This window comes from Hirundo rustica, chromosome 3 (assembly GCF_015227805.2).
Source record: "Hirundo rustica isolate bHirRus1 chromosome 3, bHirRus1.pri.v3, whole genome shotgun sequence".
Classification (NCBI taxonomy): domain Eukaryota; kingdom Metazoa; phylum Chordata; class Aves; order Passeriformes; family Hirundinidae; genus Hirundo; species Hirundo rustica.
The window spans coordinates 18,097,626-18,168,743 of NC_053452.1; the positions used below are offsets into that span (position 1 = coordinate 18,097,626).

The 71,118-nt window shown below is 43.4% G+C and overlaps 2 protein-coding genes and 1 long non-coding RNA gene across 3 annotated transcripts; 2 read left to right on the forward strand and 1 right to left on the reverse strand.

Moving 5' to 3' along the window:
- The first annotated feature begins 2,234 nt into the window (after positions 1-2,234).
- On the forward strand, positions 2,235-41,757 carry LIN9 (lin-9 DREAM MuvB core complex component). Its single transcript, XM_040060022.1, has 15 exons — positions 2,235-2,347; positions 12,761-12,793; positions 13,813-13,907; positions 16,524-16,628; positions 18,459-18,592; positions 22,551-22,676; positions 27,437-27,594; positions 28,712-28,845; positions 29,803-29,922; positions 30,095-30,196; positions 34,876-34,956; positions 38,236-38,361; positions 38,688-38,870; positions 38,978-39,075; positions 40,381-41,757. The coding sequence occupies exons 1-15, from the start codon at positions 2,269-2,271 to the stop codon at positions 40,484-40,486; spliced, it is 1,680 nt and encodes a 559-aa protein (XP_039915956.1). The 5' UTR covers positions 2,235-2,268; the 3' UTR covers positions 40,487-41,757.
- A 2,464-nt stretch (positions 41,758-44,221) lies between these two features.
- On the reverse strand, positions 44,222-45,000 carry MIXL1 (Mix paired-like homeobox). The gene is made up of 2 exons (XM_040060023.1): positions 44,713-45,000; positions 44,222-44,638 (listed from the first exon to the last, which is right to left on the reverse strand). The coding sequence occupies exons 1-2, from the start codon at positions 44,998-45,000 to the stop codon at positions 44,222-44,224; spliced, it is 705 nt and encodes a 234-aa protein (XP_039915957.1).
- Positions 44,676-52,814, forward strand: LOC120750905 (uncharacterized). Its single transcript, XR_005700197.1, has 3 exons — positions 44,676-44,763; positions 48,376-48,547; positions 52,228-52,814. It is a non-coding gene; the product is annotated as an uncharacterized LOC120750905 (long non-coding RNA).
- The last annotated feature ends 18,304 nt before the right edge of the window (positions 52,815-71,118 follow it).

Consider the following 71,118-nt stretch of genomic DNA (forward strand, 5'->3'; position numbering starts at 1 on the left):
GGTTTACAAAGCACAGCAGTAAAAACCTTGCTGGTGATCAGTGTCTTCTGTCAACTCTAGAAGTCTCGGTGTTGCTGGTCTTAGCTGAGTATTACCATACAGCCCTTGGAACAAGGGGAGCACATCTGAAGTATAGAGAAGTATCGGTGTCATTAACATGTTGTTTAGCTAAGCCTGGAAGGTCTAGTCCATGCCAGGTGTTTTGTGTGGTAGAAGTGTTTTATTAAAAGGGGAAAATAGTGCAGGGTTTAATGTTTGGGGGGAGGGTTGGTGTTTGAAATAGCACAGGTTACTATTTAGCTGTGTTTTGTTGCTAGTTTCTTTGGTTTTGTGCCTACAGTGCTTTGGAACTATCTACTGTAGCAGCTTTCTCTGGAGCTCTGCAGCATGAAAAGCTCAGACTGAAGTGTCTTAGGCCCTTCAGGGGCTAAAGGGAGGGAAGGCTGTTTAAATAACCTTTCAAAATGACCTGAAAAGGGGGCTGGAAATGCAAGCTAGGCTTTGTATTTTCTTTCTTCTCTCTCTCTCTTTCTTTTTTTTTTTTTTTTTTTTTTTTTTTTTTTTTTTTTTTTTTTTTTTTTTTTTGTTATCTATTTATTTATTTAGCTCTGCTACAATGTACACAGAAAGCCCTGGGGAGACTTTCTAAAGCATTTCTCTCCATTTGTTTCTTCACTTAAAAACTGGCTTTTTTCCCTCTGAGCACAAGGGCAGCATTGATATTTTTAATGTATTAAAATTGTTTAATAACATGACCTGTATCCTGCCCCTCTCAACCTGCCTAGTCATCTGAGTTCATTAGCAAGTTAAGAACACAAATTAAACTCTATTCTGTGTCCCAAGATACATATTTTCTGTATTTTGTAGAACCTTTGGTTTCGCCTAGGTGCTTTCAAAGAGCTGCATACAACCAGGCATAGCATCCATTTTGCATTATACCACTGTGCTCTTTGGCAATATGCTTAACATGTGACACAGACTTAGCCTTGACTAAGATATACTGTTTATTTATTTTGAGACTCTATCTACATTTTTGTACTTACTTTTATATATAAAACAGGAATTTTGGTTGGTATAATGGCAGTAGATACTGTTATCAAAGCCAAAAAAAACACACAAAAAAACCCCAACCCACCACACCGCTGCTGCTGCTTTGAAGACTTTCAGGGGCGAGATGGTAGAGGGCAGGCCAAGACAAGGAGCTTGTGAGCTTGTTAGCCAACAGCCACCCCTTGTCAGGGGGTTGTTGGCGTTCCCTGGCACTGGGTGAGAACAAGTGAGACCTCGACCTTCAGGCCTTGGGCTCGGTGAGCATTTCAGCCACCTCTCGGGAGGGGTGCCATGGACCGTGACAGCAGGGCCAGGGCTGGCTCTGCTGGGAATGTTGTGATCCCTTACTCCTCCTGGAACCTCACCTCTGCAGTTGTTTATGGAAAGTGACAAGGAAAATAGGCACAGTTTAGCAAAAAGTTATTATTCAGTGGAGGATGGCTATAATATAATGGGATTGTTTAAAGACTCAAAGCCAGCACAGCTACTTTGGGGTGACCCTTTGTGACAGCCAACCCCTTCCTCCGCCCCCATCCTGAACTGCCAACCACCCATCCCCTCTCATCCCATATCATAAGGACAGGGAACTTGGAGTAAGTCCAGAGGAGGACCATGGCAGTGAAGAGGACTGGAGCACTCACCCTGTGACAACAGGCTGAGAAACCTGGGGCTCTTCAGGCCTGGAGAAGTTTGTGTGAAGGCCTCATGGCAACCTTCCAGTATCTGAAGAGGAGCTGTAAGGAGGATGGGGAGGGATTCTGTCAGGGACTGTAGTAGCGATAGGACAAGGAGTAATGGGTACAAATTGAAAGAGGGGGAAATTAGGTTAGGTATTAGGAATAAAGTCTTTACTGTAAGGGTGGTGAGACGCTGGAACAGGTTGCCCAGAGCCGCTCTGGCTAGCCCGGCCCTGGAGGTGTTCAAAGCCTGTTTGGATGGGGCTCTGAGCGACCAGGTTTAGTGGAAGGTGCCTCGGCCAGCGGCACGGAATTGGAACTAGACTGGAAACAGTATAACGTCCACTCCGGCTCCTTAACGATGGTTGTGTGGTCCCGCCAGGCTTCGGGACGGCGCTATTCCCGCTCCTCCCTGCCGAGCCCGGCTCCTGCCCCCGGGAGCGGCGCGCGAGCCCCTCCGCCCGTCCCCTCACAGCCGCGGGCGGAGGCCCCGCCCCGTGCGCGCGCCCGCCGCGCGCCCGGCCCCGTCTCCTCCCCCAGAATGCCCCGCGCCAGGCAGCCTTTGAAAAAGCGGCGCGGCTCGTTCAAGATGGCGGAGCTGGATCAGCTGCCTGACGAGAGTGAGTAGGGACCGGTGCCCCCGCTCCCGCCGGCCCCCCGTCCCGGCGGGACGCCCGCGCCGCGCCCCGCCGCCCGCCCGCCTCCCTTCTTCGCTCCCTCCCTCCCGCCGCGGGCGCTGTGCGGGGCCGGAGCCCGAGCCTCCTCCCTGGCAACCGGGCCGGCCCGGCCCCCCCCCACCCCCCCGTCGTCGCCGCCCCTCCCGGGCGAGGCCCCGGCCCGAGCGGCGGGCGGGCAGCTCTGTCCCAAGGGTGCGACCCCCGCTGCCCTCGGGGGTGCCGGGGCCGGGCCCCCCGCCCCTCCCGGGCGGCACCTGCCGGGCGGGCGGGGCGGGAAGCGGGAGCCGGGCGGGGCGCAGTGACAGCCCGCCCTGCCCGCGGGGGTCGGGGCAGTGCGGGGGAAGGAGCGTCCTGGCCCGGCCGAGGGGCGAGCTGCCCGGTGCTCCGAACCTGGCTGTCGCCCATGGGGGCAAGGAGAGCTCGTGTATTCGTAGCCCGTACCGCGCACAGTGCGAGCAGGGCCGGGGTCGGGGCGTGCACGCACTGTGTCTAGGGGGCACAGACGAATGCGCGGGGAAGAGCTCAGAGACCCTGTGTTGTGTGTCAGCAGCAGAAACCTAGCTGTGCAGGAAGACAGCATGTAAACATGTCTTTTCATGCATACAGTTCTGTATGTCTGCACCTCGAGTGCTGTGTCCAGTTCTGAGCCCCTCACTGCGAGAAGGACATTGAGGGGCTGGAGAGAGTCCAGAGAGGAGGGGTGGAGCTGGGGGAAGGGGCTGGAGCATGAGTCTTTTGAAGAACAGCTGAGGGGGCTGCAGGTGTTTAACCTAGAGAAGAGGAGGCTCAGGAGTGACCTTACCACCCTCTACTACTCCTGACAGGAGAGTGTGGTCAGGTGGGGATTGGCTTCTTCTCCCCGACATAATCTCAAGCTTCAGCAGGGGAAGTTTAGATTGAATGTTAGGAGGAATTTCTTCACTGAAAGGGTGATTGGACATTGGAATGGACTGCCCAGGGAGGTGGTGGAGTCACTGTTCCTGGAGGTGTTTAAGGAAAGACTGGATGTGGCAATTAGTGCCGTGGTCTAGTTAACCTGGTTGTGTTTGGTTAAAAGCTGGACTCAGTGGTCTCAGAGATCTTTTTTAACCTCGTTGACTCTGTGATCTCCATAGGGTTTGTGTGGATGTTGTTTTCAAAGAGCACAAGGATTCGATAAAAACTTAAAGTAGCTAAAAAACAGATGTGTTGCTGTATTCATGCATTCATGGATTCATGCACAAAGTACTTGAGTATTACAGAAGAGGAGATTATTCAAAGTAAAATATGTCTAGATGCCATCTTGGTATGTCCTCTTACAAGCTGTGAACTCCTGCCAAGCTAAAACTAGGGCATTCACTAGTTTCAATAGATGTGCACAGAACAGGGCAGACATCTTTTGGTGACACTCTTTTGTTCAGCACCATGCAAGTTCATCAAGATACCAACTCTTTCCATATCCAAATACTCTCAGAGAGAGGTGACTCGGAGTGGAAATCTTGCTTCTGGCTGCTCAGCTTGGGTCTTTGTTACAGCTCCAACAACTGTCAGGAGTAAAATTGGTTAATGTGCCCACATGGCTGGTGTCACTGTGTTAACTGAACAGATTTATGGAGGATCATCATAAATTATGGATAGAGCTGACACTCTCAACTTGGTGCAGCTTAGTCATGGACGCTGTGCTGCATTTAGAGACTGATTAATACAAGTCATGGACCAATTGGCATGACTGTAATTAATAATTAGCAGCGGTTTATTGCTTATTAAATGAACTTTCCCTGTTCACTAGAATAGGCAACATTTAAGTTACTGTTCCTCCATTTGCCTTGCCCATTTTCCAGAGAAAGCACTGTATGTTTCAAGAAGTTAATGTGCAGTATGAAAACCAACTTTTTCTTGTCTGTCACTTTTATATTGCCTACAGTGACTTCAGGAAGGTTTGACAGGTCTGTCACTTCAGCTGTAGCAGATTTTGTAGTGTGACTCAGTTTCCCTTAGGACTGGGCTATGCTGGCGACCCTTGCCAGCAGTGCCCGTGTTACAGTCTCTGCTTGGCAGGTGAAGCAGACACTGCGTGCTTGGTTGTGAAGGCAGCAAGCTTCTGTGCTGACCTTGACCTTAAGGTTTGTGTTTATATAAGTTTGGTGCAAGTCAGGGGTATTTTCCATCAGACAGGGAGCTTCGTGTTTTCTGTAGCATTGCTGTACTGGGAACACTGAAGGTTTCAAGGAGCGGCTGCCTTGTGCTTCCATTCCTATTCTATCCAATTTCAGTGACCTGGATGTTTTCAAATTACACTAATTCCTGCCACACATAGTTCTTTCATTTCCAGTCCTATACTTAAAATGAAGATGTAAACTTAGTCCTGACTAATTTAACACTGACTTCATGCAGCTCTCAGTCTGCAGTTTAGTATATAAAGGATAGTAACAGTAAGCATTGCAAAATTAGTTTTGGAATATTCTTATGGTATCAAAATAAGTTCCAAAAAAAGTTGGAATAGTTCATGACTAAGACACTTTGAGATTTATGTATCACCCCTGTGAATTTTCTCCAACATAGTTGTATTGGATTATGTAACCTAAAAATGTGTATTCTATTTCATCTGTTGAAAGCTGTTTTTTGGGAGATGTGTTATCCTCCTTACTCCAGGGGGGAGGGGGGCAGATGCCTTCTGATAATGGCCCAGCCATTAAAACCAGGTGGGCCAGTGTTTCTTATCTCTTTCACCACCCCTCCATCCTCCAGGGGGACATTTTCTGATAATGGGCCATTAGGGCCCACCAATGGCATGACACATTCCATCATCCCATTGTGAGATGCTCCACACAGTCTGGGGGAAGCCAACTGCTCCTAGCTAGATAAAAACTGGGACTGAAGGACACAAGGGATCCTGTTTTTCCACTGGATCCGTGGAGGAAGACTGGACCCATCTTATCACCACTGGACTTTCTACAGGACCATCTCTACTCCACAGAGCCACATCTGTTACTCCAGGAGGACTTATTTGGAGTGCTTTCCATCCCTGATCACCGGGATGCCAGGTCGTATCCCTGACCCTGTCAGGTTTTTTTTCCAGGATCTTTGTTTGCTTCCTTGCTTGTTTTTTGTACTACTACATTTGTATTTTCCTTTTTTTTTTTTTTTTTTTTTTTTTTTTAATATTCCTAGTAAAGAACTGCTATTCCTATTTCCCATATTTTTGCCTGAGAGCCCCTAATTGCAAAATTATAATAATTTGGTGGGAAGGGGGTTTTCATTCTCCATTCCAAGGGAGGCTCTAGTTTTCCCTGGCAGACAACTGTATTTCAAAACCAAGACAATAGTTTATAGCAGAGTAACAGACCACAGCTGAGTTTTCCACATAAAAAGATTTATAGGTAAACACAGCATACTTGGTGACAAGAAAACTGACATTTTGCTGTATGGTAGGAAGCACACAGTTTTACTTTCAGATTGAATGTCTGATGAAGTGGAATTTGTCCCAGAGTATTCTAATAGCACCTACTTGCCCTCTGGCTCGTTCTGTAATGCAGCTGGGCAGTGACTGTTCCTTAACCCAGGAGTGAGATGAATGTAATGTACAGAGTTGTCTCTCATGATACGGGCTTATTTTATCTTGTAAAGTTACTATTCTGTTGTTCTCTAAAGCCGCTCTTCTGTCCATATAAAACAGTAAGAGGGTTCATGCTGACAGCCTGAAATGGTGTGTGAGTTTACATGCACTTCTTGTAGTTTGAGGCGTTTCCTGTGCTGCCAGGGAGATCCATATAGTAATTTGGGATGCAGATGAAGAAAGAACAAATCTGTGGTAAATCCTCTAGCTGCAAAATCCAGAATATTTAAGGTCTCCCAATTGCAGAAATACTTCAAATACTAATAATTTGATTTATATTTTGAAGACAAAAAATTTGTTTCTGCAGGCTGTTGGGTTGGTGCCCAATGAGTGACTAATTTTAGTCAATGCCTTTTTTTCCTTCTTCTTATCTCCTGGTAACTTTGCAGTGGAGGTAAATGGTGGGCAGCCTTGGTGCTGCAGACCAGATGGCTTTTTCTCTGTGTCTCAGAAGAGGGAAACAGTGGATTGTGTTGGAGCATACATAATGCTGCCCTGTCTCCTGCTACTGGTAATAGCAATCTGATTTGTGGGCTGCGTGGTTCTAAAGCTCGTGCAGTGAAGCTGGGGGGAGGCTCTGATGTGAAATGAACTTTCTGCTGAGGCGAGGCTCTGCTAAAACAGGCAGCACGTGCAGATGTGACTAAAGATTGTCCTGGTCCCGCTGGAGGCAGAGCTCTGCCAAGAACAGCACAGGCAAAGCCGCCTCTTGGTGCATCCTTTGGCACGAGCCGGCGTGAGGACGGAGGATGCTGGGACCTGCTCTGTGAAAGGGAGAGGGAGATGCCATTTCTAACAGGAGGGTGATAGCTCGAGTCAGCACGGGGCCGCTGCCAGCAGCGCAGCACCGGACTGCCGCGTTTGTGCTGCGTGTGGGCAAACTCCAACAGGCACAGGTGCATCGGAGAAAGAAGGCAGACTCCAGGGGTGATGGGTGTCAGGGTTCAACTTCTACAAGGAAGGCAACACTGTAGGGATGAGGGGTGTCAGGGTTCAGCTTGTGCAGTGCAAATTGCCAGATACCGTGTATTTATAGACATGGTTAGTACAGTTCATAGGGGCTTGTGTTTTAGGATGGGCAGAAGGGAAGCGGGATAAGGATCTTTCTGCATGGGTTTTTATCACGTGGGTGGGGGGAGGCTTCAGCATAAGGGCAGAAAGGTGCTTAAAGCAGAAGTTGTTGTCTTTACCCGCAGCATAACCTTTTGCTGTGGTTTGTGGGTCCTCTGCTCTGCTGCAGGAGGTTGTGGCACACCTTTGGCACTTCTGTTTTCTGGCCCCAAGGGGCCGTGACCCCAGCACTGCTCTGGCCTGGATGTTTGAGACAAAATTAAGCAGAACCGTGTGAGATTGCAGCATTTGGGAGAAGGCTTAAGGTTAACCTTTGGCTGCTGTACAGTACTCACAACTAACGTTTTTTGGGATTATTTGTGCTGCCTACCTTTAAAATTGTATGTTACCATGGTATCAGCATATTGTCCATTATGAGAACACGGTTTCAAAAAGAGGGCTTTGTTATTGTGGTTATTATCTACAAAGGTCCTGTAGAAGGCTTCACATGGCTGGAAAACCTACTTCCATCCAGTTGTTAAATTAGGATTTGGAAATCTGCATATGTCAATTTTTTCGTAGGCTCATGACCTGAGGAAAATACTGACTCATGCTTGAAGTGAAAAGTTAGTGTTTGTTTATTTATCTCTTCAATGAGCCCAAAGTTTAGGAGAAGCTTTAAAAACTCCCCAAAGCAACTTTTCCCTCTGATGTGTGTTTTTTACTTTCAGAGTTCTCCTGAATAAGCTTTCCTTGCAGTGGCCAATTGTTTGAGATGCTTCCTCTGCTGAAACAACTTGTGCCGATGAATGATGTCTTGGGAGGATTAATGACTCAGTCTGTAATAAAGGCTCATGTTTTTCCCTTCTTCTCCATGAGTTTCTTCTGTCACACCATTTTTAGCACCGGCAATGCAGATTAATTAGATTTTTGAGGCAGTCATACAACCAATGTTAAAATAACTGCTCACTTGTGCAAATTTAGGCAAAATAGTGTAACGATCTGGAGAGGAAAGGCTTTACACCATGTAACTGCTGATCTGGATCCTAGAATTTTCTATATTGATTTAGATATGCCCCTTTGTGCCCACACATTAGTGAAGTCAGTAGCTATTGAACATCCCTGTGGTTACTTGTAACATTTATTTTCAAAATTATCAGCTGTTATAAATTCATTATTAAACTGAAAACACTTCCACAAACATAATATGCTTGTGTGTGTTCCCGTTTAGATTTTCAAATCAGCATTTGAGAAGCCACATTTAAACTGCTTTTCTTCATCTTAACACTGTGAATGTTCATCAGGGCGTTCACAGCTGCCCATATTGAATTGTGGTCAAATTCCTCTTTTGTTCAGTTGCAGTGTTTTCAAATAAGGGGAGGCAGTAGGTGCTTGGTTTTAAACTTGAGCCTGTCTTTTATTTTTGAAAAGAGTAAAAGCTTTTGCACTTTTCTCTCATGCCTCAAAGCCAATCTCCACATCAGAAGTACTTTTCAAAGAGTTGATATGGCCTCTAGAGCAGGATTTGGGGTTTTTTTAAGTTCTTTTTATTGCAATGCTCTGTGTATCCTCCTGTGAGCTGGGAGCGGGAGATTGGGGCTGGAGGAAGGATTCCTGAGGGACCGTGTGCTCAAAGGGAGCAGCAGTTCAGGACTGCAGGAGCTGTCCATGCACAGGACAGCTTCTAAGCCAGCCAGACATGAAAACATCAGGGCCCTTGTCGTGCCAGGCTTGGCAGACCTGGGATCATTTTAACCTTGGTGGCTTTTTATCAGTTTGGTTTTATCTGGACTTCCTGAAAATCATATCTTGCAAGTGTTACAAAACACATAAATACACTTATTCCTGACTCGTAGTTACTGATGAGCTTCCTGTTATGATACTATTTAATACCTCATAATCTAGAACACGGTTATTTTTATTGCACATCTGTGATGCACATATTTTATGGAATCACTGGGGTTTTTTTCAGAACCAGGAAAGACCGTTATAATCATCTTAGATTCTTCATTAAACATGCTGGTATACTTGTATTTGGAATTTCTGTGCATCAGTTTCAAGCTTCCTTTTTAGCTACAGTTCTCTCTTTAAAAATATATTGAACTTGGTTTAAGATTTTGAGTTACAGGGAGCTCAGCATGCCTTTTCTTGGCATAGTTACATAAAATCTCTTAAACTTTGCATTCATTGCTAACCTGAATTATCCAATGTAATCTTTCACAAAATAGGTCTAGTTATGCCTTTCCTTAAAAAAAAAAAAAAAAAAAAAAAAAAAAGCTGCAGAGCTATTTACCCATCTGAATTATCTTCCTTTGTAGATTTTTGATCAATGCAGATCTTGACCTTCTTTGGGAAGAACAAGATTGGAGTGTCTTAACTTTCTAACAATGAGGCATGTCTTACTTATCTCCTAGATCTCTTCTGAATCTTTTCCTAATTTTACAGATTTAGTCAAGTGTGAACACTGTGTTCAGGTAACTAATTTACTAACAGCATATGCAGAGCACTACTCGGTGGGATAGAGAGAAAGCTAAGGTAGTTTACAGTTTGCACTGGAGCAGTGTGCGGTGTAGCCTCCTGGAAGCAGGCCTTCCAATTCCCAAGCCACTGCTGTGCTGAGCTGCCTGTGCTTCCTCCCTGAGTGAAGGGGCTTTTTACTCTCAGTATTAGGAAAGTCACCTTCGAGATCCTCTGAACCTGGAGGAGCTGGAAGTGGATTTTGGTTGTAATAACCCATATGAGTCACAGGCCTTATTCCTTGTTTTCCACCCATTTGTTTTTTAAGTGTTTCTGGAAATGAAGTCTGTGTCATTGTTATAATAGATATTTACGTTCAAGTGTGCGTATGTGTATTCTACTTTAATCTCTGTTTATAATTAAAATGCAGGTTAAAAAGACTGCCTGTGATTATATATTTGTTATTCAGAACAGGAGTATACAAGATTACTGACATTTAGTGTGAGTCTAGTATATTATAGATCTAATCATTATTGTAAGTGAAGTTTTGTTTTAATATTCTTAATCTATCCTGCATCACTTTGCAGTTTTTATAGTTCTTGAAATGCTTCTATCTGTATTAAATGTTGTTTGGTTTTTATTGTAACACAGTATTGCTTAGATCGTCATCCTAGTTTCTGGTTTTGTGGCCATGGTCGTATTGACAGTACTGCCCAACTAAATGGGAAAAGTGGGGAGATGTACCATGTTCCTTGGGGTTTGGTGTTGTTGCAGGTAGCCCCTAAAATCGATATAGAAGAACTTGACAAGAAAAGCCATGTTGTGTTGTGTTGTTCACCTTTGAGGCAAAATGAAGCTTATGAACATCTCCATTGTCATTTTGGTATCCTATATATAATTCTAAAGCTTTAAGCTACAGAAGTGTTGATGTTAATTTGTTACAGTAAAATAGTTTAGTTTAACTTTTGAACTTCCATGGATCAGTAATATTTTATTTGGACACTTGTATTCCTAAATAAAGATGCCCTGGATACATTAATTACAGGTCAAGTGAAAACAAATGAGCAGCCGTATTCTGACATGCATTTATGGAAGATTAACTATCCCATGTGGAAAACCCCGTGGCAGCTAATGCTGTTTTGGAGTGCTAATCTTGTAAAGCTAGGAAGTAGCACAGTAACCTTCTGCTGGCCCATCATCACCCTCACAGGTGAAGCATCCCATGATTAGCAAAGCATCTCAGGCACTTCAGCTGTGAGATTGACACCGCCCCAGATAAAGCTTTGCTGCCTCTTGCTGAGTGTTTCTTTTCCACTGTAACTGTGTTCATACTCACCCTGGACTGGATTGATTGGACTTGATTCATATCAAGAAGACAGTGAGAAGAAGAGGAAAATGCTTGTATGTTCAGCTGAAGTGCCTGAGATCTCTCAGAACAGTGATCTGTTCTGCAAAGGCATCATCTCCTCTCTTTGAAAATCCTGATGATCCTGCTCCTGTGTGTACTTACCCCTGCACACCATCCCTTATGTAAATTTGGGACATGGTAGTTCTTCACTGTTCTTGATGTTACCTTTCAGAGCTGTTCATTCTTGGCTGATAGCAGACTACTCATGTGTTTATGCAAGTACAGTGTGCGGTATTGGATTTTTAGCATTAAATGTAAAAAAAAATGGTGGTACCTTCAACATACGGCTTAGTTTCAAGAGCTGAACCCTGTGACTCATCACAGAATTGTGTTCCTGTACCAGTCACTGATAGGTCTCCAGCCCAACAAAGGTGATAACGTCAGAAAAAAAATGTGTAAGAGGTGTGACATTATAGCCCAGCTGTGACATGTTTGACATGTAATCCCAGATGTGGTTGCTGTTGTGGATGTGAACAGCTTGGGAGATACTGGGGTGGAAGCTCTCTAAACGCCCAGTGAGTCAAAGCTAGTTCTGTTTTGTATCTTAGACTGGTTTTTTTAAGCTTTTGGGGGAAAAGAAATTGAAACTTTGTTTCCTTTTCCTATCTTTTTTAAAATTGAACTTGTCGTTTTTAACAGATGGCATAATAAGATGGCAGTAAACAAAATACTGTGATGAAAACGTAAGGGATTAGGGGGTTTTTTGCTGTTGCTGCACCTGTATTGTCTTCAATGGCCCAGCCCAATCCAAAGCAAATGTAAACATTCCCTGGAAAGGCACAATAATTCTTTTGTGATACTCCCTGGAATGTATTCTCTTAGAGGCAGGTATCTCTGGCACTGTGAGGTTACTGAGGTAAGGACCTAGATAAATGGCAGCTGCAGGGAATTTCTGGACCTTTGGAGTCACAAAGTTCTTGGAGCAGGAGTTTCAAAGAGGAGATGAAGGAGAGAGCAGATAAAGTGAGAGGGAAAAGTGATAAAAGTGTTTGTCACTCAGGAGCATAACTGGAAATATGAAGTTGATTTGAGAGAAAAGCATGAATCTGGGGAGGCATTGTCATGAAGAAATAGCTTGCCCTATGCTAATTCAGTTGCTTCAAACACCTCATTCTTAGAGACACATATGAGAGTTCCTGAGCATGAAGGCTCACTAGAGTCAGGCCCAGTTTTGTTTTTCCTGGCCCAGGAGCATTGCGGAGGTTCTACAGATGCAGTGGAAGGGGAGCAGTGAAATTTTTATGTGTTTATTACACTTTTTGAACACTCTAAGCAAAGTAACAATTCTGCCTGCATTTGAGATCTGAATCTGTTGCCTTTCTGAATAAAGAGGTACCACCAGGGGGCAACTAGCTATCCATCTTCTTCCTTTTGAACTTAAACTACTCCTTTCCTGGAAGTCTTGGGCATTGAAGAGTTTTGAACTGGTTGGGAAAAAAAAAAAAAGAAAGAAGTATTTATTAATTTTCTTGTCAATTGTAAAATACATTTTTAACTGCATCAAACAAACAGACACATGGGAGAATGTAGTTTGGATGTAAAGCCTGTTGAGAATTTGCTGTGTTAAACCCAAGTGCTGAACATCTAAAGTTGTTTTGTAGGCATGAAACTAAAGGAAAAAAACAAAATGTGAATATGCTTTCAAGATTTATTGGTCATAAATGTAAAATTCAATGCTTAGTGCCATGGAGTGGAGAGTGTGCTGGGTTTGCTCATTCAGCTGTGAAAGATTTTAATATTAAATTCCACTTTCTGCCTGAGAATTAATTAGGAATGAGTAGACTCTGCATAGGTTGTATGCTTTGAAATAGCTTGTGATTTATGTGGACTTCTTGCTGTATTGCAGGTTCTTCAGCAAAAGCACTTGTGAGCTTGAAAGGTAAGAAATTAATATGTTATTTACTTGTATACAATCTGACTTTCAGGTGTATTTAGTTTCTTGCTTCAGAAAGTTCAATAAAATCACAGGCTTTTTTGTTGAAATATGATTTGGTTTATTGTAGATATTTGTAGTTCTATAGAATAATAATCCTTGGCAGTTGAAACTACATATACTGTGGTGTATTTAGACACTGCTCTTCTGGGTGAAATTCCTGAAATGTGTTTTTTCTTCAAAAGTACTGCCTAGGCATCAAGTTTGATGAGAAGATTGGGATAATCTTTCATCTCTTGAGGATGAAGTACAGGAAGGATTCTTAGTGAGACTTGTACATGTGACAAAATTTACATTAGGAAGGCATCTCACAGTTTTATGGTGTTCTCTGTCAGCAAGTTGTGGGCTAAATCAAAAACCTGAGTCTTATATTTTTTCTTTGAAATTGTCTTCATGAACATTCATACAAATTTTGAATATTTCTAATTTTCCCAATAATTAAAGCTTCTTCATGTGTTACAAGGCTTTTGTTACACAAGGAAGAAGGTACAGTCTGTTGAATGTGTTATAACTAAGGCAGATTTGTTGCAATAAAATTTTATTTACTTGTTGGTGTACACCCACTTAATAATTTTCTAGAACTAGAAGGTGTCTGTGTCTTGTAGAGCTTTGCTTTGTCCAGGTTTCAGTTACAGCCACAGTTCAACTGTTGATTTGTGTCAGCCTGACAGTGGAAGTAATTGATTCCAGCACAGGAGGTTTCAAGAAATCTAAACGTTGTCATAAGTAAAAAATACTTGTTTACATTTCTCCTTGTAGTGAAAATCTCCTTAGGTTGGTTTTTTTTTTTTTCATTAATTAACATTAGGAACTATTTAATCTAAAATACTGAATTCTAAAATCTGTTTCTTACTGAATTCAAATATTTTAGTGGTTGATGATGTTATACTTGGTTTTGGACACTAGTTACATTAAAACATACACATACATATATGTATATTAATGACGTACTTTCTTCACAACAGAGGGAAGTTTATCCAGTTCGTGGAATGAAAAATATAATTCTCTGCAGAAAACACACGTTTGGAAAAGCAAGAATGCTGGTTCTGCTGTGGAAATGGTAAGAAGGGATAAAATGTTTCAGGGTTAGTAAAATACCATACAGTGAATCAAATGTAAGGATCAAAATAAGGCTGAGATTTATAGTTTTATTATGTCCAAGTGTGAAACTATATCCTTCACAAGCACTTTGCACAGTTTGCATAAAAGATGAAAACATATTTTTTAAATGAATAATCGAACACATTAAATTGGTGACCTCGTTCAAAATAGGTCAAAATACTTTCCTTTCTGGGTTTTTTTTGTGCAAAGCAAGTGCTGTGTGAAGTATTTGTGCTGTATCTACCACCTTGAGCTTAGGAATCGTGAATTCTGATCAACTATTTTTGTATCTCATGAAATATCTCACTTCTAATTATGGCTGAGAGCTGAAGCATAAAGGAAAGGAAGTAAAAATGTCATAATGCACTTCCATCATTGTGCCTTCTGGGGGGCAGATCTTTATAAAAGTAAAGGACTGTTGGTGAAATTTGTGTATTCTGAGAGCTTTCATAGGAGGCCTCCCATTAAAGGACAACCTAGGGGTGGGGATATGAAATGTGCCTGCAGCTTCCAATGGGATGTCTGCTGTTTGGATTGACCATTTCAATCTTGTGGTTTGTTTTTGCTTAACGGTTTGTTTCTTGTTCTGTGATCTTCTCCCTGGTGTTTATTTTGGTGGGATCCATACAGATGCATATATACGCACGCGTTGCTATATGTTTATGCTAGAGAACATAAAGTTTACAAAATGCAGTTCCAGACAGAGACCAGAACTTTGTGAAGACCCTTAGTTCCTGCAGTTTATGTCGCAGGTTTCAGCTGCTTTCCAGGAATGCCCATCACCTCACAGAAACAAGCCTTACTGCTAGCTTAGAAGATCACATGTGCTAAAGAGACCTAAAGAGATGTTTATATATAAACATCTATATAAAGACTTTGCCAATCTTTAGGTATGGTGTCTTTAGGGGGTAAAAACAGGGAGTCAAACTTCGAGTGTAGCTCAGTGTTCTGTAGAAAGCTGGGGGAAGGATCAGAGCATGGTCTGACATGTTGGCAGTGACCCTGTTGCTAAGGTGTAATGGAGTAGTGTGAGTTTACTGGATGCTGGAAGTTTTGAAGACTTTGAAGGTGTTTTACTGTTGGTTGTAAACTCTTTCCAAAAATGCCTGACCTATTTAGCCACTGTGGATGATACCTCTTTCCAGCACTTGTTATTTCACTCTGGTGTGAGGCACAGACAGTCCAGAGTGATGAAACGCTTCTCATTTTGGATAGTTCTTTGGAACAGAGTTTGGCAGTTTCTCTTGAGGGTTGTTAAACAGTGTGCTTGGTTTGGATCATGATGATTTGGTTACCTTCTCAATATGTAGTTCCTCTGTGCAGTGTGTCTTTCCTAGTTTGTAGTATCTACCAGGAGTTAAGGTTTTCTTCTGTGTGCTGCATGTGCTTATGTGTCTGTCACATACAGAGCAATTCTGTTACTTAAATACACTTGTGTAATTCTTTTTATTTATAAAATAATTTTTAAAAATATTTTTTTAAAGAATAGTATTTTTAAAAAGAATATTTAAAAATAAATATTCTTTTATTTATAATATATATAGTTTAGAGTAAGAGAGGCACATTTCCTGGGGAAGCCCTATGTTCAGGTGGCATGGGATAGACAGATTTTTAGGTACGACTGATTAATTTAATAGAAAATATCTCTTTTCAAGCAGTTAACCAGTCACAGATGTATTAAATGTCTTTCTAAAGTGCGAATGCTTGTCAATGAAGTTTTATTTAACTGCGTTGATTTCTCTTATCTCTGGCTCTTTTGTTGGGCCACAGAACCTTCATGGAAGGAAAGGAAAAGCTGCTTCTCCTCAGTGCTGACAGCCAGTCACAGGTAGCTCTTTTGTCCTTAGTGAAAGCAGGAATCTTTTGTCATGGGGTGAGATGTTGAGGAATAACTAAATTAATTTTTTCATGACACATTTGCAATATCATTTCTTGTTTTCAGTCAGCCTTCTTTCTGAGCTATAGCAGTACACAAGTAAATTTCACTTAGCATAAATTCTAAATTCTTTTTTCTGAGATTGTCACATAACTTATTCAAGATTTAGTTTCTTCAGACTCAATCTTAGCATTTTGCTATGTAGATACTTTCAATGAGTTAAAAATCCAACAAACACATATCACTTTATTAGAAAATTCTTGCTAAAATTCTATGTAGCTGAGAACATACAAAACAAATACCATGTTTGAAAAAAACTTTTTTTGATCCAAAATTCAAAACAAATTGTTTAACAGATGTACTACTTATAACCAAGTAAGCAAGCTAAGATACCCAAGTGTTTAGACACCCAACTCTAAAGGAAACAAGTGGGAGTTAGGCTCTAAATGCTTCTGTGAAACTGGGCCAGCAGTGTAGTAATGGTTATAGTTAGCACTGGAGAAGCCTGGAATCTTGAACTCCTTCTTCTCTCAGTTCTTAGATCTCTGAGTGCTAGGAGGCACTATTTATTGTGTACTGTGTGCCTGAAAACCAGCAGGTGATAGGAGAAGAGGCATTTCATTTCTCTCACTGTGAATTCTGTGCATGAACAGAGCAATCAGGTTTCTTGCTTGTAATTCTTAATTTTGTTCCATACAGCCCTTCAGAAATTCAAAACGGAGTCGACTCTTCAGTGAAGAAGATGACAGACAAATAAACACAAGGTCACCCAAACGAAATCAGAAGGTTGCAATGGTTCCACAGGTACTTCCATACATGTATGGAGATATTTTCACCAAAGAGGGGAACAAGCCTATCTGTTTTAGTTGAAAATTAGAATATATTTGCTTTTCAAGTTGCATTTTCAGTTTATGAGTCTTCTTGTGAAGAAAACTGTTGCTAGAAGTAAGCCACAATTCAAAACAGATTAATATTTTTCTTTCTTACAGCTGGTTTCCTCAGTTTGTTTATGGGAGTACCTGTTCCTTGTGATCTTGGACATGAGCACACAGAGCTAGAAAAGATTCCAGAATAACTGCCCATCATGCGCCGGCAAACAGTTATCTTCTGTAGTTGGCATAAATTTATTCAGCTTCAGTTTAAAACTGCCTAAGTTTCTTGCACTGATTATGTAATTGAGAAGCCTGCTATAGAATTTAATGTATCCCTGTAAGTTAGGGCCTTGCTCTGGATTTGTAGGCTAGCTGTGTTCATGGCCAGCTTTACCTTCTTGATCCTGTAATGCTGAAGTCCTCAGTTCAAAGCGCTTGTTTTTCCTTTCTCCACTTGATTGTCTGCTCCTTGATACAGCACGAAAAAGCAGCTGTAATTTGTCAGCCTTTATTTGCTATGATAGAAAGGGAAACCTCTCTTAGTCTCAGTGAATGGGCTGTGAAGTACCTTTGCCATCCAAATCACTTCTCTGTGCCATCACCTTATGAGGCTGGATTTACCTCACTGAAAAAGTACTATTTGAATACTGCTTTGATTTGCCTTCTGAGATGTGCAGTGTCTGATGTGAAAAGCTTGGCACTCGCCATTTAGCTGGGTCCATTCTGCCAGAGGTGGGAACTGTGACACTTCTCTTCATAATTTCTTAAGAGTAGAAAGATTTGGTAATGTTCTAAACCCAATTGTTTTGTGCTTAAATGTCTGCTTCTGGAGGTCCAATGATTGCCAGATAAATATTTGCAAGGGACTGCAACTGTTGTAGTTCACAGATCTTGCTGTCCTGCTGGGCTTTGTTTCAGTGGGAGAAAGGGGCAGCAGCCAGCAAGGTGCCTACCTTATGTTTTATCCTATTATTGCTGCTACTAAAGTCCAAAGTACTTAGAATATTTGGGGAAGGATAACAATTGATGATGGCATGGGGACCCTGTTAAACCTATAGTCCCAAAAAACTGTTGTTTTTTTGCAGAAAATATTTTCTGTCAGCTAAGACAGCCATCCTTGGAACAAAATTACAGATTTTTTTTTTTTTTTTTTTGGTGGTCTTGTTTAAACATGGGTCTATCTATTATGCAAGCAATCTAAGACAGTGTCTTTTCTGTGATTTATCAAATAGTTTTCAAATGTAGTTAAAACTTGATTGCTCATTTCTCTTGCAGTTTTCTAAGCAGACACACTGCTCAAAGCTTTGGCTGTGTTACATTCCTGTCCTAGCTTCATCCCCAGCTTAAGAAGAGTGAGCAAGAGTAGAAGCTCTAGTGCAAATCAGGCAGGGTGCTGGCATCTGAGCTGCAACACCAGTTATGCTCACCTGAGACAGTCGGTGGGGCCTCGGAGTTTTGAAGTCTATATGTATTTTAGTGCCATGCTGTTGTTACCAGTAATGTAGTTTTCAGTGCTGGAAAATGCTTCCATTAAAAGAGCTTTATATGGAGATAATGGTATTTATCCTGTTAAAATTTGCTGTCTGTTCTGTTTGATTGCGTTGCTGATATAATGCAGTAAAGGTTGTAATAGATCTGCAAGAAAAACTTTGCCATGAAACAATATGTGCAGACTTTTATAATGAAAGTCTGATTTATTTGAATACTGAAAAATACTAGATTCTGTTTAACTGTTTCTTTTTTTTTTTTTTTTACTACATAGAAGTTTAGTACAACAATGTCCACACCAGAAAAGAAAGTATCACAGAAGATTGGTTTGCGGCTTCGTAACCTGCTCAAACTGCCCAAAGCTCACAAGTGGTGCATATATGAATGGTTCTATTCAAACATAGATAAGTATGTTTGGTTTGTATAATTATCTTGTTAGCATAGAAACAAGTAATTTTCTGAAGTTGAGCTGCATAGTTCCATATATTGGTTAGATACTCCAATTTATTCTTAAATTACTAATTATTGAAAACTATTTTGTTTGGTGGTGGTGGGTGTTTTTCTTTTTTCTAATGAGCGACGTGTATGTTCTTTGTTCTTTGCAATTACCAGCTTTAGAAAATCTTCTATGGAAAGTCCTTCTTCATGGATATAATTTTCTTTTTATCACCTCTGTCTCTACCAGATACCAGATTTTATTCATAATGCTTTTAGCATCTGAAACATGAAGATATGAGAACAGTCAGACTTTTCTGAATCATTGCATCAGTGTTATACAGAGGAGATAGGAAGGCCACTGCTTCTTCATAAAGTGCTGCTTTCCTAAAAGGTGTCAATGTTGGTATTAAATATTTTTTCCCCATCGTCCTTTTTTTATTGTGATCACTAACAGAGCTTCAGGCTGTGACTGTTCAGCTCTTGTCCAGATATCAGCATCCTTCTTGGATCTCCTAATGTATTTCCTGGACCATTTCTGCAGTTTGTGCCTCGGAGTTTTTGGCACTTACTCTCTTAATGCCACTAGCACAGTGGTGTGAATTGTTTAAAAGAAACTATTTCATTTCTAAAATGTAAAAAACATTATTGGTTAATGGAATCTTAAAATCTACACTGTTTGACTAATAGATGTAACACAAGTATTTAATAGTCTAAAGAATGGCTTCAGAGTTAACAAGCATTATTTTCCAGAATGTACAAACAAAATAATTACTGTTTTTCCTTCCTATTTTAATCACAATTGCTGTAGCTTTTTTTTCTTAACTGAGAAGGCAGTCATAGCAACAGAAAAACCTTTTGGCATATATTCATCAGAAGTGGAAAATTTTCATGTCCATTTTAGATAGTTTTAAATTAATCATCTCTAGTATTTAATTCCTTTGAAAGAAGTAGTCTTTTCATGCTTCCCCCCCCGTTGCTTGAAAAACAAAATGTGCAAAACAAAAAACCCCAACCCTACTTATTTCTAGAAGTAATTTTAATATGTGACATTTTTAATAATGAATTTTACAACAGACCAAGAACTTTTAGTTTATTCTTAAAGAATTGTCTATGAAGCTTTAGGTCTATCAGAGACTAAAATTTGAGTTTAGCAGGCAATTCTGAAATCCTCTTTGATGGTTATCCATGTATGCATGTGTGCTGTGTTCTCCTTGGCTAGACCAGGTGCTCATCAAAGCTGCTCTATTGCTTCTCAGCTGGACACAGGAGAGAAAATGTAACAAGAGGGTCAAAGGCTGAGACAAGCACAGGGAGAGACCACGCTGTCATGGGCAAAACAGGCTCGACTTTGGGAAATTAGTTTAATTTATTACCAAGCAAATCAAAGTAGGATAATAAGAAATAAAATCAAAACTTAAAAAACCTCCCTTGTTCTTGAGCTTTATTCCCAGTTCTCTCTTCTCTGTGTCCAACTCCCCATAAGCACAGGGGAATGGGGGATGGGGATTGTGGTCAGTTCATCACCTGTTGCCTCTCTGCTACTCCTTCCTCCAGGGGAGGAATTCTCCCACTTCCATGGGAACCAGTCCTTTGCAAAGTTCTTCAGTGTGAGTCCTTCCCAAACTGCTCCAGTGTGGGCCCCTTCCATAAGATGCGCTCCTTCAGGAGTAGACTGCTCCAGTGTGGGAGCCCCAGGGGGTCAGAAGTCCTGGCAGAAAACCTGCTCCACTCTGGGCTCTTCTTCATGGCTCCACAGTCCTGCCAGGAGCCTGCCCCAGCAGGGGCTTCCCATGGGATCACAGCCTCCCTTGGGCATCCGCCTGCTCCAACATGGGCTGCAGGGACACGGCTGCTTCACCATGGTCTGCGGAGGAATCTCTGCTCTGATACCTAGAGTGCCTCCTTCCCTGACCTTGGCTTGGTGTCTGCAGAGCTCTTTCTCTTAGATACTCCTGCATCTCTGTCCTGCTGCAATTGCACAGTGTTTTTTTCCCCTTCCTGGCTACGTTATATCAGAGGCATGACTGCCGTCGCTGATTGGTTCAGCCTTGGCTCAAGGGTGTGTCCGCCTTGGAACCAACTGGTGTTGGTTCTGTGGGATACGGGAGAAGCTTCCAGCAGCTTCTCAAAGAAGCCACCCTTCCAGCCCCCCTCTGCCAAAACCTTGCCTTGCAAATCAAATACAGCGTGTAATGCTCATAAGATATGACCATGTTAAGATATAACATAGTTTATTAAGAGACCACATATCTTTGGCAGGAAGATTTTGATACATCTTGTTTGGAGTAATACGATCCAGGCATAATGAGAAGCTTAAAAAGGTTTAAATTGTAGAGCTCAACTGACAAAATATGGTTCACTATGAAAGCCTCAAATATTTTAATCAAATCGTTCCATCCAAAATTGAAATAATCAAATAAAATGCCATGACTGCTGTAAGTTTTTAAAATATTTTTATTTCTACAACTGTCATCTGTGGTTATTAGATTATTGAAGCTGTTTCCTTTGGATTCTCTATATACTACTGCAGTGGACTGTTTTCTGTAAAGTCCCATTGATTTTGGGCAGGCAGAGACTTTGGAAGTGCTGCTTACTACTATGGTGATCACAGGCCCTCAGAAGCAGATGCACCTGTAACTTGCTTACACCATTTTCCAGAGCTACCAATTTTATGGATGCTGTGGGTTTAGAGTTTTCCTGCTCAAGGACAAGTGTTAGTAAGAACAATCAAATACAGATTATCTTTCTCAAAAACAAAACAAAAAAAACCCACGCAACAAAAAAAACTCCATGCAAGCTAAATAGTTATTCTTTATATAGATGTCTTATGTTAGCAATAGTAAATATGGATAAAATGATGCTGTTGTATACTCTTCTGTGTCCGTTTCCTGAGCCTCATGGCTCATTCTTTTTGTTTTCCTTTTTCTTCATCCCACAGCTGCAGATCCTCCTATTGCAAAACTATTCCCTTCCTTTCTTGCCTGAGTCTCCTTATATCTTTGCACCTTTCCTCTCTCCTGCTACCCCAGACACTCAGTTAAAGGCAGTGTTTCTTCCAAGGTCCTCTTTGTTCTGTGCTTGGGTATTTTCCTCTCCGGATCCCAGTCCCCTGCAAAGAGTGGAGAAAAGCAGCTTTATCTAGGATGCAGCTATCCTTTTGTTCTCACCAGGGAGGGATCTATTTCAGTTGCACGTAGTCTTTTATGATTAACCTCCTATTAGATGGGCATATCTGTTTCTGCTCCCTTGGCCCCTCAGCCAAAGAAGGATGTGGTACTACAAAGAAAAAGGCAGTCATAAAACAGAGATAGAGATGGGTCATAGCATCAGAGAGAAATTCCTGCGTTGTGCAGGTCTGTTCTGTGAACTTCTCTCATACTGATGCCGTGCTTCACCGTGGAGTCATGGGATGATACAATAGAAGTCTCACCTGTACAGCTGCAGAGAACGATGAGCTGGTTCAGTTTCCTGTATTTTGGAAAGCTTTGTTGAGAAGCTGAGTTACAGTTGAATGAATTGATGAAAAAAGTACCACATTGTCCTTCCCTTTGTTCTCAGTATTTCACTCCCTGGTTTCCTTCAGTGTGTTGCAATATCCTCATGACACTGAGCTGACTCTGCTGAAGTTTCATTTGGTGCCTTTTATACATTACAGAGCAGGATGAATTACGTGTATTTCTCTGTAGTAACTAGAGAAAGGAGCATTTTTAAATGTCAGTGATAGTAAGAGTCAAAGAACAAGAGTCCTGGAAACTTCCTGATTTTGTTTTTGGCCGAAATAAAATTGTTCTTTGAATAGGAGTGTCTTGTTCATGTGACTAATTTATATTCATTTTTTTAATGAGTTTCTGATAATGGATGTTTTTCGGAATCTTGTGACAAAAGTTTACTTAGTGTGGTTAACATAGGACTAATTATGTTTCGACAGGCCACTATTTGAAGGAGATAATGATTTCTGTATATGCCTGAAAGAATCTTTTCCAACTTTGAAAACCAGAAAATTGACAAGAGTAGAATGGGGGAAAATCAGGCGATTAATGGGAAAACCACGGAGGTAATTTTTTCTTTCTTTTCTTTCAGCTATTGCTTACATGTAGTTTTGATGTTACTGGAATTGTTCCTTTTAAAAATTTTGCATTCAAACAAAAGAATATCTTAAGAGTTGTAAAACTCATTTTATTGAGGTGTTCTCTGAGCACCTTTCTCCCCCACATACCCTGTTCCTTTAAATGCATGTGTCCATATATTTTTCATTAGCCTATGCTTGAAATATTCTCTCCCCACTCCAGTGTCCAAGCTAGGATGTGTTGTTAAAGTTGTTACTGTATATTCTATACCGCAGTGCTTCCTGGCCTGGAAGAACTGACCAATTTCTGTCTATAACCAGCTCTTCACAGGGAAAACAAGTGCACATTTTCACCTCATTTATTTTATTAATGTTTTTAAACAATTTTATAGATCCTCAACTTTTCCTAAATTGGCTCTCAAGACATAAAAAAGATAAAGTCACCCATAAAGTATTGTCCATTGTAGAGAAGCCAGAATTTAATGAAGGACATAGCGTTTTTTTCTAATTTAAAATTTTTAATTCTTAAACCTTCTGATTCACTTCAACATTTTCACAAAACCTACATAACTTAGCCTAGAGAAGGCTAAGGGAGGATCCCATTTTTGTGTACAAATATTTGAAGGGAAGGCATAGAGAAGATAGGTCCAGGGTTTTTTTCCAGCATTATCTGGAGACAGGAAAAGAGGGAATGGGCACAAGTGAGGCAGTAGAATCTCCATCCTTAGATGTACTCAAAGGCTCTCTGGACATGGTCCTGGGAAGCCTCCTGGAGGTGATTCTGCTGGAGGGATTGGAGGAGATAACCTTCAGAGATCCTTCCAAACTTTCCCACCGTGTCATTGTATAAGTAGTGTTTCATAAATTAATCAGCCTTTTATTTCTGTAAATGCAAACACTAAAGCACTGAATCCATTCCGTGGAGATCACTGAGTCAGATTATATTTTGCATCTTCTGTACCTACAAACAATATAAGTAAAAATTGTCAGTCAAGGGAAGGCAGCAGAGCCAGCTTGAAAATAGCTTCTCTTGGAAAGATGTTCATGTAATTTAAGCTTAACTTAGATTGCTTTTTGTTCCTTTGTTGTCATGCTTCCTACTGGCAGAGAAATGGTGTTATTTGGAAGTTAAGTCATCAGTTTCTCATTTGACTTTTGCCAAAAGTGGCTACCTTTCTAAAAGATCAGCTTGCCTCATTCAGCAGTCTACTGGAGTATTGATAAAACTTCAGAGTCTTAGAATGGTTTGGGTTGGAAGGGACCTTAAAGATTGTCTGGTTCCAATGGGGTTGGGATCAAGGGGTGCCCTGGGCAGGGAACCTTGTCTACATCAGATTGCAAAACCCCATCCAGCCTGGTGGGTTGCATACTTCCTTTTGTTTTTCAGTGGTTCTTTGGACTGGTTTTTTGCTTTTTATTTTTTTAAGCTGTGGGGAGAGAGGTTTTGGGTTTGATTTGGGGGTTTTTTTAATTCAGCTATTATAGAGTTATTTTTTTCAAAAAGAGAGATTCATGCCAAGGGAACCAAAGGTCTAAATGGGCAGGAAATTTTTTTATCTGAATTCGACTGCATAAAGAGTCTGATTGTTCATTAATGCAAAGTTTGAGTTACTGCTTTATAGCAACACAAAATAAGTGTTCCTGTTTGCTTTTTATTTCTTTACTATTTTTTTAATTATTGGTAGTCTCTTTCAAAATGTCAAGAGTGGTCTGTGGCCTTAGTTTTAAAAGACTTTGAATTATTCTAAATCATTTAAATGCTTTTTCAAGACAATGTTCTTCAACCTCTAGAGCAAAGATTTTTTTGTTTTATCATTCTGTTAGAAATTTCTTCTGTCTGTCCTCATCATACAGAGCTAAGCTATATACCATGCCATCACTGATATCTCCTCATGAGGGATTAAAAATAAATAAGACATTTTGCACCCACAGTGTTGATGGCAGAGGATAATAGTGTCTTTGTGATAGTTGTGCACATGGTTGTTTTCTTTTTTTTGTTGTTTAAATATATTGTATATTCCTAAGTCTGCTGCTACCTTAAATGTTCTATCACACATCAACAGTGTGTTTGATTGGCACAGCAGTATTCTTCATGTGAACCTGCAAAGCTTGTAAGATTCCTGTAGACTGTGGGGAAAGATATACTTCAGGAGAAGGAAGAGGTAATAGTTAGTTTTGTGTACTCTGTAAACTTAACTTGGCTTGTGAAATAGCAGTGGATAGGAATTAAGCTTGGATCTGCTTGTCCTGCCACTACATGATGGTGGTGATTCCTGTGTTAGTTCTAATCTCACAAGCAAGGTAAAAACTGAGAAGAATGTTCAACTTCATAAGAAGTCTCTGCAGAAAGCTAATGAGTTTGCAGTTTTGATCTGTACCATAGTTTTAATCTTCATGTTTTCATAGGATGGCATGTAGAACGGGATAACCTTTATTAAATGCATTTGGGGAACGTTGGGGTGGAGGTTTCCTTTAACAGAAGACAGAAGTATATTGCAAATACTTTCTACATCCATAGTTACAGCATTTGGGACAGAGACTTTTTAAGACCATCTGAGCTATCAGTAAAACAGTAGTTGCTGTTGGAGGGACCTTCCAAGGTCCCTTCCAGTGATTAATATATCAGCATTTAAATTTGTATTTTTAAGAGCACGAGTCAAAAAACATCAGGTTATATTTGCTGTTCCTGATAAAAGGCTCTGGACATGATTAGAAGGACTAATATGAAGTCTATATTGCCTCTTTTTTTTTTTTTTTTTTTTTTCCCCTCCAATTTTGTTATCTTGCTATGGTTAGCCATTCTTCTCCTCAATGGAGTTGGAAAGATCTGATCTGCATTTTGCGACTTCATATTCACAGCCCACTGCAAGCATTATTTCACACCTCTTCCTCCCCAGTAGTAAATATGAAGTCAATAGCATCAATAAATGAGAATATCCAAGCAGGCTCTTCAGAAGTTTCCCAACCACCATCCCTCTTTACCTCTGCCATGTACCTTTCCAGATATTTTAAATTCCTGATGAGGACCACTGAAATAGTACATAATTCCAGGTAAACCCATTCTGCTCTTTGGTGGTAGACTGGTAAGTGGGACACACACCTGCAGCCTCAATCTATAACAGAATTTCTAGGCTTTGCAGAGACTAGTGGTGATTTTTGTGCTGATAGTGGTTGGAAAGCCTCATATGGGACCCTTCAGTGCAGTGCAGCTCTGCATTAGCTGACAAAAGTACCTCACAGCTTCAGTTCATTCTTGCTTATGTTTTTTTCCCATGTCTTGCTTAGGACTAGGATCTCATTGTGTTAACACTGGGAGAAAACAGGTGGCCTATGCCCCGTATAACTTAGAAAACACGTGTAAGATAAAAGGCAACTGATGTGTGCATATAGAGTGTGAAACTGCTGGTCAGTGTAAAACAAAATGGTCTCAGCATCCTGACAGCTTGGTGCTTACAGTCTTCTTATACACAATGCCAGGAAGAGAAATTGTGGAGAAAAGTGAAAGGGCTTTGTGGACCTCTCCCAGTTAGTGGTATACAGAAGAAAACCTAAGAATGTTTGTTTCAGCATGTAATAGGAGAGTAGTAGAAGCAGACTTGGAAAAAGGAGCTAACTTCTTAGTACTGGGATGGAGATAACCGAGGAACATCTTGAAGGGATTTAGATTGGAAAATAATTTGTAGTGTAGTAGAGGGAACCAGCAGCAGAGTTTACAATGCCTTCTAAAATAATTTTATAAAATAAAATTTCTTATTAATCAGTATATAACTGTGTGAGTTCCACAGAAAATGTTTACTCTGCATTTGACTGCAGTAAAGCAATTAACAAAGATGGCAAATTATTTGATAAATAACTTTCTGCAATCAGGCCAATTAAAATAGCACTTGTGCGCCTTTTTAAAGTTACTTCTTTCATTGACACAAGAATGAAGAAACTTTTTTTTAGTAAACAATGAAAGATGGGATTGAGTCCTTAATGTCTTTATGCTTATCTCCTTCATGAGTCTTGCCTATTCAGTAGGTTAGAAATGAAAATTAATAAAAAGTAAGCACTTTGGGAGTAAGCCTTCCATCTTTTAGATTGCATTTTAAGAATGACCCCCAAAATGGGGAAGGGGACTACTACAGAAGATCTGAATTTGCACAGAAGTCCCAGATCAAATAAACTTTTATTATGATCAATCTCAGAACAGTTCATCTGCGTATCAGAGATCTTGGGGCTGTGATCTGCACAGGCACAAGGAGATGAGACAGAGAAGTGCCCTTTTATGTGCTGAGTCTGGTGCCCTTTCATACTCAGTTTGTTTAATTGAGCTAACAAGCACACGTGAAAGGGATCTCCTGTGTATCACTAAGCGCTGGCAGCCAGGGCGCTCACACGACGCCCTCCTCACACGCATTGGACTGGCATCCAGAATAAACTGGGTCCAGCTTTAGCTTTGTTCTGATCCTAGCTGGATCTTTATAAGCAGAAAAAATCCTAAAAAGCTGTTCTCTTTAGATATACTAATGCAACAGTTTCTATTCCTATTGTTTTAAAATAGACTCTTAATTTTAAGGGTGAGAATTCTGAGGAGTAAGATTGTCTAAATGCATTAAATGAGATTTTTTTCTTTTGAACACATCACCCCAAGCTTTTTCATTTTCTCTCACTGATTTTTTAAACTGTGCCTATTTATTTGATGTGCTCTCAGATGTATGTGATTTCAGTGATGAATTTAAGTATAATTTTATCTGATGATACAACAGGTGTTCCTCTGCATTCTTTGAGGAAGAGAGGTCAGCGTTAAAACAGAAACGGCAGAAAATCAGACTTTTGCAGCAGCGGAAAGTTGCAGATCTTTCACAGTTCAAAGATCTTCCAGAAGAAATTCCATTACCACTTGTAATAGGAACAAAAGTTACAGGTAATTTCTTAAAAACAAACAAAATAAGCAGTCACGTGTATTTTGCAAGGATTTTAGTAAGTAATAATGCATATAGTGCACATAATTATAATAAATGTAAAACATAAAATTTTTGTCGGGTTTTTTGTTAGTCCATTGAGAAGGTGCTTGTGAAGATTAGGTGGTATTTTTAAAACAGTGATAGAGTTCTGAGGTGCAAACTTACTATGGCTTATTATTTCTGCTGTTCAATTTGTAGGGTTTTTTACATGACTAGTTTTTTACATATGTAAAAAAGTTTGGTGAGAGGGAGATGCTTAATTTCAAAATATTGAGTGTTGTCTGATTTTAAAATCTGACCTAATATAAAACTTGAACTTTATTTTCTTATAAACATAAAACTACCTCTTTTGAAACAGATAAACAATTATATTGCAGTATAGTTGGACATGTATGCTAAATATGACATTGCCTTACTACAAAACCTTACACATAACTGAGGAAGGAATATTGCTAAAAACATTCCACAGGTTTTTTTCTAGTTTTATGGAAATTTGAATTCCTCCCTCCTGTCTGATTTTGGTCCAGGTGCTTTTTATTTTCAATTTAGCATCTCCTATTCAAGCCACTACTGTTCATTGCATTATTTGTGTTGAATACCACTGCTCTTAGCTCTTGCTGAAGAGCAGGCATGCACCACACTGCCTGTCCTCACTCTCCTAGACCTGTATCCTTGAACTGCCTTCCACACTGTTTTTTGCTAAATATACTGTCATCAGAGGAGGTGTTCAGAGAGAAATGCTGGGCAAAATCATCTGGAAATTGACTTTTGCCTGCAAGATCTGTCTGTCAGAAAGTATGGTATGAAATAGTGGGAGTTTCTTAGACATAAGTGTAGTGCTAAGGATTAGATTTGGGAAATATTTGACCTTCAAACTTAAATTTTGTAAAAAATTTGGTAATGTTTCTATTACATACTTTTTTCTGGGTTTGCTTTTTTATTTTTTCCATTTAATCTATGACTTTTAAGTATATGTATAAAGAATGACTTGGAAGAGATGTTATAAATCTGGTTTTGTTATTTGTATCTTAGCATTGTAATGTTTGGTTTCTGGGTTCTCCTGTGGTTTCTTTTCAGCCCGTTTGCGAGGTGTCCATGATGGTCTGTTCACTGGACAAATAGATGCTGTTGACACTCTTAACGCTACCTACAGAGTGACTTTTGACAGGGCAGGTCTTGGAACACACACAGTCCCAGATTATGAAGTTCTTGTAAGTATTAATGACACATTCTAATAGTAGCTGTAATAAGAAAATGAAATTTAAAAAATCCATCATGATATGATTTAACCAAAAATAAGAATATGAAAAAAATTGCACCCAGCTGGTATTGTCATAAAGTAGAAACAAGCCTAACAGATGCATGGGAAATTCCAGGATCGTGAACTTCTACTGTTTATGGTTTTACAGACCAGGATAACCCTCTATGATTAAAGCATAATGGCTCAGAGTAGAACAATTTACTAGACCAACTATTGTAGGCTGTTCCAATAGCCTGAGTTCAATAAGAAGAAACACAATGAGTAGTATAAGATCCCAAAGAGAATTCTGCAATGGGATCCTGCCAGGATTTGCAGAAAATGTTCAAGAAAGCCTGTCCCTTTGTGATTTGCCAAAGTCAGGAAAGGCCTGTGGAAGTTGCAAACAAGTGTTATGAGTTGACTGAACTTGATTTTGAAATCTCTTGTGCTAATGAAGCTACCTGGGAGGATGTTGTTTTGGTCAAACAACTGGAGATTATTTCCTAGCTCCTAGGCTTTGTTCCTGCCAGACAGTCTAACCTGGACTGCAAGATTTCTGGAGGACCTCACTGTCTTTTGTATCTTGGGTAGTGTTGGATCTACATAATTCTTCTAGTCTCTGTCATGGTCTGAGTCTGGAGCCTCTGATGAACTCCTGTTGTGATTCGTCAGCCAATAGCATTTTTGGAAACGTTCTTGCAGGTTTTATTTGATGTGATGTCAGAACACTTTGGAAACTCCAGCAACACACGAGGATTTTGAAGCTCCTGCCTAAACCAAAAGCAAAACGTTAATCTCTTCATGCTGTCGGGTTGGGGTGTGAATAGGCACTACTAGTCCAAATCCCAGAAATAAATTGTGTTCCAAAAGGGTAAAAATTAACCAGACACTGAAGTATATCCTTCCTTTCCCTTTGCCTGTGTGGCAGAGCAATGAGCCTCATGAGACCATGCCGATCGCTGCCTTTGGACAGAAGCAACGACCTTCGCGCTTCTTCATGACTCCTCCCCGACTGCCGTACACACCTTCACTCCAGTCTCCAATCACAGTAAGTTACTTTTTTCAAGGGGTATCAATCACTCAAGTATTTTTGATACACATTGAAGCTGATACCTTAAGAAGTTTTTGAGATTAATTTTCTGATGTTATTTAGCAAGATCAAAATTTTAGCAATGCCTTCTAAAAAGAAGCTGTTCATTTAGATGTTTTATCCTTTATAGGACAGTGATCCTTTATTAGGACAATCTTCATGGAAAAACAAAATTTCAGGCACAGATAGTGAAACACTAGGAGGCTTTCCAGTAGAATTCCTCATTCAAGTGGTAAGTATTAACCGCAGCTCTTAATTTTGTTGTTTATTGTCCTTTTCTCTTTATTCTGACAGTTCTGCAGTTCAATGACCTTCTGTTAATTAATGATATATATGGTAATAGCCAAAATAACTTTTGAAGAGATGTTCATATTTGTTTTTATTCCCCCTTCTTAATTTTCTCACTTGTTTATAACCTTTGAAATATGCTGCTTTTCAGACCACAGACATCTTCAAAAGTTATTTTCCCAACTCTACCGTTTTGTCTTTAAAAAAAGCATTATTTCTACGTGTAGACTTCAAGACTATTTATTTAAAATATACTTGCATTGTGCAAAGAACATTTGCCTATATGCATTATCATATATTTTTTATGTTATATAATGTTCTGCCCTCTTGGAGAAGAAAAGCAGCGTTCATTTCCACACAAGCAAACGTTCATTTTATAGATACATGAAAAATACCTTTTTGTCTTCACCTTTACGAAATAATTCCTCAGTGGTTTTTGTGCACCAGTTCAGAAGTGCACAGACAAGTAATGTTAGGAAGCTGAGGTTCACTGAATATTAAAACACATTGAAGCATTTTCCAGGATGATGGAAGAATGTAATTGCTCATGTTGGCTTAGCTTAAGATCAGTGATTGAAGTCTTTAACAAGGAAAGCAGTTTTGAACAAAGGAGATTGGAACGATTCACGTTTAAAATATTAAGAACTGAGAAACAAAATGCCTCTCAGATTTCAAAGTCTGTGTAATTGGTCAAAAGAATAAATTTGTATATTGTATTGTGTATTTGTACACAGTAACATTTGGGCCATTCAACATAATGAATTTTATTTGACAGAATCATTTATTCAGAGGACACTTGTATGAAGCTGATTTTGAAAAAGGTGGCATGGCATCTAGCTTAGCTAAGAAAATTTAAAATAGATGTGGTTGCTATAAGATTAATTATTGTAAAATTGACATACACAAAAGATACAGTCTTTATGGATTAAACTGTATCTGCAGCTGTCCTGTTTGAGTCACAGAGTATGATCGGTGAGACTAGGGAACTAAGGTGTATTGAGCTTTACATCTACTTAGTACATCAAGTAGATCTGTTTATGATATTATTTCTGCATTTTAAATATGAAAATGTGTGATTTGTCAGTCATGTCTGGTTGTGTATTACTACTCAGTATAAGGAATTCTGAGTTTTACAAGTATAGGCCTCTTGTATTGCAAATGGTGGCATTTTACAAAGATACCTCATTAATATGTATTTTTGCTTGAAGATATTCAAAATACTTTGAACAAAAACAATCCACAGATTTTTGGTGTTTGTCTATTTGAGCAACAACCAAGAATCACAAGGCTTAAACATTTATGGAAGGACTTGAAGCATTTTTGAGAATCAGTTTTTTAATTAGAAGTTTGAGGAGGTGCTGAAATACGTGAGACTGGTGAATGCTGGTTATGGATTGTGCTGAATTCACCAGTCCAGATATATTTTTATGTTAAGGGTTGCTGCTCAGGTTATTTTAGCCTTTCTGATGGACTGGTACTTAAAAAAAGTCAAATCCCTTTTTCTGATTTAATGTTGATTCAGGAAGTAAATGGTCAAAAACAATTTGATTCCAAGAAAACTTTCTGGAAAGCTATTGCCAGGCAGTTATTCATAAGACCACAAATAAACAATTTTATGGGAAGATTTTTGGACAAAACAGAAAATACAGAGCACGCTTCGAATAAGGTTTCAACCCATCCCCTAATTTCCCTTATCTGAAATTAATTTGGAAGAAGAGGAAGTGAATCCAAAATCACAGGCATACAATGACTAATAAATGTTAGGCATATTCTCTTTGCCTATAACTTGAAGTTGCAAGCAAACATTGGGACTTGTAACAACTGTTTTAATCATTGTTCTACACTTAGATTTTCTAAATCTTTATATTTATTACTACATGTTACATGTTGACATCTGAGACTGTGGACTAATGTATTAGAAGACTGGCTCAAAAACTAACATGATATTAATAATAAGGTCAGCAATAAATGAGTAATATTTTTTAAAGGTCTTTCATGCTTAATTCATTATGTAACGTACGCTTAAATATTTCATATGCTATATGGCAGATCAAAAGCGTTAGATTGCGTTTGTACATTCTAGCCAGTATTTAAATTTGGAGGCCGTTTTTCCAAGCATTCAGCTACAGTTTTTTAAATTTTCCTTCCTCCCTGCTTCCTTTTTTGTTTTGGCCTGAAGAATGCGGTCGGGAGGCAGCGGGGTAGGACGAAGCAGACGTTGGCAGGGTCGCTGCATGCCCGGGAGAGGGAGTGTGGTGATGCGGCACGGGCACAGCGGTGACCTGGTGTCTGCATGTGGGGAAAGGAGGGATCCTCCCAGCTGAAATGCAGGAGGAGCAATCTCAGAACGGGTACTCGGTTTTTGGCTGTTTTCTCCTTAGGAAAATTTTGGAAATACTGCATAGTAAGTTATCACACACTGCATTTTGAAAAGCTCGTATTTTATGACTAACAAATGAAATCAGAAGTGAAAATCAGAAGTGAAACATTCTGGTTGGGTTGTTCCTTCATTTCTTTTAATGTGGAAAAGCATTGTACTAAAGACTTGTGTCCAGTTTATTGAGAACTATAAATTGCAGCAGTAAACAGAATGAGTTATGGTGAAAATTTCTCAAGACAAATAGGGCTGGACTGAATTACAGCATTCATTGGCAAATGAAAATGAAGGTCTATGTAATAAAACATACCCCTGAAAGGAAGTTGGTGGACATGATAGATACAGTGAAAATCCTTACAACAGATTATCCTGATCACTGGAATATACCTTGGAATAGGAGGAATATAATAGAAAATCCAAGCTCATCAAATGGAGAACTAGCACTGTGCATCCTCACATATGTCTGCACGTCAAAGTAGAAGTTAATCAAATGCCTTGCAGATTTGGGGAACAAATTATATATTCTGCATTAACTTGGGGACTCATCAACTTCATGAAGGAGAAGAATGTGTTAGGCAGTTGCTGGATGGTGATGACAGCAGAGCTTGACAAGTAACTTTTTGGCAGCAGTAGCAGATGGTGTACAGTGCTTTTCTTCCTCCCAGGTGTTTTATTGGCAACACGAACACTTGTGTGATGTGTTAGAAACTAGATCAGAGAGACAATCCAGCTCACAAGTAACAATTTTGCTTTTCTTTCTTGCCCCTTCTGATTTTTTTTTTTTTTGTCATTCTCTCTTCTGTAATTGGGTTCTTCATGCAAAATGCAAAGAGCAAAAATGCAAGTGCTGGCACTGGGGGACAGCACGAGGACAGGAATGAGCAGCTGGAGTTGGGAGGCTGATAACTTAGGCAGTGTTGCCTCTGTGCCTCTGACCATGGCTCACAGTCCACTTGTAAGATGCATCTGGCAAAATATTTGGAGTAGAAGGAGAGAAGTATTGATGTCATTTTACAGGTTTAGTTTCCAGGTGGGTCATTCAGAATACTGTTACAGGCTTCCTGTGCTCACACACAGGAAAGATGGCAGTGAATGGAAAAAGATACAAAAAGGGCCACAAAAGTTTAAGACATGAAGAGCTCTTTAAGGGAGTGGAGTCTGAAAAGGCTTGGGTTGTGATTAGTCTGGTGGAAGAACAGTGGAGAAGAGATGCTTTTATTGTCTCTGAATAAACGGTTAAAATAAGGAGGGAACACAATATTTATCTGAAAACCAGCTTTGTCTATTTGGCAATTTCAAACAAATTACTATCAAGTGAAAATGAATGCATTTAGCATGGAAATTCCCAAAATATTCCTCATTAGCTGAAAGAGATCCTGGAACGATTTTCTAATTACAATTTGTGAGGGCAAGCAACCTGGCTGCATTGAGACTGAACTTAAAAATCACAAAAGGGATTATATATAAATCAGATATGTGTTGAACTAGGAGTTTCTATTTCTCCCAGTCCCATGTTTCACTGCTAGGATGCACTTAACCCCTCTGGAATTTATAAAACCTGAATTTCTTTGCTCTGCTTACTCCAGTAATAAAAGTGTTGCTGGTTGTAGTGAAGCTAGGATTTCTCTCAGGGCCCTGGAGTATGAATAGTTTTAGGAGTGATGAGTGTGTTGAAAGTGCTCCCAGTGATTTCCACTTCAGTCTGCTGGGTCCCCAGGGCAGGAGACACAGGATATTCCCATTACAAAAGAGGGAAATGGAAAGCCCAGATTTGTTCTATATAAAATAGATCCAATCTCTATACCAGGGTTTACTGCAGGAGTTTACACAAAGGGCTAGTGCTGAGAACTGTGGGGGGGAAAAAAGGTGCAGTAAGGTGAGTGATACTGAATGTAGTATCATGAGCATAACACCCTTCACTCCTTCAGCCTATTAAAAAAACCCCAAAAAACGGTTCTTCAGCCTCTAGCTGGCCATAAATCATGTTAGCCTTCCTACAGGGAATTTCAGCTGATAGATTTTAGCATTCATCAATTTAGGGCCCTTGGAATCACTTTAAAAATCTCTGGAAAATTCATCATTGAATTTTAATTAATTTTTATTTTGGCTTCTTAACTTGATCAACAACAGAGAAATACATTCTAAATTATGAAAGAAACCGGTATTTTTTTTTAATCTTTAATTTCTATGGCAATTCAAAACTGCTTCAGGACCTATTCTTTCTAAAAATAGTTCCTTTGTTCTAGACCAGGTTATCGAAAATCCTTATGATCAAGAAGGAACACATCAAACAATTGAGAGAGATGAATACGGAAGCAGAAAAGCTGGTGAGAATGTTCTCTTTTTGGTTATTAAAGCAGGATATGCTTTAACATCTAATGCAAGTAAATTTAATTAGGAATATAGCCTAATAAGACCTGTATTTTATTGCTTGCTATGACATGAAATGTCTTTATTATTTTTAAAGACAAGTCAGAGAGGTCAGTTGTTTCAAATATGGTTTTCCTTTGAAAGCACTGTGCTTTGGAAAATGATTGTTAACATTGGAATAACACGTCAGTTAACACATAAAGTAAGGAAATGCCGTGTACCTTGAGAATTTGGCATACACGTCTGTGTGGTAAGATATTTATGCTGAAACTGTTTTTGCAGATGGTAAATACTTATTATCTCAGCTTTCTGGTTAAAGCACTCACTAATTTCAGAGATTTTTGTGTAAAGCCATAAGTGCCCTTGACTGGCATTTAAAGTTACAGTCCCACAGCAGCTACAGCGTAATTAACAGCAGCAGCAGAATAGTTTTTCTTACTAACTTTATTTAATCAGCAGTCAGTAAATCAAAATTACAGGAGTGGCTCTTCTACCACCCTTGGCTATAAATTAACTTGAGAAAGCTCTCAGCCTCAGCCTTCTGCCAGCATCCATCCAGGCTGTTGTCTCTGCAGTGTACAGAAGGCAAAAGGTTGGTGGAGCAGAAGAAGGGTCCCTTTTATTTCCTGAAACAAAACAGTTGATTTTTTTTCCAGGTAAAATATTTGAATGTTGAAAGATGTGATTTATTGTGGTGAGATTTCTCTTTGTGCCTTCAATGATCATGTGCATGTGTGCATTTTGGTACTCCGCTTCCTACTGCCCCATCCCTGTGTCTCTGTAATTTTCTTCTTCTGTGCCATGATGTTGTTCTTCAAAACCTTATCATTTCAGTTACTGCATTATTTTTCCTGTACATCAAATGTTTTGTCTTTTTGTGTGTTAGTAACTAAACTAGATGCAAAGAGAAGTAAGATTAAAACATGTCATTGCAACCTGCAACTCAGATAATGAAAAATACCAACTCTTATTAAATACATTTTTCTGAGATATTTGTACATTTATATAGATAAGGAGATCCATAGGAATGACAGTATCCTTCCTCCAGCAAGAATCTGAGTGTTAGCTCAGCTATTAAGTCATAAATTACCTGTATTGTTACTTTTCTTTATCTCCTTATTCCACAAAATTGGAAGAGCTAAAAAGCAACTGGGAATGAAATCTAGAAATAGATGCTAAATTTGATACATTTTAGCTCAATTGTAACCTGGCTAAGGACTTAGAGATACTTTGAAATTCTTCCCTGCTCTATTTCCTTTGAAAACCAGCCATCATAAAGCAACCCCCATTACTACTCAAGGCTGTCCTGATAAAAATAGAGGATGTGATACTTTCCTATTGGGCCATATTCTTAGCTCATCTTCTAATCTTCTTTGTCCCTTGGCAATCCCATCTATGTTTGTGCCACTGAATATGTGTTGCTTCTCCTTTAACATATTTTTTCTTTGAAAAAGATTTTTTTTCTCACCCCAGTTCACTTCAACACCAATAACATACCTGAACATGAATAAAATTGAATCCTTTGAGTTCATTCAGGTGAACTTTAATTGTCAGACTTTGGTAATAATTCATACGTTTGTCATTTGATAATTGTTAGAGTACCACTGCTGTTTGGTTTAAAGTAATCTTTTTATGAAGACTTCTGTTTAATGATTGATTCAATATAGAAATAAATGGAACTGACCAAAATCAGAAATGGTACTGAATGTAGGCCATTATTATCGGGCAATAATAATAAATTTACATGAGTCAGGGGATGCCTTCAGAGGAGCTATTAATGTATACAACTGTACATTTTTTGTCTCATTTTTCTTGACATCACTGTACTAGTCTGGGTTGCAGGCTGTAAACAAATTACTGTGTACATAAACCAGTAAACATTTGGATAAAGAAGTATAAATTGAAAGGACCTGCAATAAAAACAAGGTAGAGGTAATGCCAGTTGTCTCAGGGAAGCATCTAGATCCTTGGTGACAGAGGTGGTACCTGCTTCCATCTACTGAAAGCCATCCATCTTTTGTCAGTTTAGCTGTTGAGTGTTCAGGTCTTGGGTTGTGCCCAGGTCACAAACAGTGCTGGTGCTGAGAAATATTTCTTTTGCCATCACTAGCACAGAATGTCCTTAGCCTTTCCTCTCCAACAGGGAATTCATATTTGTCTGCAGCTTTCACAGCTAAGCTGGAGCAGTTCAGTTTGCTCTAAGGGAACTGGTCACTGCAGAAGGTCTGAAAGATTTGACTTTTTATATTCCAGAGCTGCAGAAAGTATGCCAAATTTATGCCACTTTCCAGTTAATTCTGAAAATATAGTGCTAGTTTAAAGCCCTGTTAAGTTGGTATTTGGATTTGTAAATCCCTGGAGATCGTCTCAGTGATGAGGTTTAATGGGGAATTTTGAACTGAACTCATAACTTAAACCTTTCATGTTTTTGACCAGGATGGAGGCTCTTGACTTTGCAATTTGCTTTATCTTGTGTGTGAAATCCGTAGCTACAAATTTTGATTGTAGGAGGTACCTGTATCTCAATCCTATGGCTGGAACTACCTCTAGCTTCTCTTGCAAGAGGCAATTTGGAGATGAAATTTTACGATATATTGTATGTTTTGTTTTAATTTCATAAATATCACACAAACAATGTCAAGCTGTGTTCTGAAAAGAGTTTAAGAACAAAGGTACTGTATTTTGGTATTTATTCTTTTCATGGAAAATCATGCTTAGAAAATACTGTTACCAAATATAAGTTCTAACTTTCTTTTTTGGCAGAAGTGTTAGCTGTAGCAGAAGGTGTGTAGCACTGAGTCATCCCCAAGTGACCAATAACTAACTAGCCAAATGTGCCTCCCATCCTGCAGCAGAGGTGGCCGAGGCCATAGTGTCCTGGACTGTTCCTCTGCTGGCAGGATAGTTTTTTGCTCAGCCAGTAGGGAAAAGCCATGCCCAGCTACTGGAGGAATAAGCAGGTCAGACCACAGTCATCTTCTCTAGCATTTACCACCATAGATTATTGTAGGACTTCAGGAAGGAAATAAAAGCATGGTTGTTACCTACACAGTTTCACTTGGAGTTATAAATAGTAATACTGTATTTTAATATTTTGTATGTTAACATTTTTCTGTCTGACACCAGGATTTCAAATATCTCAGTACCATTTTCAAGTAAAAACTCATTTTGATGAGTTCAAAATCTATAACTGTACAGTATCGCATTGACTTTAATATGCTTTGTGTTTTCCACAGAAATCCTATTCCATGCCAATCGGCATTGAGTTTCAGAGGAGATATGCAACTATTGTTCTAGATCTAGAACAACTAAACAAAGACTTAAATAAAGTTTTGCATAAAGTCCAACAGTATTGCTATGAGGTAAGATTTTGCTGGAATCTCTGTGTACTTGGTAATTTTGTTCAACCTAAGTAGGAAAGGAAACAGTATTTCCTGGGAGTAGTGGGTAAGTGGAGGTCACTCTGAAATGAAACTCGGTAGCTGTGTTGGATTCCTTCTCTGACGAAGAGCTGCCTTTGAGCAACACTTTTCCTGATACCAGGGGCCTGTTCTGAAGTGGACATACATGAAGAAAAAACACTGTGTACTATACACGCACAAACTATCTTTGAAATCATCTCGTTTCACACATCCACCAAATGCAAAGGACATCTTCATTCTTAATTTCTCCCCTTGTATCTCTGCAGCTTGCTCCTGACCAGGGCCTCCAGCCTGCTGACCAGCCCACGGATCTGAGGCGCAGGTGTGAGGAGGAAGCTCAGGAGGTTGTCAGACAAGCAAATACCTTGTCAACAGGACAACTCTGTGTGGAGAGTGAAAATTTAACTGATCTTATCTCTAGACTTACAGCAATATTACTGCAAATTAAGGTAAAAAAGTTTGCACAAAATAGCTTCTCCCATACAATACGTAGTATTAAAGCTCTGCCAGTTTTTGTGCTGAACTGTGAGAACATTTTTGTTGTCTTCTTCCACAGTGTCTAGCAGAAGGAGGTGATCTGAATTCCTTTGAATTTAAATCACTAACAGATTCATTAAATGACATTAAAAGTTCAATAGACTCCTCAAATATCAGGTATTACTTTTTGAATATTTAATTCTTAATTACATACTTTGTGATAGTTCGTACTGTATTTTAGAGGTGAACATTGATTATAATTAAGGGATTTAATCTGGTAATTTCTACTTATAAGGAAGGGTCCTATCTAAAAGGGGGACTTTTAAAGGGAATGTGAAATGAGCAGTTTTCTGTTCGAACCTATCAGTGAAGTAACATTTAAAAGAAAAAAAAAGTTTAAAAGTGCTAAATTGATGCAGCAACAGCTAGACTTTCTTGTTCTTTAGTCATTTAGGACAACTAAAAACTTACTTTAGAACATTGTCAGATTTTGAAATCCCACTAGTAATACACATTTTTTAAACGAGGGAACAGTACAATTTCAGTATTCTTTTAGCATACTCAACCTCTTCTCTGTAAATATCAAGAGGTGGCATGTGAGATAATTAGAGGTTCTAAGCAGCTTCCATTGGCAAGATTTTAAACCAAGAAACAGAAAAGCATCCATATTGTGTCAGATCAAAGGCCAATCTAGTCTAGATGGGCCATTTTTCAACAGTTGTCACAAGCAGCTGCCTGAGGAGGCAATCATATAAATAGCAAGAATGTGGTAGCAAGAATGTAGTGATACTCAGGAAGATAGGGTCTGGAGTACCCTGCAGCCTCCAGCAATTTGTGACCAGCATTTCATGCTGCTAAATTATGTCATTTAGAAAATAAACCTAAATGCTAAGTATTTTTTTATATCCTTATTATTTGTATTGCTATGTAATAATGGGAAGCTGTTCACATGAATTTTTAATTTTTTTTTTTCCAAAAATAGTAGGATGGCCTTTTGATTTCAATATAATAATTGAGAAATGCTGTTTTGTAGCCTTTTTCATTAGGAAAAACAAAACCAAACCTCAAACATTAGTGAAACTTCTTTATAATCAACCCTGTAAATTGCATATTGGGATTGATTCAAGTAAAGGTTGATGAACCCAGCAAAGAAAGTGATGATGTTTCTGTTTCATGGTACTTATTTTGGCCATTTTAGCATCTCTTCATAATATTTTAATTTCACTAACTCTGGTCACATTAAAACCTTACTTTAAGTGCCCAAGTCAGTGACTCTTGATTTCTTGCAGCTGTTTGTGCAAGTTGTGTTTTCCCATATTTCTCTGTCAGGTTGCATTTGTATGTACTGCTCTCCGATTCATCTGAATTTTTGTACTGGCTAGGTTCACATTTGGTTTTTCACTGTAGAGATAGTCAGACATAACTCTTATGTATGAGGTTTAACATTTATTTCTTTCTTTCCTTCTTTTTTTCTTCCCATAGTTGTTTTCAGAATAACGTTGAGATCCATGTAGCACATATTCAGAGTGGTCTGAGCCAGATGGGAAACTTACATGCTTTTGCAGCTAATAACACCAACAGAGACTGAAAATTTCCTTTCAAGTGTACAGCAAGTAGTTCTGGAAAATCTTCTTCCTTTCTATAGGCTTCACCAAATACCCTAACTGCCAGAAGATAAGGGAAGAGAAAACCTCTCAGAAAGGACCCTTTTAAATATATTATATCCGCTTCTTAAGGAAACCAGCATTACTGGCCAGCGTTACGTTAGATTTCTCCATTTGTTATTCACATGCAGTAGTTTTGCTAACTGGTAATCTCTTAGTAATTGCATTGATTATAGTAAACTTGAAAGCGTACTTTCATATAATTTGAACTTCGTTTTTAAAAGTTCAGATTAATTCTGCACACCTCTTGCTGTTGGATCTCCTGGTATGTTAGAAGTGCCGAAGAGGAAATGGCTCGAGTTAGTAGCCACATGGCAGGTCTTTGTTGTGTAAAGCTACACCTCTGTGTAGCTCTTCAGAGCTGCCAGGTCAGCTCTTGGGAAGCCCAAGCGTTCCTGATCTAAGGAAGCAGCAGCAGGATACAGCCAGCAAACATAAGCTGTAAACTGGAGGACGTTGGGCAGGTCTATCGATCAGTCAATGTCTTGTTGGAACTCTTAATTTATCATAACTTATAGAAGGAGTCTTATGAAGGAATATAAAAATGTAACTGTTAACTTTCTAGAAAGAGATTGGTTATGGCTTTTTTTCCCTTCACACAGGGCAAAAGAAGGTGGTATTTTATATAAGTGACTGGTAAAATGTATTGTTTTTCCAAACTCTTGTTTGTTTTGCACAAGTTTTAAATTAGATTACTGGTTATTCAACAATACCCACCATATATAAATATGAAGATTTTTATAATTAAAGATAACCAGTGAGGTAAACTGCAAAAATAAGAAGTGATAACCTGCCTATACCTTTTGGAATGTTGATCTTGTAAAAAGTGTGTATTGGTTTGTTTAAATAGTCTTGTAAAGCTTCTGTGTAATGAATTGTTTCCAGATACGGATTTTCAGAGATAGCTGTAGAGATGTTTTTGATTCTTTTAGATGCCTCATGAAATAAGGTCTTTTATATGTTAATGTATAAAGAATATGTAAACAGGATTATTTTCAATTTTAAAATTTTGTATAGTTTAAAGATGCTTCTGTATTCTGTGTTGGTATTGTGCCACTGCAAAACTTTAGTGCAGAGTTTATATTTAGCTAAATTTGTTCTGTTAATTAAGAGAAATGCATAAATCTTTTATTCTCAATGAAATTTGTAACTGAATAAATTGACCTATGAGAGTTGATATATTTCACAAAAATGCAAAATTTTTTGCAGATGGTCTCAGGTCATTTTTTTAAGAGACACTAATTGCTGAAAATGAAATGTTACGGGGATGAGGTAAGTAGCTGATTTAAAGAGTATTTAAAATTTTACACAGGGTACTATAAAATAACGATAAACAAACATAATTTAGCTGAGTTACCCAGGAAAACTTAAATCTCAGAATGCAGTAGAACATCGTAGTGGCCCCTGCAACTGCTTTTGTAATTATGTCACTTGTTATTTTGTGGTGTTACCATCTGTCTGATAAAGAAGACAGAAAGGAGTCCTCTACACCCCCTGAAATCAGAGAAAGGTGCCAAAGCCTAATTTAAGGTACACAAGTTTAGTCAGACAGGAAGTAATCTGCTCTACAGCTACCTCAGGAGAAAGGCACCCTCCCCTTGCACCCCTGTACTCACGTGCCTGCTGCTCCCTCTGCACACCTTTGCACTGATCCCACCCTGCTCTGTTGGGACTCAAGCTCAGCATGTGCACTGAATGCTTTTGAGGAGCAGGACTCCCCAGTACAAAACACAAGGAGGGTAATTTGGCCCTGTTGATAGCAAACATCCCAAACTGAAGGGGAGACAAGTTGTAGACACTAGGAGATACCAGAGGATTTGGGAACCTGCATTTCTTGACAACCTTTTATCCTACTGGGCACAGAATACATTGCAATAACCACCACACTCCAATCTCAACTCTCATTCCTTAGGTATGTTGGTTTTTACATGTGGTTACTTAAATTTTCTCTCCAGCATGTTTTCTGTTGATCTAGGGGTTTTTAATTATTGCAGGGTAATATATCATAGAAAGACCTATCATTTGTGATAAGCCATGTACTTTCATGTATTGTTTGTCCCACTCGTGTAGGCAATGTGAATATACACGTCTTTTCTTTCAAAGGCTGCATTTCTCCTTGGGTACTGATGTGTTGGGTCAGAGACAATGTTGGATTTTGGTGACAGCAGCAAATACAACTGCTTTTGCTGAGTGTGCCCCAAGCATAGCAGGAGTCTCAAGAGCACACTGCAAATACTGTACCTGAGGTCTGCTGGAGCAGAACAAGTTACTTTGGTTTATTATAATCAGTAAACTTGAATTTACCCTGAGCTCCCAAGAAACTATGGTCTCATTTTCTGTCTCTTCCCGCAAGTGCTTCTGTTCTGGGGTTTCCCTGATCCGCAGCATAGCACCCAAGTCCACTTGGGATAGATGGTGTCTGAGGTAGGTCGGTTGTTTTTTGGTTCGTGTTTTTTTCCAAGGATAGCTCTGGGGTTTTTTTTGATGGAGAATACTAATCAGCAATCCTGCCATGCCACATCACCTTGCAAGCTTGCAGTCCAACCAGCATTCAGCTGGCCCAGATCTCACAAGCACAGGTACGTTATGGGGTGGCACTGAGGGATTTTATGCATTGATAACCTTATTCTGTGGGGCATGATATAGGGTATTTCTGCCACCAGTACATGGATTTTTCCTGTGCTTCTTGCTTTCAGGTGCAACTTGCTCTGCTAGGCTCTGAAGCAGTATTTTGTAAGCAGGAAGAATTGGCCTTATCCTCAAAATATGTAATGTATCCTTCCTCAGTAAATGGAATTAGAGGAGAGACTTCTATTGTTACTGATTTTGCCGTTCTCAGTGCAGAGCCATTCAGCCCACGACCGATCATGTGCACAGTTTCTGTGTAATCCTGCCTACAGCTAAAGCACCCTAACAGTGCCCATAAAATACTCCCATTTCTCTTAGTTTAACATTAACCTTGGCTTAAGTGGCTTTTGTCTGAGCACTTGAGATTTGGAGGTTTATATTACTTAGGCCGGACATTTCCATTTTCATTTAGAGATGGGGGTGTTTGCTTAGGGCAGATTTAAGACAAATACTGACTGAGAAGGTTTAAGGCAGCTGCTGTAACCTGCCCTTCAGGTCCCTTAGGTCTCTTATGGACATCTATGCAGCCGTAGCTCTCCAGGACTTGGGAAGAGAACCTGCAGCTGGGATACCTACCACTTCTCTACCCCACCCCGTCAGCCAAGGTAAGAAACCTTGCCCCTACACCAGATACACACACAAGCAGATCAAAAATTTATTTTATTTTCCTCGGTCAAAAAACCCCGACAGACCATCACTAAGAGCAGCCCCAAAACACAGTGGATTTGGGTTAGCTTTTTTGCTAAAGAAGGTTAAATAGATACACTAAACGTGGTAAAAGAAAGCTTTAAATACAGTGTATAAAGATGTTCTCAGCTGATGGAGCCGACCCGTATCTTTCTTAAATAAATAGGTAAAATCAGTTACTACCGGATAAAGTGCTAGAGTGGCAGAGCAGCAGTGGTGAGGTAGCGCGGTGTGTGACTGCTCCCCGCCCGAGCGGCGCACCGCGGGACGGGCTCCGGCGGGAGGGCTCGGCAGCGCGGCCGGGCCGCGCCTTTGGCCCGTCCCGCGTCCCGCCGCGGCGGCGCTCAGAGGGCGCGGAAGGCGCCGAGCGCGTTCTCTTCCCACTCGGAGCCCGACTCCGAGTAGCCGCTGGTGTCCTCGGCGTCCGACACGGGCGAGTACTGCCCGCAGAAGGCGCGGGCCTGCGGGAAGGGGCCGGCGGCGCTCCCCGCGAACGGGGCGGGCTCGGCCCCGCCGGGCTGGCCGGGCGGAAAGCCCTCGAAGCCGGGGCCGGGGGGGAAACCGGCGGCCGGCGGCCACGCGTAGGGGGCCGAGCCGTCCTCCGTCCGGGCCGCCGCGGAGAGGGCGCAGCGGGGCCGCTCCGGGGCGCGCAGGGCGGCGAAGCGGGGCGGCCGCGGGCAGCCCGGCGGCGGCGCGGCGGGGCCGGGGCGGGGCGGGCCCCGCTGGCGGCGGGACTTGGCGCGGCGGTTCTGGAACCAGACCTGGGGAGAGAGGGCGGCGGTGAGCGCGGCGGGGCGGCCCCGGCGCGGCGGGCGGCGCGGCCGGCGCCCCTCACCTGGATGCGGGACTCGGGGATCTGCGTGGCGTCGGCCAGTTTCTCCCGCAGGTAGATGTCGGGGTACATGGTGTCCTGGAAAACCAGCTCCAGCGTCTCCAGCTGCGCCGCCGTGAAGCTGGTCCGCTTCCGACGCTGCGAGGCCGCCGGCGCCCCCTCCGACGGCTCCGCCGGGGGAAGTGCCCGGAGGGCGGGCGAGGCCGGGCCGGGCCCGCCGCCCCCCGCCCACCTGCCCGCGGGGAAGGCGGGCGGCTCCGCCGGGGGCTCCCCGAAGCGCAGCGTGGCCATGGCAGCGGCGAGGAGGGGGCCCGGACGGCCCGCCGAGGTTTATAGCCGGGGAGGGGGCTCGGCGGGGGCGGGGGTTCGAGGGGGCGGCACGGCCCCGCGGGGAAGGTGAGCTCCGGACACCCCGCCGGGCCCCGCGCCCCCGGCTGCGGCGGCCCCCGCCTTACTCAGCCCGGAGGACTCGGTGATGCCCTATGCCTGCCTGACAGGGGCGGCTGACGGCTGGCAGCCCTCGACTTCCCGCCCGAAACACGGACAGCAGGAGGGAGAGGGGAGCGGGCTTTGCATCCGCACGGAAAACAACTGGGTGTTGGGAGCTTGGCACCCCGGAGAGCGACGGCTGGGTTATTCCTGATACAACACCTGGGCTGATGGGGTTATGGAGTTTGCTCCCTCCAGCTACTGGCGTGGAGGTAGATGCTCTCAAGCAGCTGGCTGCTTTGGCAGGTAATGGATCGTGCATGGTGTGAGACATAAAGCAAACAGAAGTTATCTCTTCCCGTGGCCGCGACTGCTCCGCTTGCAGTGTTTTGCTGCCAGCTGTGCAGGTGGTGTACAGCTTCCTGCCGTGCCTGCTGCTGCAAAAACATCTTTCGTTTTAAGATGCAAGTTAAATGCACCTAGAGAGCCACAGCAGCTCAGACAGGGCAGAGGCGGACACTGGTGTCATCACCTTTTCCACCACTTGCTAATGCCTTTATACATCACACTCGCACATCCCATGTGCTTCTGCCATAACTGATTCCCAGACGGAGAGGTCTCGTGCTGAAACGCTGCCTGCACACCCCGGCAACACCAAGGCGCTTAAAATGGTTTGTCCTCATTTCACTTTTTACAATTGTCTCCCAAGAAAAGTTACTTCATACAGAAAATCATATTAAAATTGTTAAAAGCTGTTTTGGGAAGTTTTGTTCCTAAAACATTTGTACCTTTCTGCTTTTACACGTGCAGCAGTCCAGGCGCTTTCGTGACTGAAATTGCTAGGTTGTTTCCAAAATCGTGGGCCGTAGCCTGCAGTCAGAGACAAGAGACTTGTACAATGTTCTCAATTAGTACTTGTTCAGTACACTCAATTAGTGTAACAAGAAGGCACAGGTGAGTGGTGATCCAGAAAGCACAGACAGCATTATTTAAGGTTTTTAGTTAAAGACTCGTGGAGGGTTGAATCATTCTGCAGATTTCATGCAGATTTAGAAGATGCTACAGGAGGCAGCAAAAGAGAATTATTCCAGATTATATTTACATGATGAATGGGGGTTTTTTTGTATTTTACATCAAATAACATTCCTGACAAACATAGCAGAGATTTCTTTTCTGAAGGATTTAATCCTGCTTGGAATTATGCCATTACAAGAATATAGTTTCTAGGATCTGGTTAAGTTTGATTAAGTCTGCCAGACAGAGAGAGCTAGTTTTTAAGGAAATGTGGTTTTTTCACACACATACACATGTTTTTCTTTCAGCAGCAGACCAGGATTAAGGAGCTGTTGGCACCACAGGCCCCCCACTGTTCACCTCTGTCCTGATGCCTTCCCTTTAGCTGAGCATGTGTCAATCCACACAGTGTGATCAGGGAATTAACCCAAGTTAAATTAACTGTACAGTAAAGACAGTTGGAGTTCATTGGTTTGGTTTTTTCAATCCAGATCTGGGATTCCTATCTGTGGCTTACCAATACCCCCAGGGTGGTTGTACAAGCGAGAGGACACTGCCAAGTGGAGCAGGAGGGAAATGAGGGGATCCCATCTGGGGTTCTTCTAGGACTGCCCCACCTGGATGTGATTCTGAGCTAGCAGAGAACAAAACTGAGTCAGACTGCCTAGGAGCATGGTGGTTTCCAGTGTCAGACTTCCCATTAAGACAACTATCAATGTATATTGAACAGATACTTGGGAAAGAGTGAGTACTGGGAGCTAATAGACATGTTCCCAACTCATAAATCTGGAAATGGGCTGACTCTTTGATCTCTGACTGCTGTGCCATCCTTCAGGCCAAAAGCCTCCTCGGTTCCAGAGGCGTTCGAATAGCTGTCTTGTGACAGCAGCTGACAAGCGTCCCGTGGTGAGGAAAAGAACCGCGAGGCTTCCCAGGCCTGAAAACTTTCATTGGGAGACACAGATGTAACAATTATAGACTTTTTAAAAGTCTACATTGTTGCAATGGAAGTAAAATAACTTGCACACAGTGCATTCTGTGGTATTCCATGTTGTCCATGGATGCAGTGTGACCGGCGGCTCTGCCGTGCAGAATAGGAAACCCTGTGTCACTGAATTGTGGGCAGAACGGTCGGTGCCCTTGGGGCAGCCCGGGATTGCACACACACAGGCCCCAGGGTGTGGGGTTCACGCTCAGTTTCTTCATTACCTGGCTGCAGACAGTTGTATCTTCTAGCAGACATACCTGTGAGTGGATGTGACCGCTGTGAGCAGGTCGGGCTGTGCTGCCTGTCTGCAGGTGCTGACTTCTGCTTACTGCCAGTCTGACTCAGTTTCCCTGTCTGGGCTGGCTGGCTATTACCAGCATGTTCATATATCTTTGTGATGAGTTCTTTTCTGCTTACTGGTGGTAGGTGCTTTTGCAACAGAAAAGCAATTCTGGAGTGAGACCAGAGCCCAGCAATCATATTTTCCCTTTCCTATTGCTCAGAGCATCACACAATAATTTTGTCCATGGGATCGTCATGGCCACCCTTCTGTACTGGCTTGGTTTGAAACAGATCTAAAGTTGAATAAAAGCAAGGGGGACAGTGCTGATTGTAAAGGAGTGTGCTGTTAGGTGGACATCAGAATAGGAGGCTTCTGCCTCCTCCCAGGCAAGCAGGATGGCATGAAAGACAGCTCCTTGCTTCCTACTGGCAGTTCTCTCCCCTCCCAACACTTTTCCACCACTCCCACGGAGTATCATCCCACTGATGTCCTAAAAGCTGTGTCTGTGGGGTAGTGCAGTGTGCCTCCTGCAGTAAGGAAACAGTGCTGTGTCTGGATTCAGTGACTGCTTTCCCTGACAGGTAGTTTTCCATCCTGCCGTGCCCCTTGTAGTCTGATAAGGAAGTTTCTGATGCCTTGTAGGTGCCAGCATCTGCATGGAGTCATACCCAGGTAAAGGCTAGCAGCATTTAGAAGATATTCAATTTTGTCCCTTCCTGTTTTGCAGACTTGCTTTTATTTGTGTCCCACCAAGGCACAAAGGGGGATTTTACATCTTCCCTCAAGAAGCCGAAGCTGTGACAGAAGTCCAGAAGCAGCTTGCTTTTTGAAACTGAGATAGCTAAAACTGAGAGAGCTCTCTCTAAGGGAAAAGCAGACTGCCTTGTGTTGATATCAAAAATTACATTCTGCTTCAGAAGGTGCTTATATTGATCTTCACTCTATTTGTCAGGAGAGAAACTCCTTGTGCTTTTGTCTGTGCTGGGAGTGCCTCAGCACCAAGGAATCTGTGCCAAGAGGACTCACGATACAGAATGTGCCTGTACCTGCAATAAAACTGTTTTAAGCTTCAGCTGGAGAACACACTCTTACATCACTGCTGCCAGCTCTGAGCATCCAGCAAGGTAAGACAGGCTGTGAAACATCAAGACTGTGGAGAAGCAAGGAGAGATAGTACCTGTGGTGACTTTTCCGGCTAGATGGCTCTTCAGCCTTTTGCATGTCAGACCCGGGGAGGTTCTTTCAGGCTCTTGGGGATACAAAGCCATCTTTTAAATGTGCAGTTTAAGATCCTGCCTTATGTGACTTGAGGAACTGGAGCTTGGGAAGCATCCCAGAATGCATGGCAAGAGTATGGAGCAGCGTGGCACGCAGTCGTGGCTTTGCTGACAAGACAAACACACCCCTTTAAATAACACGTGAGCAGTTCTGCTGCTCAGTCCTAGAGGGAATGGGACACCAGGGGGTTTGCCATGCAGTGATTTGTAACCAGCTGTGCAGCCTTGGCTGTGTTTAAAATCCTCTGGCTTGTCAGATGTCACATCGCCCTGTTCCTTCTAGGACTCTACACGGGCAGTTTGTGCACAGTCTTTTGTCATTCCAGCAAGGTTTATTGTTATTTTCTTTTTGGTGGCTGTCTTCAACGTGAATTCTCTGGTCATTAAACCCAAAATTGAGGTTTTAGTAGTGGAGATTTAGCAGTCTCATGTCAACCTGACTAAATTTGCAAAGATTTGGTTTCCTGGAGATCTCAATTTCTACATCAGTTTTAACTGAAATTGGCCAAAAAGTTCAAATCTTATCACAGAATCATATAAAGGTTTGAGTTGGGAAGGACTTTAAAGATCATCTAGTTCCAGCCCCATAGCCATGAACAGGGACACCTTCCACCAGACCAGGTTGCTCAAAGCCCCATCCAACCTGGCTTTGAACACTTCCAGGATGGGGCATCCACAGCTTCCCTGGGCAACCTGTGCCAGGGTCTCACTGCCTTCACAGTGAAGAATTTCTTCCTAATATCTGGTCTAAACCTCCTCTCAGTTTGAAGCTGTTTACCCTTGTCCTGTCATGACATGCCTTTTTACAAAGTCCCTCTCCATGTGTTAGGAGACTGACCAGAAAAAGGGACAGTGGTCACACAGACCTGGTTTCATTAATTTAGAGAAAGTTTAAGGAAAAATAAAAACGCATTTTTAAGACTTAAGTTTAAGATATCCCTGGATAGCTTATCCCTGAAGTAGCAATCCCTGGATAATTATCTCACAAATTAAATTAATTGTAGTTCAGACACATTTTTATGATTGCATATATAACTACATTTGCTGTAGAGTTTCTGTTGGCAAGAAAATACCATATAATTTCCAGCTTCTCTAGCAGGGCCGTGATACCAAAAACTGTTAATGCATTCTAGGCTCAGGTTTTGAGGTTTTTTCATTCTGCCTAAGAGGAAATCTTTATACGAATACTTAATTTCCCTTTGATTGCTTCTAGTCATTGTGACAAAGCTCTTTACAACCTCCAAATGCTTTTAGAGGTTTATCAGGTCTTCCCAATGTACAGACACAAGATCCATACACTGAGGCCCATCCAGGCTTTTAGTTAGAGTTCTGAGATCTTACAATGATGTCATGTTTTTAATTTAGAGTGGTCATTTTTCTAATCTTCACGGCTTTAACAAGGAAGAGCTTGAGCTGGGTGGGCTGTGTATGGTCCTCACTCTGGCACAGTTTGCTGATGCTTTGAAATATATTCTTGAAAGGCCTGAGCTGCCTGTCCATTGTGGATATGCAGCTGTGTCCCTGAGAGCCCTTCCTTGCCAGAGCCCTCTACTGAGAGGAGGGGGCTCGCCTTGCTGGTCAGCCCAGGGATTGTGTTCACCTCCAGCTGGGACACAGTCAGGTGGACACAGCCAGTGTCTAGCTGCAAGGTCAGAAATGGCACTTGGCCACTTGCTCCAGGCTGTCCCGGTGGGCAGTGGCTGCCTGGGTGCTGGGGGGGAAAGGGAGATGGTGCTGTCACAGTGTCCTGAGTGTGACCTGTCACCAAGGGGCTGGGCTGAACCCCTTTCAGCACTGATGGGGGTAAAAAAGGTGCTTTGGGCACATCTCCAGTGTGATGGAGCCCACGGCAGTGGGGAACAAGAACGACATCAGGCCTGCTGATGTCAATCCCCAGCACAGTTCATTTCAGATCACCAGGCTTGCCCAGCAGCTCTATGCACAGATAGGGGGTTAAAATAAATGCAGTGTGACAAGAGGTTATGTTCTCTCTGAAAGACGCCTGCCTTGCTTGGCTCGGGCCTGTTTCCCTCTATATATGCACGATTTATTTTCCTTTGAAAATTCAGCTGCAGTGTCTCCTTGGCTTTGGCCATGAGGAACTAATAGTATCTTGTGACTTTAGCCCTGTGCTTAGGAGGGGGATGTGACCTGGTGGGGTGAGCGATTTCCTGAGAGGTGTGAGACGTGACTTCAAGACCTGGTGGTGCCATTCGTGTATTCTGCTCCGAGGAGTTGATAAGAGCTTCAGACACACAGAGAGCCTTGAAGGAAGCGGTGGGGGAGGCGGGGAGGCGTAAAAACCCAGCAAATGCATATGAAAAGATCAAGGGGCTGTATTTGCGAAATCCCAACAGGAACAGATTTGGGGCAAGATGCCCAGGTTCAGAGAGGACACAGACACAGCAACGGGGCAAGAGCAGAGCAGTCTGATGGCTGGCAGCTGGCTCCCTACCATCGGAGGGAGAGGAACAGTCAGGATTTGGGAGTGGGAGGGAGATAAGAGCAAATAGCGGGGGTGGGAGGAGGGAAAGGGCAATATGAAGGAAGCTACCTGGAGATAGGAGGAGCTGGTTGAAAGAGCAGAGAATGTTCAGTGTTGACTTTAAATATACTTAAACCTCAGCTTACCTTTGGGCTTTGAGATACCTCAAGAATGGCAAGGTGCATGTACCTGACACTCACTGGTCCTTCTGCAGTGATAGGGCAGTCCCACCAAGTTTGCTATGGCAGCAAACCCTAGGCTTAAATAAATCCTTTTTGCAATTTCTCTCTATGCCCTCTCTTGATTTTATATCTATATTGTGAGAGAACCTAAAGCTTCTATTTAATAGAATTTACTGTACTGCTTTGCTTGCTGACATGCTCTAAACAAGGTCATACTCAACTCTTAGAGATATTTTCCTTAATGAATAATGAATATTTGCTGAGAACTGTTGGTGCAGGTGGTTGTATATACAAAACAACTGTGTTATCCAAACTCCCAATAATGTTCAATTAATTCACTGTGAAAGCAAAGGAATATAGCTTCAGATGAACCAAAAAAAAAAAAAAAAAAAAAAAAAAAAAAAAAAAAAAAAAGTAATAAGATAAGAACACAAAAGCTAAGGAAAAAGACAGGACCATGTTTTCCTTCTTTTCATACAGCACCTACTTAGGAGAGGCTGCCTGCCAGGGTACGGCCAGAATATACACACAGAGTAGGGCAGGCAGGGCAAAGCAGAGAGGCCACATCCTCCTCTAACAGCACTGGATAACAGCAAGAAAAACTCCAAACAGTCCCCTCTCTTCCCGTTTTCAGGCTCCTTAGCCTTAGCAAGCAGTGTTAGGGCCTTTTCTTGGCAGGCTCTTAAACCCTTATCATCATCTGCATCATGTGGTAAGCTCTTCTTCTACTTCAACTTAATAAATGAGACACAAGATTCTCTCTTTCTGTCTTGCAGTGTTTGGTATCTGAGAGCATGAGCTGCTGAAATTAGTGGATTTTTATGTAAATGTTACCTTGTTTCTTTGTTTGCTTGTTACAGCTTGTGTCTCGTGGTTATTGAGAAAAAGATCCAAATGTGAAGCAAGTTTTGCTCCGATGGTTCAAAACCAGAAGCCAATACATAGAACCAGAACTGTCCCAGCATGGTCAGATGCCTGTTACAATGTGAACACAGACCCATGATCTTTCTCTGCAATACCTTGGTGCTATTAAAAGCCACCAAGTTTTCCCTCTCTGAGTGGTACAGCCTGGAGAATCCTTCATCTGGCTTCCCTGTGCTTCCCTGCTGCTTCTCAGGCATGTGCCAAAGTCAGTGCTCTGGCTTCAGTCTAATCATTCATTCTAAATGTTTCCCACCCTCTTTTCTGATACTGTTTTGGAGATAGGGACTTTTAGTCTCATGTATCGTAACATTTACAACAAAACCATTTTGGTTTTGCTCTTGCATTTTTTTCTGGGCTCTTTAATTTCAAAGGTTTTCAAGCCTCTGTAAAGTCTGAAAGATTTTCAGGTTTAACATGTGGATGGAAAGTGGGAAGTTTCACCTGAGCTGGGGTTTTGCAGCTGATCATTAAATCAGCAGTACCACATGACCATAGCTGGGGAGTGCAGTGGTTACTATGCCATTTGATGAAGTTACTCTCTTCTGTGCATGAATTGACTCATATTTCTTTGCTATTTAAAATCAAATTAAAGAGAAGTGCCACACAAGGCACTCAGTAGGCATTATTTCAGTGGGTTATCTTGACTTTTGTAAGCCCACAGCACAGTTTTCTGGTGCCTGACTCACACGGAAGCTCCACGCATTTGCACAGAGCAGTATCTCCATCCTCCTTCCCCACCATCCCGTTTCCCTGCCTCAGCCATCCCAGATAAGTTGTCCAATAACCTCCTGTGTGTTGGCTCACTCCTCTGGCAAAGGCGCCCTCTGAGGCATGTCCCTGCCTCCAGCCTGCACCACCGCCCCCCTGGGTTGCCCTGCTCATTCTCTCACTCCCATTTTATGACAGCTGTTTTTCTTCCCCTTTTATTCAAGCTCAACACCTCTGCTTTTATTTCTGGTAGGGTTATTTTTCTATTTGACTTTGGCTCTGTTTGCCAAAGCCGCACCCTTGTCATCTCCTTATTCTGATCCTCTCCTTTGTTGACTAAAGTTCTTCCTCTCCTTCCTTTTATTGGTACTTTTATCTCATTTTCCACTATCTTTTTTCTTTTTATCTCCCCATGATTCTTGCCTCTCTCTTTTGCACATGACCAAACTTGTTTTACACATTACTTGGGGGATTTAAGACTTTTTTCCTTGACAGCTTTTCTTCCCTGCCCCTGGAAGGTTCTCCATGTTGCTGGACACATGACAAAGAGCAAATATATGTATTGCTCCAGATGGGACTACTGCAATCCAGGGTGGAGAGTGACTGCAGGCTGGGGTGATCTCAGCAGCTCTCTACTGCCATCTTAGCCACCCCCCACATCTTTACAAGACCATGTTTTTCCTCTTTTGCAGTCACACCTTTGCAGCTGGGATACCTCTTACCTGAGGTATTTGAGGTAAGAGAAGGTTTAAAGGAATGCTGAGAGTTTGCTTCAGGTCTGAGTGATCATAAAAAGGTGCAGCAGCATCATAGTGTAGCAGTTCCACTGCTGCTAGCCTCTTTTGTCACTCACTGACAATGCCTGAAATGTGCTTGTAGAAAAAATATTTATGACAGTCGCTGGAAATTGCAAAGCTGGGCAGGATATCACATCTATCACAGCATCACCTGGGTGTTTTACATCGTGTGTGTCTTGGCCAGTGCCAGCATAGCAGTGTTCATGGTTTTCAATTTCAAAAACATTGTATTTCTCTCAAATTTTACCAGGATAAGAGCAGAATTGAGAAGATAAGGAGTTTCCTTTGATTAATCTCCCTTGGTTGAGCTCTCCTTCCTCTGTGTTTTGTATTTTTATCTTTTGTAGTTTAACTAAGGCAGCAAGTCCTGGCATGTACAAACCAGTCCAGGATAAACAGGAAATCTGCTGCCACTAAAAATCCTAACAGACCAAGGACTGATCCTACCTGCCCACAGAGCTTGATTTGCATCTCTTCAGCCAAATGGTGATCTTTCCTCTGGCTGCATGGAGCAGACTCCTGCTTTAGGGACCAGGATAATTCCTAAGAGCCATGCAAGTGCCCAACTAAGCAAACGCCCCCTGCATGTTGCACTTTTCCCTCATCTACTCAACCTGGCCTCCTTTATTCCAAACAAGTCTTTACATTTTGGATTTCCACAGCAGCAAGTTGCCATTAATAGTGTATAACCAAGTCTGGGCTGTCCAAACACACCCATCAAATGCCACTGTAACTTGCCTGTGACCCCATTGTGAAGAGAAGGTGCATGGCACACTGGCAGAGACGCACAGGGTTGTTCCTAGGAGATGTCTGTTCCAGAGCTGGACTGGTGCCCGCTTCCTGCTCTTCAGGCCTTTATCTAATCTTGAAGCAGTGCAGCTTCACCAGATTCCTTTGTCTAACCAAAGTGCAAAAGCTCTTTTCAGGTGGGAATTTTACTTAGGACTACATAAAATGTGTAGGCACAAAGAGCTGCAAAGGACCAGGCCGTTCATCCCAGGTCTGAGTGAATTCTTTCCCTGTCCACACTTGCCAGGGTCACTTCTCAAACCGGACCTTATTTTCAGCAGCTGGAGAAACCATCAACCACATCACATAAAAGACTTATTCACTTTTTTTTCACAAGAAAATGAGAGCCACTGCTGTGAAATCCTCTCCAGATCTGTGGGTCCAGGTTGCTGTTTTTCTCCATGTAGTCATGTAAAAACCATGAATTGTGAAAAAAAGGATGAAATGCTCTTTGGAGCACTTGCAGAATAGCCATAGTTTAGATAATGGCAATTTTTTTTTCTCTGGGCGGAGTTTGAGCCATTTGGGAGTTGATCGTTGAACACTGTTATGAATAGGAAGAGGAGCATAACATAAAGAGGACAGCAACAACCCTGAGGCTGGGAGACTTGTGTGGTTGCTGGTGTCATATGCTGAAGCAGAAATTCATTTGACATTTGGAAGGGGAAGGCAGTGCTGGCCAGTCCTGGCTGCTGTGCTACGAGGATAATGCATTTTGCAGCAGAGAGGAGGCCTGTTTCTGTGCAGTTTTCAGGAGGAATTGTGCCATCACACCCCACAAATAGTAAACAATGTCAGATTGTGAAAGGGCTTGTGCCAGTAAGTCTCACCTGTGATGTTTTTGGCAAGCCACCTAACCAACACCCAGGGAAGGCTCACAGATTGGTGATGCACATTCTCCTCACATTTTGCAGTCTTTCCTGGTGAAGGTAGGCTAGATATCCCTGGCTTGGCCCCTTAGAAGGAATTCTTGTCAGGACAGTGGGTCCCTGTAAGATGAAACAGAAGTCAGGCAAAAAGTAAAATGCTGACATTTCCCCATTAGGTCATTTTCATTTAGGATCCCAGAAGAAACCATATCTGAAAAGCAGAGTCCTCAGTCAGACTCAGAGAGGAGGTGCAGTGCTTGTAAATCTGTGAAAGTACCCCAGGAAACCCAGGCCATTCACGTGGAGTATGTCCAGCTATAGAGTAGTAGAGATACTCAGACACACACAAGAACAGTGTGGATTTAGACATTTGAGGGGCTAAATTTGGATAAGCTTCAGCTTTGTTTCAACTAACTCAGCTTTGTTATTTTCTTAATAGTGAGTACAGTGCAGAGCTCTCTCCCAAAAGCTCTGGAAGCTGCTGGTCCAGTCCAGAAAGGGGGCTGGGTGGGTGATGCTCCCCTCCAATGATTTTTACCACACAGTATCTTTTACCTAGGTTCCAGCAGCATCCTGGTGACACCAGTGATAACAGCGTAAAAGCATTTGGCCTCTTTTGGTTTGGACAGCCATCCATGAGGCACTAAAAGGGCAGCCTACAGTGAGGTACTGCAGCTGTTGGTCACTGCTGACCTGGGCCAGATTTGATTGCTGATCCTGAGATGAGAGGTTTCACTCTGTCATTCTTCTCCAGAGGTTTCTGCTCTTCCTGGAAAAGAATATTCAAGGGCATTTCTAATGGATGCAGGAAAAACAAGCAAAAACATCCCCAGGCTTTTACTTCTGTGCTGGTATTGCATTGCTTCCTGTGACCCTCTCTCCTCCCAGCAATGCATAGATTTCAAGTTGCATAGGCTGGGTAGAATATATTTTAGAGCAAGACTCTATTTAGCCGTGATGTCAACTGCAGCCAACTATAAAAAGCTCAGTAATGCTCTTTGAAAGTGTAACAGCTGCTGCTCTGCACAGTCCCTGGTGTATTACAAGTCCGCCCTACTTCATGTTCACACAACCAAAATAAAATACAATAGCAATCATTATATAGTTCAAGGAATTTGGGACATAATCTCCTCTGAGACCAGGAGGAATTCAAGGTTAGACAAACTGAGTAATTTTGCACGGTTTATTAACAGAAAGGTAATTTTACCCGGATTTGCAAAATTGACTGACTTTTACCTCACGTTGACTATGTGCTATCAGTGATCCCTACACAGTGACAACAGAGCAGCAAACCTTCCTTTGGGCAGCTCTGCTGGTGTTGTTCACACACACTTACAAACCGAGCTTTTGCATGGGGTAAGTCCATCAATATATTACCCGACATATAAAACCCATTTTCATCCTTAACTGGATTTGGCCATATATATTAAAAAAAAACCCCAAACTCTGACCAGGTCAAAATTTCCCATAAAAGCAGGAAGGGAAACTGTTGAATGAAATGGGATTTATTAATCTAGAGTGAACAGATAGTAGTGAGTGACTGTGGAATTGTGCTAGCACTGCACACACTCACAGTACTGGAGAGATGGTTTTGGCTGGGTCTCTGTTAAGGACAGCCCTGAAATGGTGGCTGTTGTAATAAAGCCTTTTTTTTTTTTTTTTTTTTTTTTTTTTTTTTTTTTTTTTTTTTTTTTCCCCCACAATCTAAACAATAAACATTCAGCGGTTATCCCTGCATTTCACTCTGTGGACTTGCTTCTGTTGAGGACTTTAAAAAATCTTCCAGGCATATGTCTACTTTACTAGAAGATGGGAAGGTTGAGCAACCTGCCCACAATCACACGGAAGTCAGTGAGTGGCAGAGCAAACAGGTGAGCCTGGCTGTGCTTTCCCTCTTCCCTGCAGATGCTGCCCTGCCGTCTGATGAGCTGACATTACTGGCGGCACATCCAAATCCAGTTTCTGAAACCAACTGAGACAGCTGTAACAATAAGAGTCCAGGAAGCAACAGCTACATGAAAAAGAAGGAAAGTTTCAGAAAAACATCTCCTGAGTGCCCAGTTTGCTGTAGTGGTTGTTTGAAGTACTGCTGGGCTGAGCCGTGGCTCGGCAGTGGGGACCAGCCAGGCTGAGGGACAGCACCCTCCTGCCCCAGAGAGCCTCCAGCCCCTTTCTGCAACCTCGACAGGACCTAACAGTGCAAAGTGGCTGCGATGTTGTGGGCAGGGTGGCTTGGTTTGTAGTGCAGATAGGCCTTTGTGGTGTGGGTGGGGAGCAGCGTGTTCCAAGGGACGTGCAAACTCCAGTGACACGGGTTTGGAGCAGCCCTGAGCTCACCAGTCTGCGAGCGGCTGCCAAGCACGGCTGTTACCAGAGGTGACAGCACACTCAGGCAACATGAGGAATGTTTTGGCATCAGCCAACGCCGCTGGGATGGAAACACTCGCACCATGGGATGGGTTGGGCATGTCTCTGAGCGCTGCCCGCACCCAGCTCCCAAGCAGGGATGTTTGATCCGCGAGGAAATCAGAGGCACCCCAGAAATGAAAGCGAGCAGTCCCCAGGCAGACAGAAGGCTGGGGAGGGAGCCAGGGCGCAGCCCGGGTGCCTATCCTTCCCTGAGGGCTTTCTGGAAACCCCCTCGGGTTCCCCCAGCTCCCCGGGCTCTCCCACCTCCTCGGGCTCCCCCACCTCCCCGGGCTCCCCCAGCTCCCCGGGCTCTCCCACCTCCTCGGGCTCCCCCACCTCCCCGGGCTACCCCAGCTCCCCGGGCTCCCCCACCTCCTGGGGTTCCCCCAGCTCCCCGGGCTCCCCCAGCTCCCCGGGCTCTCCCACCTCCTCGGGCTCCCCCAGCTCCCCGGGCTACCCCAGCTCCCCGGGCTCCCCCACCTCCTGGGGCTCCCCCAGCTCCTCGGGCTCCCTCACCTCCTCGGGCTCCCCCACCTCCCCGGGCTCCTGGCCATTCGCTGTGCTGTGGGCTCACGGTGTGAGCAGGAAAAGGACCTGCCTGCGGAGGTGGTTTCTTCTACCCACAGACACACGTGCAAACACAGAGGGTTTGCTTGTTTGAGTAAAGTGACGCTGAAGAAAGGTGACTTGTGTCAACACACAGAGACTAATTTACATGCTGCAGTGTGTAGCAGTACGGTGTCAGGTAAGAGCTGGCACATTTTTCATGTCCAGCCATGTACACATAATGGTATCACAGGGGGAGGCGGGTTGGAACGGAATTAAAGGTTGTGGGGTTTTTAACGGCATCTAGGAAACAGGATACTGGAAATCCTTGCGCATTCAATAATTTCCAGCCAGTGCCTCTAACAGTCTGCAGATTATTTAAGATTTTACTATATCCCTTGACAAGTAAGAGCTCAGTTCTTTAGATAATGAGCAGCCTCCATTCTAAATAGGGAGAGCTGAAACTTTTTGCAAAGCTTTTCTGAGGATTTGTGACAACCAAGCGGCTTCCACACTTCTAGAAGAGAGACTGGTAAATTGCTGGCCATGAGCCCATTTGATTAAAGAAGAGAAAAGACAGTCCTGCAATCCTAGATGAGTGACAAGATGAAGCTGTCTCATACAACAGCCATGGAAACCTCGGGCCCCCGATGTTCTGACTCCCTGGCTATGATTTTCCACAGTTACCAAGTGATCTATTTAATCCTTTCACTACTTCTTTGTAGTCTTGGATATTTAAGGTGCCAGGAGGAATCATCAAACCAACTGCTGCAACATATTAGAAGGGAACACCTTATGCTGTGTCACTGGAGGAAAAAAATCCTACTTCATTTCAAAACACGTTTGTCCCTCTAATATATTTTACAAGTTGAAGAAAACAAGCTCTTTCAGAAAATAAAACTAACTGAAAATTTGGACCCCTTAGCAATGAATGTGATCCCAAAGTGAATATCTTGTTTCTTTCACACGTGGTTATAACAATTTCTCTTCTTTGGATTTTCATGGCTTTCCAGCCCTTCTGAAGGATTTTTTTCCTGTCTCTTAGATGACAGAAAGATAAAAATTGTTAGATATTTTGTTGTGCATTAGATTACTTGCCTCTAAGTAAGTGTTATTATCATCAAACCAGATCATTTTGGATACTCTTATTTCTGTGGGATTCGGGAGTCTTAATCAGGACTAGCCCCCTCCATAACCACTTAAGCCAGGAGACTGGACTATTCTCTTAAATTAATCAACAGTGAGATAATTACATTTTTGCACCTAAAATATAGTGAGGGGGGTGGGAACAAGTAGCCACTGACCTGCAAGTGGCATGTCACACAACGGTGATAAGGTTCAACCCTCAAAGATTGCTACTGCCCTCTTTTTGGATAGAGAGGATTAGCAAGAACCAGCTGCCTGCCATGGCTAACAGGTTATGGGCACACTACCAGTGATGCCTGGGACTCCACCCAGCAAGGAATTTCCTTCCCCAGGTTTTGATCTAGAAAGAATTGTCAGTTGATGCTCAGAATATTACAGCCTGTTCTCTAGCTGGAAAATACCATTGTTTTGTTGTTCTTTAAAGGCTACTCAAGAATTACTGCAGTGGGCACTCTGTGGAGGCCTGTAATAAACTCAACACCGTAAGATATTCACGTACTTTTGATCCTAAGTCTGTACTAGAGATATGGTTTTTTGCTGTAGCTCAGTGAGGTTAAAGACACACTGCTTGTGCCTATGTGTGTATAGCTGCACCTAAATGAGGGCTTTTATCAGCAAAAGACCTGGTTCTTAGATCACATAATTGCACTATTAAGGCTCCTTGAGTGCAGCCCAGTTTATATAGATTCTGCAGGCGGAAGGGCGCCAGAGAATTGCTCCTTTCATCATGATAGTGATTTATCTCCGGGCCAGTGCTGCCGTTCTGAGTGTTGTTAACCTCTGCTGCTTTAGGACTGGTGTGTAGGAGTGCATCACCACTGAATCAGGCATTCAGACACTTCTCTCCTGGGAATATTGTTCAGGAATCTAGCTGCTGAAATGTACTGACCTTGGTTGAGTTTTCCTTTGACAACTATTGCCCTGTTTTTCCCACACATGCCAGCCATCCCAGACCCCACTTAACAAGGTACATGATGAGGTCCCCAGTGGATGACTTCATGATTACTTTAAATTATATGTTAATATGTTGCTCCTCTCTTCATTTAAAGGTTTCATTATCTTGCAGCAAAGCATGTGAAAGGAAAATGATTCATGTATCTCTGTATTTAAGAGAAAAACTAATGATATCTTCAGCAGCAATTCCTCTCAGTCATCAGCAAGATAGGGACCAGGAGGTGTGTAAATAAACTACAGACAATTTTAGCTGAAGGGGCTGGGCCAGACCATGGATGTATTAAACATGACAGTGCTGAAGTCTGAGCTGGGGAAAGTAAGGGTTTGGCAGCTTAAGCAGATCCCGCTTGCCATTTCTTTTGCCATCTCCTGTCACCCTGGTTTTTCGGAGTTTTTTAAAGCCTTTTGATTGTTCATAAAAATGGAGTCAGACCTTTTAGCTATTGTACAATATTAGGAGCAGTTTCTACCTTTTTCTCACATATGTAACATAAACAAATCCTTTGTTTTTCATTCTGTGTCCTTTGTTTGCATATTTCTAATCTGAAAACAATTGTAACTGACGGCTGGTCTGGCCAGTTGGCTGAGAGGTGAAAACTCCAAAAGCCAATCTTCAGCCAGACCCACAAATGTATAAAAAGTTAGAAATAAACAGGCAGAGGGTTCTCCTCCTTGTTCTCCGCCTTGGCTCAGCCTTGAGCTCTCTCGGAGGAACAACTCTGCCCTGTGAAATCTCTCATCTATGTGTGATTGCTTTGCGTATCACAGTCGCAAGTGGTGACCCCTGCGTGTGGAAGGACCAGTCTGGTGAGGTTTTCCTTCCCCTTTTCCCCGTTTTGTGCCTGCCATGCAGGACGCTTTGGTATTGGGGCTTTGGGAGGATCTTTTGGAGCGGAAACACGCTGAAGTCTCCCGGGAGGGGCTTCAGAGTCTGTTCGCGTGGGGCAGACAGCGTGGGTTCTTTCCCACGCCAAATGCTGTGCTCAGTCGGCAGGTATGGTCCCTCCTGAGGGAACGTCTAATGGACGCCCTTGAAATAGAATATGATGAGGAGATTGCAAGCTTGCTGCTGCAGTGGAAGTTATTTGAGAGGGCTGTGTGGAGGCCGACCCCCCCCAGCTCGCAGGCTGCCAGCCCCGTTTCGCAGCGGGACGGGGAGCTGGAGGGGGGCGGGGTCATTATATCAGACCCAGAGGTATTGTCTGAGCCCGAGCTTCAGCTCCTTTGTGAGACGGACTCAAAAAACCCCTCCCCGGTCCCTGCGCCGGGTGATTTTTCCCCCTCGGGCTCCGGCGATGATCTCGGGCGGCGGGGGGTCGGGACCCCGGTGAGCCCGGGGCCGGTCCCGCCTGTCCCTGCGCTGCGGAGCCGCCGGAGCGGGGCGGGGCCGCCTGCCCTCCGTGCCTTTCCGATGTTGGTGGGGGCAGACGGCCCGGGGGTGCGGCCCCCACTGTCGTTTGACCGGGATTCGGTCACTGTGCATTGTCTGTTCTGCCGCACGACCATCACGTATCCGATGGAGTCGGGTGCAGAGGCGCTCCCCGCCCTGCCACCCGGGCCGGGCCCGGAGGGGGCTGCGTTGGCCGCTTCTGCCCCCCCGACGCCTGTTGCGGCAGCGCGGGGCGGGGCCGCTGCCGGAGGCAGGGCCCCGGTCCGTCCCTCAGTGGGCGCCGCCCCCGTGCGCGGGCTGACAGCTCTGTCCCGCTCGGGGGTGGCGGGGCCTGCAGGCCTCCGCCCCCCGACAGGGGCCCTTCTCGGGGGCGTTCCGGACACTCCGCTCCCCGCGCCAGCCCCATGGGCTGCGGCTGGGGGCGGTGCTCGCGGGGCGGGGAGGGACTCTGGCACTGCCAGCTCTGAAGGGCTGCCGGCCGGGACCAGTGCGACCCCGGCAGTGGCGGAGGGGCGGTCGCCGTCTCCGCCTGAACGCAGCCCAAGCTCCCCAGCTGTGCCGGGATGTGTGCCCGCCGCGGAGCCATCTGACCGGCCTCCGGCGGCCGGCGCTGCGGCGCTGCTGGCGGGCTCCAGCCCCGTGGAGGATGCGGCGGGCCCGGCACCAGCGGCTGGTCCGGCCCCGTCCCCGCTGCCCGCTGCAAGGGCTACGGCAGCGGCGGGCGCCGAGGTGCCTGAGTTCAGCGCGAACGGGGACACGGCCGGAATGCGGCCGGTCTTTGACAAGAGCAAAAGTTCCCGCGCTGTTGGCTCTTCGTCCACAGCCTGCTGGACGCTCCCCCCCTGTCAGGTGACTGTATGCCCGAGAGACCGTGGGCAGTTCTGGGGGAAAGTGAAAGCTAAGGCTGAAGGACTGAACGATGGTGCTGATGCTGGTGCTGGACATGCAGTGTCTGGTGTTCAGCCGGTCCCCAGCCGAGTGCCTGCCTCTGACCCTGTGGGGCCCACAGGGCAGGATAAGACAGGTGCTGCTGCTTCATCTGAGGGTCTTCAGGCCTTCCCTGACCTTCAGGGTGCTACTCATAACACCTATCAACCCTTGGCTTGGCAGGCCTTGGCAGAGCTGCGTGATGCAGTCAGGAAGTATGGTCTGGGTTCAGCCGAGGTGATGCAGGTTCTCCGTTATTTTAATGCCAGTCTTTTGACGCCCTTTGACATTCGGAGCTTGGCTCGGGCCCTTTTCCCACCGGTTGAATATGACTTCTTCGAGTATAAATGGACTCAGTTGGCAGGCAGAGCGGTGGAACGGAATAGGACACTGGGTCCAGGTGATCCTAGGCGTATGGTTAATATTGATATGCTAATGGGAACAGGCAATTATACCAGGGCCGAAGGGCAGGCTGGTTATGAGCCCTTGGTCCAGGAGCAGTGCCAGCAGACAGGCATGGCAGCCCTGGTTCAGACCTTACAGCTGGCTACTCCACAGCAGCCCTTTGCGACTATCGTCCAGGGAGTTGATGAGCCCTTCCTGTGCTTTGCAGGACGGCTGAATGCTGCAGTTGAGAAGCAGGTGAGTGATCCTGCGGCAAGGAAGCTCATGCTTGAGTCCCTTGCTCGAAGCAACTGCAATGCTGTTTGCAGGAGGATAATTGAGGCGCTTCCTGGGGAACCATCCATGTCGGAGATGGTTGGGGCCTGTGCGAGGGTAACCCCTTCCAGCCAACAGATGGCTGCCGTAGCTACGGCTGTACAGCCAGCCATGGTTACAGTTGTCCAACCGACGGTGGCTACGGCTGTCCAACAAGCCGTGCCTACAGCCGTGCAGCCAGCTGTGGCTACGATTGTCCAACCGACGGTGGCTACGGCGGTCCAGCCGGCCGTGCCTGCGGCCGTGCAACCGGCTGTGGCTGCTGCCGTGCAGCCTGCCTGGAATGTTCCCCAGGGGGTGCACCAGCAACAGTGGGGTGCTCGGACCAGGAAGAAACAGGGCAGAAAGGCACAGAAGCCTACGGCTGTCTTGTTTTATTGTGCACGATGCGGAAGGCCGAATCACGCTGCGAATGCGTGTAAGGCGACAGTGCACGTGAATGGTCAGCTGTTGGGCGGTTCGGGAAACGCGACGCAGAGCGCGAAGGCGAGACGCGTGCAGACACAAATGTCTCTGCCTCAGCCCCAACCAATGGAGATCTGCTCAGCAGGCTTGCAGCCAGCACCCACGGTTCAGCAGGTGTTGATGTCTGCACAGCCGAGTCTGTCGTGATTGATTCGGACAAAATACACAAGGTTCCCCTGGATGCCCTTGGTCCCTTGGGTGATGGCATGAGTGCCTTCCTGATGGGGAGGTCCAGTGCCACCATTCAGGGTATCATGGTGCACCTGGGACTGATTGATGCGGATTTTTCAGGGCAGATTCATGCAATGGTCTCCACACCCACCCCCCCTCTGACTATCCCAAAAGGCACACGAATTGCTCAACTTGTTCCTTTTAAGTCTTCTGTTTCCAGAACCGAGGACCAGTCGCGAGGTGACGGTGGCTTCGGCTCTACTGGGCCACCTCAAGTACGCTGGACTGCTGTCCTGACCAAAGACCGTCCTGAGACGCTGTGTACCGTGTCCATGGCTGGTGCCACGCCATCGGAGATTCACCTTCGTGGCCTCCTAGATACGGGGGCTGATGTGAGCATTCTCTCCCTGGCTTCTTGGCCCCCGCAGTGGCCTTTGAGCCTGGCAAAGACATCGATCTCAGGCTTAGGAGGAACGAAGCAATGCTACGTGAGCCAGAATCCCGTGGCCATCAAGAACCCGGAGGGACAGACAGCCATAATTTGGCCTCATATTACTGAGATTCCTCAGAACCTCTGGGGGAGGGATGTTTTGGCCGCGTGGGGGGTGCGATTGGGAACGGATTTTTGATTGGGGCCACTGTGATGAAGGGCGCAGAGTGTCCCACGCCTCCGTTACGGTGGCTGGTGGACAGACCCATCTGGGAGAACCAGTGGCCCCTCCCTCATGACAAGCTAGTCACCCTTCGTGAACTTGTACAGGAGCAGCTGGATCAGGGGCATTTAGAACCATCTACCAGTCCCTGGAATACTCCTGTCTTTTGTATCAAAAAGAAGTCTGGGAAATGGAGGTTGCTACAAGACCTCCGAAAGATCGATGCCGTGATGGAAGCATGGGGACATTGCAGGTGGGCATACCATCGCCTACCATGCTTCCTGCGGACTGGCCGGTCCTCATCGTGGATCTGAAGGATTGTTTTTTACGATCCCTCTGCATCCCGATGACAGACCAAAATTTGCCTTCACGGTACCAACAATAAATAATGCTGAGCCCGCACAGCGGTATCAATGGAAAGTTTTGCGTCAGGACATGCGAAACTCCCCAGTGTTATGCCAATGGTATGTAGCCCGTGCCTTGTCTGGAGTTCACAAGCAGTTTCCTGATGCTCATGTCTATCATTATATGGACGACATTTTGGTGGCTGCGCCCACCCAGGATGAGCTGCTGAGGATACAGCCTCAGTTGTTGAATGCTCTGCATTCACACGGACTGCAGGTGGCTCCAGAAAAGGTACAACAACAACCTCCCTGGAAATATTTGGGAGTCAAAATTCTGGAACAGACAATCCGTCACCAGGAGGTGCAATTTGTGCAATCGGTGAAGACACTGAATGATGCTCAGAAGCTGGTAGGTGTTATCACTTGGTTACGTCCTTACTTGGGACTGACCACCGCACAACTGTCTCCCTTGTTTGAATTGTTGAAAGGGGACACTGATTTAAAGTCACCTCGTGAATTGACCCCTGAGGCATGAAAAGTGCTGGAGGGGGTTCAGCAAGCTGTTTCGGCTCGCCAGGTGTACCGCATTGAACCTTCCATTGATGTCACTGTGTTCATTACCACTCCTGATTTACATCCTACAGGTATCATTGGCCAATGGAATGATGATTGGACTGATCCTCTGCACGTCTTGGAACGGGTCTTCCTGCCTCATCAGCCGCATAAGACGGCGACAGCGCTGTTTGAATTGATTGCACGCTTGATAATCAAGTGCCGGCAACACTGTTTGCAATTGATGGATGCAGATCCCTCAAAGATCATACTCCTGGTTCAGAGGGAGGAATTTGATTGGAGCTATGCGAACAATGTTTCGCTGCAAAGTGCTCTCGAGGGTTTTTCAGGGCAGATCACTTATCATCTGCCTAGCCACAAGCTTTTGCAAGTGGGGAAAAATACTCAATTTTCTCTACAACCCAAAAATAGCCAAGAGCCAGTGCAAGGACCCACCGTCTTCACTGACGGTTCGGGCAAAACAGGAAAAGCCATTGTTACCTGGCAGGATGGATCTGAGTGGCAGGTTTTGGAAAGCCATGAGGATGGGTCAGCCCAGCTGGTTGAACTAAGGGCTGCTGTCATGGCGTTTGAGAAATTTTCCCAGGAACCTTTCAATTTGATCACGGACTCTGCCTATGTTGCCGACATCGCACAGCGATTGAGTTGTTCAGTTTTGAAGGAGGTCAGTAGCCCTGCCTTGTTTGATTTACTGAGGGCCCTGTGGTGTGCAATTCAGGCCAGAGTTCATCCATACCATGTTCTGCATGTACGGAATCACACTAAATTGCCAGGGTATGTAGCGGAAGGTAACGCAAGGGCTGACAAGCTGGCTAACCCAGCATGGGTAGCCCCTCAGCCTGACGTGCTCGCGCAGGCCAAGGCATCGCATGGGTTTTTCCACCAAAATGCGCATACACTGCAGAAGCAGTTCCAACTGACGGCCACTGAGGCTCGTGAGATTGTCGAGTTGTGTGACGACTGTCACGCCCTTGGTGCGCCATTGCCGGCAGGGGTTAACCCCAGAGGCCTTAAAGCCTTGGAGCTTTGGCAGACCTATGACACCCAGGTCACCGAGTTTGGCCGGCTCAAGTATGTGCATGTCACGGTGGACACGTTCTCCTCTGCGATGTGGGCTTCTGCTCACACAGGAGAGAAAGCCCGTGATGTCATTGCCCACTGGAGGCAGGCCTTTGCCGTTCTTGGCATACCTTCTGCTGTGAAAACCAACACTGGTCCTGCTAATGCCTCACAGAAGGTATGGCAGTTCCTACAGTCATGGGGTGTGTCACATAACTTTGGCATCCCTCATTCTCCGACGGGACAGGCGATTGTAGAACGCAATCACGGTACACTCACGCGTGTTCTTCAAAAACAAAAACGGGGAATGCAGGGTGAAACCCCGCACAGTCGGTTGGCAAAGGCTTCGTACACCATCAATCACCTTACGGTGCCGCAGAACTCAAATAATCCTGTCATTTTGAACCATCATCTCTTGTTGCAGGCTTCGGACGGTGTGCAACAGCCTCGAGCGAAGGTACGGGTCCGAAATTTAGTCACCAAGCAATGGGAAGGACCCTATGACCTTATCGCTATGGGGCGAGGGTATGCGTGTGTGTCCACGGACACTGGGACACGCTGGCTACCTTCAAAGTGTGTCCGTCCTGACCTGCGACCACAGAGGCAGAATTCAGCTGACAGGCAAGGTGAAAGCCGTGATCAACTTGAAAGTCACCAAGTGGATGAATCCTCGAGTGATCACTCTGATGATTCCTCCACAGACAGTGATTGAATTTGTATATATTCCCTTTGTAAATTTGTTCATTTTTCTTTTTCTGTTTTTCTTTTTTTTTGTAAAGTTAAAAGGGTGAGATGTCACCCTGGTTTTTCTGAGTTTTTTAAAGCCTTTTGATTGTTCATAAAAATGGAGTCAGACCTTTTAGCTACTATACAATATTAGGAGCAGTTTCTACCTTTTTCCCACATATGTAACATAAACAAATCCTTTGTTTTTCATTCTCTGTCCTTTGTTTGCATATTTCTAACCTGAAAACAATTGTAACTGACGGTTGGTCTGGCCAGTTGGCTGAGAGGTGAAAACTCCAAAAGCCAATCTTCAGCCAGACCCACAAATGTATAAAAAGTAAGAAATAAACAGGCAGAGGGCTCTCCGCCTTGTTCTCCACCTTGGCTCAGCCTTGAGCTCTCTCAGAGGAACAACTCTGCCCTGCGAAATTTCTCGTCTACGTGTGATTGCTTTGCGTATCACAGTCACAGTCTCCCTCATTCCCACTCCTCTCCTTGGAGCCTTTCACCCTGACAATTGTACTGACTCAGTTTACAGGGCTGGGCTGTGAATCAGATCTGGTAATAAAGCCAGAGGATAGAGGGTGAGAGAGGGAGAAGAGGCATAAAAGGAAGGAGGCTGCCTTTCACTGCAAGCCAGTATTGCCACTGAAACGCCTCATACCAAAATACAGCCTTCTGCAATGATGGAGAGAGGAGCCACAGCTTTTCCAAAAGGAGCATCTGTAAGCCAAGAGAAGGCACAGTTAGCCAGTGCAGCCCCTACACAAACATAATTTTGTGACTCTGGCTTGCAACAAAGGGTCTTGCATTCCAAAGAAAGGATGTTATCTGCTTATCTCCCAAAAAGACAGCCTACTGACAGACAGAGAATGGGAAGTCCTCGTTCAATCGTTTGTTCTGTGCTGTCCATTAGGAAACTGAAATGAAAAGGTTTTAGCTCAAAGTTTCCATTTTTGTTCACTAGCCTCACTCGCCATAATCTGCTCTGATTTTATTATCCTCAATAAGAAATAAAAAGAAATCAGAGGAGAAAAAGTTGTCAAAAGACTATTGCCAGTCTGGCGAGTCCTGTGTGATTCTCAGCAGTTCTGCTGTGCAGTACATTTCAGTCTATAAGTTGTTGCCACTGTGAGTAACTTCCAAGGTCCACAAAAGCCACAAAGGAATGGAAGTCAATAGATTTAATCCTGCCAGCCTCTCCACTAGCAGTCCACAAATTAGAAGAGGTTGAAATTGCCTGCTGGAGTGCAGCTCTACTCACACCGAATAAGGCAGACAAAAATACACTTCCTGTACTGAAAAGATGTTCATTAGAACAGAAGAGCACAGGTAGGGAAGCAAATTGTTGAGTGATCTGGCTCTGGCAGGAACAGCAGGATGGCTGGATAGGCGTGGCTGCTCTTTAGGCTGCAGTTTGGTATTGCAGCTGGGCTATGTACAAGCTGGTTTCTGTCTCTGTTTCCCAATTGCACTGCTTTCCTTATGTTGCATTTAGTGGCTGTGCAGCCACACGGAGAAATCTGTTCATCTGGCTGACAACAGGGGTAAACCCACCATGCCATAAAAATGAGAAGTTTTCAGCCATATCAGCCAGCTGGATCAACTCCCCCTGAAGCCACTCCATTGCTAGATCCAGTGCAAGGGAAAGGGCAGGAAACGCAGCTGGGAGCAGTGGTGGGGTCCAACCACTGCTATTTGGCATTAGCTCCTGGCTGTAACTGCTGTGCCCAAAGGGACAACCTGCTCCCATCCTCACATCCCTGCTCCCAGCAGCATGCTCTTGCTGCTGCCAGTGGTATCCCAACCCCTTGGTGAACCAGGCCTGCCCTCCAAGCCAGCAGAGAACTAACCCAGCTGCTTAAAAAAGTGAAGAGGATTGCTGAGAGGTCCAACTAGCTTAAGAGCTGGCAACCAGGATGTTGATGGAAGTGCGTTGGTGTACGGCTGGGAGCAGGCCAGGGCTGCAGACATCTCACGAAACCTCATCCTCAGCTCAAAGCAGGAGAAATAACCCCAAACAACAACATAAAAAAGTGAGCCACAGCTGAGCAGCTGGGAACCAGCCACATCTGGGAACCAGCCGCGTGCTCTCCGTTAAAGAGCGCACCTGGTAATCAGAGGGACAGGCTCACTGCATGCTTTTGAAAGGTGTGTTATCCTTCTGTTTGCTGAATGAAAGAGTGATGTTGATAGCGCCACGTATTGCACACATAGCCTTGCTCTTACCAAGAGAGAGGCAGGAGGGGCAGCAGTTTTGCAGAGAAATCTCCTCTCTGCCTGTCATTTCCCACTGGATAACTTGGAGTCTCAAAGGTAGATACAGTTCACTGGAAAATAAAGCCAAAAAAGAAAAGGACACAGGAGGGAAGAAGTTGGTATGTAGCACAGCACAAAAGAGGACGTTGTCTGGAGCATCCAAGCTCACAGTCAGCCATGTGCCATTTCTGTCCTCTTTCGGGACACATGCTAGTTGAGGTCAGACCCTACCACAGAGGTACAACTCACTTTCTGGAGGTGTTTGAAAAGAGCATCCATAGGTGCTCTGAATTTACTTGGGTAGAAATCATTCATCTGGCTGTTGGTTCATGTTTTTCTCTGGGCACATAGCCAAAAATGCAGTTGCTAATTGCATCAATTTCCCTGTTCTCTCTTCTGTAAAATCACTTTATTAGAGGAGTTGGTTAAATTCAGGAAGTGCTCCAATTCCTGGCCGTATCTCATTTGGCAAAGACTTGTAGATAAAAGGGCTGTGCTGCTTCTCCCAGGTCCTGTGCCTGTGAAGGGCGTGCCTGTTTACACAGCTACACCGCAGCAGATGCAATCATATCAGCGTGAGATAATGGAACTGGTGTCACTTCGTTTATGAGGCTGAACTGCTCTTTCATGGTCACCTGTAGCTGGGATAACTGTGTCCATACTATGGGATGTTTGTTGTTTCTCAGAATGGGAATATTTAGTGAAGATGGACTTCAGCACGTGTACGTTTCCTCAGGAGTCACTCGAGCACCCTGCCAATAAACCTGATTTCAGCAGGATTTGCTGACATGGCTAAAAAGGTATTGCCAAGATCCTACATCCAATTAATTTATTCTGCACCTCATACAGTAAGTTGGAGAAACTTACTACAGAAATGCAAAGCATTGGAGTGTCATCCTTGAGTTTAACGTGTCCTGAACATTAAAGAGTTACTGGGAACATCTGCTGTCAGTCACACGTACATTAGGGTCACCGTGAGCTCCTAAACTTTAGGAAAAGCAACAAGCAGACAAAAAAAAGAGCAGTATGGTGATAAATAAGGTTGAGTGGTTGCCAAAATGAGCAACAATGGCAGATGATAATGATGATTCTATGATTCATTCTAAGTCCTGGGAAAAGATGTTTTCCAACATCCAAAGTCAATTTCTATGAAATAACTGTGTTCAAGAGAACTATAAGAGGAAAACAAAAATATACTGTTAGTTTGGATTGTATCAGACACAAGCACAAATAAAATTTGTTTTTCCTCATGTTTCTAGCAGAGTTGGGAGTCAGCTACAGTGTGACAGTGCCTCCCTGGGTGGTTTTACAGTGTCAGATCA

Bases quoted from the DNA above. Each gene is read 5' to 3' on its own strand.
- LIN9 (XM_040060022.1), top strand. From the start codon at position 2,269: ATGCCCCGCGCCAGGCAGCCTTTGAAAAAGCGGCGCGGCTCGTTCAAG. The intron at 2,348-12,760 runs GTGAGTAGGGAC...GCTGTATTGCAG, and splicing joins GGATCAGCTGCCTGACGAGA to GTTCTTCAGCAAAAGCACTT. The intron at 34,957-38,235 runs GTGAGAATGTTC...TGTTTTCCACAG, and splicing joins ATACGGAAGCAGAAAAGCTG to AAATCCTATTCCATGCCAAT.
- MIXL1 (XM_040060023.1), bottom strand. From the start codon at position 45,000: ATGGCCACGCTGCGCTTCGGGGAGCCCCCGGCGGAGCCGCCCGCCTTC. The intron at 44,639-44,712 runs GTGAGGGGCGCC...CTCTCTCCCCAG, and splicing joins TCCCCGAGTCCCGCATCCAG to GTCTGGTTCCAGAACCGCCG.